This window comes from Scomber scombrus, chromosome 4, assembly GCF_963691925.1.
Source record: "Scomber scombrus chromosome 4, fScoSco1.1, whole genome shotgun sequence".
NCBI lineage: Eukaryota > Metazoa > Chordata > Actinopteri > Scombriformes > Scombridae > Scomber > Scomber scombrus.
In genome coordinates, this window is record NC_084973.1 from 25,993,524 (window position 1) to 26,062,179 (window position 68,656).

At 38.8% G+C, this 68,656-nt stretch overlaps 4 protein-coding genes across 5 annotated transcripts in view; all 4 read left to right on the forward strand.

The window, feature by feature from the left end:
• The first annotated feature begins 2,226 nt into the window (after window positions 1-2,226).
• nos1 (nitric oxide synthase 1 (neuronal)) lies at window positions 2,227-33,754 on the forward strand. The gene is made up of 27 exons (XM_062416946.1): window positions 2,227-2,948; window positions 5,554-5,656; window positions 12,407-12,544; window positions 16,098-16,243; window positions 16,718-16,880; window positions 17,132-17,223; window positions 19,148-19,289; window positions 19,372-19,511; window positions 20,497-20,671; window positions 21,732-21,833; window positions 21,985-22,179; window positions 22,490-22,575; window positions 23,205-23,349; window positions 24,266-24,370; window positions 24,447-24,505; window positions 24,625-24,741; window positions 25,868-26,042; window positions 26,366-26,504; window positions 27,554-27,632; window positions 27,842-28,035; window positions 28,533-28,702; window positions 30,016-30,226; window positions 31,236-31,323; window positions 31,476-31,597; window positions 31,878-32,026; window positions 32,489-32,683; window positions 33,632-33,754. Exons 1-27 carry the CDS (start codon window positions 2,227-2,229, stop codon window positions 33,752-33,754), a joined length of 4,275 nt encoding a protein of 1,424 aa, XP_062272930.1.
• A 4,975-nt stretch (window positions 33,755-38,729) lies between these two features.
• lrrc74b (leucine rich repeat containing 74B) lies at window positions 38,730-49,210 on the forward strand. Its single transcript, XM_062418298.1, is given in 11 exon segments — window positions 38,730-38,873; window positions 39,219-39,234; window positions 39,733-39,915; window positions 40,550-40,692; window positions 42,863-42,995; window positions 43,877-44,083; window positions 46,140-46,249; window positions 47,459-47,574; window positions 48,010-48,088; window positions 48,896-48,991; window positions 49,094-49,210. Coding segments are annotated over 11 exon segments (1,344 nt in total).
• Window positions 49,211-51,426: 2,216 nt separating this feature from the next.
• Window positions 51,427-59,780, forward strand: nipsnap1 (nipsnap homolog 1 (C. elegans)). Of its 2 annotated transcripts, none has more exons than XM_062418099.1 (10): window positions 51,427-51,550; window positions 53,535-53,662; window positions 54,317-54,362; window positions 54,798-54,892; window positions 55,221-55,291; window positions 55,514-55,654; window positions 56,537-56,568; window positions 56,715-56,809; window positions 58,101-58,184; window positions 59,246-59,780. In XM_062418099.1, exons 1-10 carry the CDS (start codon window positions 51,474-51,476, stop codon window positions 59,308-59,310), a joined length of 834 nt encoding a protein of 277 aa, XP_062274083.1. In that variant the 5' UTR covers window positions 51,427-51,473; the 3' UTR covers window positions 59,311-59,780. The 2 variants fall into 2 exon arrangements, with proteins under 2 accessions (XP_062274083.1, XP_062274084.1); XM_062418100.1 differs by having other exon boundaries at window positions 51,459-51,550; window positions 53,538-53,662.
• Window positions 59,781-61,306: 1,526 nt separating this feature from the next.
• Window positions 61,307-68,656, forward strand: part of castor1 (cytosolic arginine sensor for mTORC1 subunit 1) — a 21,282-nt gene continuing 13,932 nt past the window's right edge. Inside the window, exons 1-2 of the mRNA XM_062416992.1 lie at window positions 61,307-61,604; window positions 67,838-67,908. Of these exons, the coding sequence (XP_062272976.1) occupies window positions 61,492-61,604; window positions 67,838-67,908 (184 nt within the window). The 5' untranslated portion in view covers window positions 61,307-61,491. The remainder of the gene's footprint in view (window positions 61,605-67,837; window positions 67,909-68,656) is intronic.

Below are 68,656 nucleotides of genomic sequence, written 5' to 3' on the forward strand. Positions count from 1 at the left end.
CTCTTTATACACGTGACACTTCAACTTCTTTTTGAATTAAGACCAGTGGTGGAAGAAGTATTAACATAGTTTACTTAAGTAAAAGTTCTAATACCGCAATGTAGAAATACTTCATATCAAGTAAAAGTCCTGCATGAAAAATCCTAAATAAGTAAAACCATAGATGTATATTAGCAGCAAAATGTAGTTAAAGTGTTGAAGTAAAAGTATTGGTTTGGACACTCTGACTGATATATTATTATATATGAGCATCATTAGATTATTAATACTGAAGTATCAGTGTGTAAGCAACATGTTACTGTTGTAGCTTCTGGAAGTGGACATCATAAGCCAAAAAGGTTGGGAACCACTGATTTCATCTTTAACAATGTGTTGTATTTTAAAAGGTTGTTATATTGTCAATTGTGTTAAATCTTCAATCAAAAAGTAACTAAAGCTGTCATATAAATTTAGGTGAGTATAATGTACAATATTGTGGAAGTACCATAAAATGGTACTACTCAAGTAAAGTACAGGTACCTCAAAATTGTACTTAAACCTGGAGTGTGGGAGTTTTTTCTCTCCCTTCTGGCAGTGAGAGTAATTACAAAAACACTGCCATGCTTAAGTCATAGGCTCCACCTTAGCCTATTCCGTTGCTACAGTTGCAGCTGTAAAACAGTGGATGAATTATTGTAAGTGACACACAATGGCTGCAAAATGACCCATTTCATCCTCAGAATTTGATCCTTTCAGCCCGATAATATTTTAAAAGTCTAGAAGAGCCAAACAAATAATTTATTTGATCCCCATTCAAGTTAGCAGAGGGCTAATGTCTTTAGTTAGCTAAAGAGGTAAAGCGCTGATTTGGTCTCTAGTCTCTAGTGTGCATTCATTCATCCAGGTAGCTCAGGAATATCAAACCTGACATACTGAAATACTTTGAAATGCAGAGAGAAATATCTGTCGGTAAATTTTGTGAACTATTTTGGCAAGGGCTTGAATGTCATTTATTCATTTGTAAAAGTTCTGCACTGCATCTGTAAGTACAGCACTTGAGTAAATATTCTTATTTACTTTTACCCACTGGCAAAGATGTGCAAATATGATTTCCGCGTGGCCTTGCATAAATAAAAAGAGCGGTTGACACTTCAACTGAAAGTGTTGGCATTTCTTCTGAGTACACCTCAGCATTGCATTCATATGAAATATTCAGTGTCTGCTCTTATAAGCCCTGTTTATGCTAAATATTACAGCATCTCTGTGCATGATTGTGAAGTTGGTTATTTCTAAGGCTCCTGTCTCTCCACCAAACAATTCCTTATTGCAATTTAAATTGGCTGAAAATAGTGGAAACAAAAACAGAACTTTATGTTTCACATCTCTTTCTCTTGAGGATGGAAAAACAGTTTAGGGAGCACTACTTGTGGCCTAAAGGTGTAGTACCACACTATGAAAATACTCCTTTACAAGCAAAAGTCCTGCATGCAAAATTTAAAGTAAAAGTACAAAATCATTTCCAGCAAAATATAGTTCAAAAATAGTACACATCATGCAGAATGATCATGTGAATGATATATTATTGCATTATTGGATCATTATTAGTGATGCATTAACAATGTTGAGGAGTTATCATGTTTCCTGAACTAGTTACATGTGATTTGTATGTAGAATCTTGTTTTTGTAAAAGTCACCAATGCCATCAAATACATGTAGTGGAGTAAAAACTATAATGATCTCTAACATGTAGTGGACTGAACATGTAGAGCATCTCAAATCGAAATAACACAAAATATACCATAAAACTATTATTCATTATATACGAGTTATTTATATATCAATTATTTAAATATCAATATTTGCCTTTGCCAAACGTTAACATTCAGAATTTGTTTGAAGTTGCATTTCATCTGTGATGCAAGAGCAGGATCACAGAGCAGGCCTGATCAGTTGGATAATAGATTTTTCAATGTCCATGACAACATTTTGGATCAGTAACTCAACAGAACTTGACGACCTTTGTATTATTACCTTCTGAAAACACTCTGCTTTAATGACTCACGTGCCCTCTTTGACTCATCTAAAATGAACACACTGTAAACAAATAATGCGGTCATGGTAATTTCCTCCAAAACTAATAGAGCCTCTATTTCCCCTCCTCCCTTTCCTTTCCTTGCTTTTCAGAAACATCCCTGGGGACACACATACACGCTCAGTCACACGCAAGCACAGTCACACGCAGGCATCATGCAGGAATCAGAGCCTACAGTGTGCCAGCTGCAGCCCAACATCATCTCAGTGCGTCTTTTCAAGAGGAAGGTTGGTGGTCTGGGCTTTCTGGTGAAGCAGAGGGTGTCCAAGCCGCCCGTCATTGTGTCAGACCTCATCCGTGGAGGCGCAGCCGAGGAATGTGGCCTGGTGCAGGTTGGAGACATTGTCTTGGCCGTCAACAACAAGCCCCTGGTGGACCTGTCCTACGAAAGAGCCCTTGAGACGCTGAAGAACGTGTCACCTGAGAGCCACGCCGTGCTCATCCTCCGTGGGCCGGAGGGCTTCACTACCCACCTGGAGACCACCCTGTCTGGAGATGGCCGCCAACGCACAGTGCGGGTCACACGGCCCGCTTTCCCACCCTCAAAGTCCTATGAGCACTGCTCCCCGCTCAGCCCATTTAGCCATGGGCAGCAGCAGCAGGTCAACAAGGAGCCCCAGCTCAGGGCCATTGAGAACCTGTCTTCTCCTTCCATCACCCAGTCCCTCCTGCAGAGGGGAGGCATGCAGGCCCAGGACCCCCTACTGATGCGGGACGGAGGCCGAGGAGCTCTCCTGTGTAATGGTCTCGAGGAGAACAATGAGCTGCTGAAGGAGATCGAACCAGTGCTGCGCCTCATCAAAAACAGCAAAAAGGAAATCAATGGAGAAGGCCAGAGGAATGCGGGAAGAAGGGATGCTGAGATTCAAGTGGCCTGGTAATTTGTGATGTGATACTCCTTTATTGATCCCTTAGTTAAAGTGTCTGTCACCCTCCTTTAGCGCAGCTCGGAGTTAGAGCCCAGGTAGAATTAGAATCAGGATTTAGGTCAAGGACTCTTCAACAAGGTGGTTATTGGGTAATACAAGAGCTTGCACCTGGCCCTCTGATTGAAAGACCATCTCCCTACTCACTTTGCCACCCTGCTGTCCCTAAACTACCTGGGCCAGCTGTGTTTCATTAGCTGCTAGAGACAGGCTCTCATTCACCTAATATGGCTCAGTGTACAGTGCCAAGTAATTACTGTCTGCACGCTGGTCTCTATCAAAGCTCAGCTAAGAATGACATCTCTCACAACATTCGTCACGACCATTTCATTTGCTATTGTTTGATTACAGGAACAAATGGTTCCGACATAGATATTTTAGAATAAACAGTGTTGCATCAGTTCATATATATTACTGTGACATAAAAGACCTCAAATTACCATACAGAAACACCGTATTGGAACAATTTATTGTCTTGCGAGGAAGCAAAATGTCTTCCAAGCAAATCCTCTTGATTGAAGAGGACTGTGAATTATCTCTGTATTTTTAATGGCACCTTTTGAACATTTAATTAAAAGTTTTGCTAAAATTGCTTTTAGTTTGTAATAAGTAATTACTCTGGAGCAGTTTTTCATAAGGTTATACAGTCCAGGCCAATATTCTATCCATGACTCTGTCTAAATAGCCTGCACAGTGTACTGTTGACATTGACGTCTTAGTTATCCTCTATTGTACTCCCACAACCAATTGAAATCAAATTGAGGCTACAGTCTCTTTGAATCAATATCTCATTCTTGACCAATCCATGCACATCCTCCTCTCTTTCATAATAGCCCTTGAGTGATTCATTGCTTTCCTGGGATGTGCTTAGAAAAAAAAAAATCTCTCAAAGCATATGAATGGTGAAGTCTTGCTGAAATTGCTTTACTTAATGGGTCCAACCATGTTCCCAGGAATAGAGTTTTAAATATATTTTAGTTTATAGACAATCTGAAAACATGCTGACATTTGGTCAGTGCCAGGAAGGAGTTAGGAGGCTAACTTAATTTTATCTTCTGTTTTAGCAATGGAGGAAAGCTTTCTGAAGCGTTCTAAATAGAAGCTAATAAAAAAAGGTTATTGTGAAAAGAAAGGCCAATATTATCTTTTATCTCTGGGCACACATGTTCAATAACATCTCACAAATTCTGTCTTGATGACAATTTGCTTGGAATAGAATTGCACATTATAACCAATTGCTTGTTTTCAGAGCAGAAGCGGTTACATACAATTTCACAATTCAGCATGAGGCTGATGATGCTCTACGTCAAAATCTTAGTTAATAACAAATGACACGAGCAACTTCTCTTGTTGTTTCTGCGTGTCTGAACTCCACCTCTGAATTGTGGGGATGAATATGCTCATGCAAATTGTGACATTGTAGAGATACAGTGTGAAAGGGAGGAGGGATGACTGTGAGGAATTACAATTAGCATGCACTCATGAGGCTCATGAGAAAGATTGGTGGCTGTGGTGGGGGGTGGGGGGGCGAGTGTGAAAGACAAGTGGGAGGCGATATGTGTATGTGGGCGAGGAACGCAAACTTGAAATCACACGCCGATGAGTTTGCCGTATTTATTCATGTCTTGTGTGGTTTGCCACAGCGGCAGCACAGGGATCACCCCTCCCCCCATCTCATTTAGTCTCTCAGGATCGAATAAATGCAGCTAAGAATGAGATCTTTCACTGTACATATCCTCCCAATAAGCCAGAAATTCAGTCATCTTGATTCATCATTTGTTTATGCAACCATATATTTGTTTAAATGATCAAAACACTTGCAGACTTTTGTTCTAACTTGTCTAAATGCAGAGATTAGACCAAACAAGAGACCTCGTGCAAATAAACCTAAGAAGAACATATAGGCAGAGAAAGTGACAAAGTACCATTTATTTCAGTGCTTTTTTTCAAGTGTGTAAAGTGTGGTTGCAGAAGTAATAAATTATGGTTGCAACAAAGCTATTTATCTGAAAGATAAAGGCAAGAAACACTTTAAAATAATTAAGATGCACCGATGTCAATGTCATGTCAACACCTTATACAAACATTAGCAAAAAAGTCTCTTCCCCTGTTTCACTTACAAGGGTGTTGCTATCTTCACCCTTCTCTCAGAGTGATGTTGAGCAGAGTTGTGGTGAGAATTTGCTGACCTACATGTTGGAAGGAGCAAGTCACATGACTGAGCACTTCAACGGGTACAAAGCTAGAAAAATGTCAGCCAAGCTCCGTCTGTATGTGAACTTTATGTCCTGAACAGAGAATACACCTATGTGGGTGTGTAGATGAGGAATTCCAGATATAACAGCTTTTTGGTGTGTGTACAAGTCTGTGTTTAATTTATTTGCAAAGGAGGAAAGATGGCTTGTTTACTGTCTGTGTGTAATTGCATATGTTTTGTGTTTGTGTGTGCGTGTGTGTGTGCGCGCGTGTGTGTGTGTGTATGATTTGGCTGGGATTTTAAATGAAAGAGAAGTTTTGGACCAGATATTTGTTTACACACCTGTGTGTGATTTCTAGGGACCTTGGCGTGGGAAATGGCACGTCACCCCAGCTGCCATCAGATAATGACAGCACGCTGGAAAACATGCCGCTTGGCCTCCACAACGCTGACGCTTACAAGGTAAAATGCTCAACATATCATATAGCTTAGAAATATATTTTGTATCCAAAAGTTTATGCATCTCTATTTCCCTGTATAATAGTGCTTCTGTGTGCGCATGTGTTACAGCTGTTCATAAGCAGGACTCCAAAGTGAATTTCTACAGCTGTGTAATGCATGTGCATCCATGGCTGCCTTTTTGCCTATTTCTCTTTACCCTTTACCATAATCCCACACCAGTGGCCTATTCCATGATTTCAGAAACCGAGCACGTACATTTGTGTTCCTTCTTTGCTCATAGTAATACAGCTTTTGCTTACGATGCCATCACCTAGGCATTAGATCCTTCCGGCAGCAAGCTTGTGCAATATTAAATCCAGCTTACGCCTTCCGCATACAAGGGCCTGATCACAGGTCTGAGTGTCTGTGACAGGGATTGTGTCGTAATCTGCACATGGTCCGCGTTATCCACCCACTTGTGACGTTGCTCGAGTCCCCATCAATGGGACCGGATGGGGCAAAATAATTCCAGGAGGCTGAATGAATGCGTGCAGCTGCTGATCCCTCTCTCTCTTCATCAAATGTGGCCCTGCTTGAAATGATCCAACCCCTCAGACCTGCTGGGAAGAGACTGTTAATGTGCATGCTTCTGAGAATGTCTGTGACAGTGTGTTGGAAAGAAGGAGAGGGGGGATGTGGATGAGGCATGCTTGACAGCAGTTAGAGAGGCTCTACTATATGTGTATGATGTGATAGAAGAAGAAGCCATATGTCTCTCTTGGTAGTGTGTGCCCAGACTATGGAAGCCTATGTGCTGATGTATTTCTGAGAAGGTGTGTTTTGGAAGTGAAATCACTGTGTCGGTCCAGTATATATGCACATGCCCTGACTCATGCTGCAGGAAGTTCCCTTGCAGACGTTTTGCTATATAGATGCTGACTTTGATGGCTTGACACTAAGTGTTTAATTCAATCAACTCAAGCCAGACACTTAAGTTTTTAAAAAATGAGTGAAAAGGTTTCAGACATTTTTATATCACTAAATACAAGAATTTTAAGTGACAAGTCAATGGCCTGAAGATTAGTTTTCTCGCCTTGGTGAAGGATTGTCCATGTCTGTCAAGTCTGAGCTTCTGCTCCTGCATAATTTAATGTTTAATAAGCCTGTTGCAAAGGAAAGGCGGCAGGCTGTTCTGTCAAATTTCACCAGCTCGTAAGTTCTAGAGACACCTTTGATGATCCACTGAAAGTGGAGAATATCCCTCTCTACTTCCTTTTTTTTTTTTTTTTTTTTTAAACATTATGGCTTAATCATCACTGAATAAAGCGCTGATTGTCAAACCATAAATTTACTTGCCTTAAAATTCATGACTAAACCAAATAAATATTTAATGAATAACATCTCTTTCCATTTCTCACGCTGTCATTCTCACTTTCATCTTTTTCTTTTTCCCACTTACCCCCTGTCTTACTCTCATCATCTCTATTTCCCATCAGAAGTTTTAATTGATGGATGAATGATAGACTTCATTGCATAACTGCATTTACCAGAAAGACTTTGGTGATTACGCCCTGTTATGAAATTATCTTCATCAAATTAGCTTAATTACCTTCATCTGTAGCTCCACGGATGCTATCTACTGTTTCATCCACACCTTATTCTTGACATTAGGGCCTGGTGAGATGATATTCACACGTGCTATAAATTGTTTATGTGGTCCAGCAGCTTCCCTGGGTAATAAACAGATCATGGGTGAGGACTGTCCCATTAAAACAGGCTGGATTTACATTATGCAGCAAACAAAGTAACAAAGAACAATTATGTTTAATATTGTTCTTTTAAATACATATTAACAGTTATACAGTTAAAAAGTTACACACCTTCCTGTATTAGCAGGAGATTATATTTCAGTCAGTGTGGTGACTTGTAATTGACAGATTACTAAACCCTGCACCCTAAATTACTGCTGCCAATTACTGTCAAGCTTTCTGTTCTCGTACTGTGGCGTATGCGGTTGACAATATTGACAGTAACATTTGACATCTGGGTAGATCGTTTGGTGAACAGTCAATTGGACAATCAGTGGACAATCACCTGGGACAGATAATTGTTTCTCTGTACCTCTTATGATTTATGTCTCTCATGCTAAGATATAGAGAGCCAGTCCCGATGTCTTGATGTCACATCCTAGCCCAAGCTTTTTTATGGTTGGGTCCTTGTGTTCTTAGGATTTTACTTTCCATAATCAAGGACAACTTTGCATCTACTACAGCACTCATTATTAAAGAATGACACCTTCAGGATTTTAGATGTGTTAAAAACACTTTCGCTTACAAAAAAGTAACAATTCCCATGAAAATTTACCAGCACTGTATTGCAGAAATGCTACTTTCATATTCGTCCATATCCTTAATCCAGTTAGACATGTCATGGGAACAATTAAGGTACTTTAAAACCCTTGGTGGAAGATTTTCATTCCAAAATTCATAGACTGTCAAATCTGAACACTAACAGTTAACATATTTTTAGATTCAGTATGACTTGCACTTTGTGATCTTCATCATGAATAAATAAAGACTTGACTAGAAATAAATACTAGAAAATTAAATCATAGAAAAAAGGGATTTCTTATAACTTCAGAACTGTTCTGAGACCCGTTGTTAAGGTTTTTTCATTATCAAAGTGATCAAGTTGTACATCTTTAGGTACATTGCAAACAGGAACCACTAGTACCTAATTCAACTTACTTGTAATGGTGCCAGTTTGACAAAAAGATAAACCGATGTAACCAGACAAACGTGGTTCAAATTGCTTTACATATAAACTGAGAAGGGCTCTTTTCATTTGTAAGTACCTTTATCTAAACATAAGGTACAACCACAGAATATACTGTTGAGTATTGCTTGGTTCCAAGCCGGGATTTTTTGTTATTTGCATTATTATAGGCTAAAAGTTCTGGTTATACTTTCTAATTTTACTAAATTAGTCATTAAATAGCTGATCTGGTCTTTATGAAAAATGTTTCATGGGCAGAAAAGATGTTCAAGACTGACATTTCAAATGGACTTAATGCATATGTATAAAACCATAACAGTTTGTTCATATAAAAGGCTTTCTGTGAAACTAGCTTGTGGCATTCAAGTGACTTTCTTAAATGTAAATGCCAGAGCTATAGCTTCCAGCCAGTGAGTGACAAGTTTAATATTAAAATAATACACAAGTGCTGGCTTTTTTTATGTCAACAAGCCTTAATTCTCTGCATCTGATTTTCTTTGCCTGATCAACTGAGAGTCATTTTACGGTACAATGATCTTTCTCCCTGTCCACAAGCTTTATTTGGAAGAGGTGATGAACCAAGGTTGCAAAACATCAGATAAAAAGGACTAGATTGACCTGTAGGTCAGAGTAGGTCAGTCCATTCTCTCAGTTGAATTTGCACCTACAGTATTAACAGATATGGACATACACAAACAAGCGAATGAACTGCAAGAAGTGATTCAGAGTAGATGTTGAAATGCTTGTGCATGTGTGTGAACATGAGAGGGTGAATGTGTCTAGTAGCTTTTTTTGGTTCTTGTGATAGCTCAGAAAGTGATGAAATACACATTTTATGTTGATTAAAGAAAATTCAATATGCAAAGAAATTACCCATAAAGGGATTAAGAATAGCTAATTTTGATATTTCAGAAATTCTTATAGGACAGAATTTACATATCATAGAAACACATTTAGATTCAACAATAAAAAGTTATTTATTGAATATAGCTGGGTATAATATTTACAGACAGGATAAGAATGGAAATGGAGGTGGAGTAGCAATGTATTATACCAGTAAGAGTTAGGGAGGATCTAAGAATTAATCTGGTTACTAATGCAACTGTATTATCTAAAGCCAGTATTTATTGGGTGCTGTTATAGACCACCAAATGAAATGATAATGTACCTGGATTTAATATGTGAAATGTTAGATGGGGTTTGTGATAAAAAATAATGAGATTTACTTCCTGGGTGACTATAATATTGATTGGAATTCAAGGTGTTGTGCACCCATAAGTTGCTGTCTTTTACGGGCAGATGTGATTTGTTGCAAGATATTACGAAGCCAACAAGAATATGCTGCAGAGTTGATGGTTCACAATCATCCACACACTTGATACGTCACTGTTAGTGCAATTAAAGCTTCATGACTAAAAGGACACACACTTCACACACAAGAGAGCAAAGAGAGAGTCTGTTTTATTAGCGCCGCTGATTTGAATGTATGGTGTGAAAGTTGCCACCAACACCCAGTATATTGCAGTATTATGTTATAATCATAATACTGCAAACTTCATCAGTGGGCCACCTCATTTGGCAATAAATATAACTTAACAGACATTTATTTAAATGAAAATCTTCAGAGATCTTTGAGATTGGCATTTTAAGTTATTATTTCAGCAATAAAATTCAGGAATTGCATGATGGAATGAATCTCAGATATGAAGAAGATGAGTTTTCTAGCAGGTTAATAAAAGACAGAATGAGTAATAAATCATGTAAGTTTAAATTTGAAGAAGGTGATATTGGTACAATAGAGAAATTATTGAGTCAGTGAGGAAAAACCTTCAGGTGTTGATAACCTTGATATAAATCTACTGAAACCTGTAGCAGAATTGATTGCCCTGTCTGTTTCTTACATCATTAATTTAAATTTAGAAAAATGCGTTTGTCCTTCAAAATGGAAAATAGCCAAGATTGTTCCACCAGCTTAGAGAACCAGGTAAAAATAGTCAACCAATAAGCCTACCACCCGCGTTGGGCAAAAGTATTTCTTTAAAATGGCTTAAATATATTGTATCAGCGTGCATATAAAAAGGGACACTCTACAACTATAGCATAACCTCAGATGACTGGATGAAAGAAATGAATGAGAATAAAGTTTTTGTATTGTTGGATTTAGGTGCAGAAATTTGACATAGGTTGTTACTGAGTAAGTTGAGCTGTTATGACTTTGAAGCATCTGCTGCTGCATGGATCAAAAGTCTAACTAGTGAGTGGTGGAGTGTCTCAGGGAAGTTGTTTAAGGCCATTTTTACAAATGATTCATATTTAATTTTGAATTATGTCACCATTGCGATGTATGCAGATAATTCCACAATATATAAATCAGCACACACATCTGGAGAACTCGGTAGGGTTTTAAATGAGGAATTAAAGTTGATAGAAGAATGGGTAATTATGGTATTTGGTTTAAAATATTAATTAAAAGTCCCACCAATTTTACACTTAGCTATAGGAGATATAGTTATTGAACAAGTAACAGACGCAAAGATATTAGGGATCACTGTTGATCGTAAAATTATTTGGAACAGACAAATTGATCAAATAGTGGTAAAAGTGGTCAAAGGCACATAAAAACGGTACAGGGAGCTCAAAACAAAGCAGCTTCCATTGGTCTTCACTGCCCATATCAAACAAGAGTTAGTACAATGAGTAATCATCAGGCTTGGTTAAGTGTAAAAAGCGGTTTCGCTATTCTCTGGTGGGCTTTATTAGAAATATCATCATACAGAAAACCCCAGAAATACCTTACAGTAACCCATTATTTGTTAAGACAGACATCATTATTCTACTCAGTGGTCATCAGAGGGCCGTTTTCAGTTGCCTCAGTGTAGTTTAAAACAGTTCATTATCAAGCAATGGTAGGTGTTTTGACTCCAGAAAGTAATACATGTTTTAACAAAAAGTTAAGATTTGTTTACACAGGTAATAGTGCAGAAAGACTTATTGTTTAGTTTATTATCCTTGAAGATGTTGTAAGGATGTAGAGAGATATCCATCCAACCTTGAATTGTGATTTAGGGGATGGACTTGTTAGAGTAGCTACTCTTACAGTAGAGTAGCTAATGGGGGATCTAAACAAACAAACAATGTGTCATATTGCTGCACAGCGGGGGTTACGGCTGTTGGAGCATGAATACACAGGAACTAAGCTCTTTACTCTTTGTGTGTGCAAAATCAAATTCAATTCTAACCTCCCCAGTCATCTTTGCTGAGGACAGGAAGTGACAATGAGACTCAACTGGCTTGACACTGTTGGTATTCATCTCTCCGGAGAGAATGATGATTGTGTCACTGTTGTTCAGAAGCTGCTCCGCTGCACGATTAACAATGCCGCGGGAGATGATAAAAGGGCTTTCAAGGTGTGGGATTGATTGCTCTGATCTTTGGCAATCACTTGGTGCCTTTCGCTACGCTTACGGTTGGCTGTGGGGTTGAATAGCAGGCATTCATCAGTCAATAGCTACAGTATTGGAAAACTCAATGAGCCCAAGAGTTAGTATGCCATCAACCTGCTGTTAAATGCTGATTGCCTTTATCCTGGAGTACGGAATAAAACAGAAACGAAGGAAGAGGAGAATGTATAAATGTGTTTTTTGTGCATTTTGTGTAAGAAGAACTTGGAAGCACAATGGCAACTGATTTGCCTTGAGAAGAAAGAGCCGGGAGTTCCCAATGGTTGGAAAAGTGTTGTTAAACTGCTTCCAGATATTTCTGATATTAATCCCATCCTAAGTGTTCTCAATCGATTTCTATCATAGCACTCAAATCCACTTCCCCCAGTTGGAGGGCTGCAACTCTTTTCATCTTATCTCAGCGTGACCCCCAGTTATAAACAACTTGAAGGAGAGCCCGAGTCAGTGATGGCTCAGAGGTCAGAAACCATTAGCAGATAGAGTACAGTGTCCTTAAGTCAAGACTCACGTTTAAATGTCCCTGTACTCCTTTCAGCCTCCAGCCAAGGGCAAGACCTCACCTACCAAGTCACTGCAGAATGGAAGCCCCTCCAAATGCCCCCGCTTCATAAAGATCAAGAACTGGGAGACTGGCACTGTCTACAGCGATGTACTCCACCACAGCTCCAGCAAGGTAAGGCATATGGAAATATGTCCAATTATTGGATGGATAAAAAGGCCTGCTGCAGCATTAACATTTGTCACTGAGGCAACCGCTCTGGCAAGGGATGTGAAAGATTTTGATGTCGTGACTCAAATCAGAAAATAAACTGGCTCTTATGCCAGTGTTGAATCTGAAAGAAGGCTATGAAGTGCTATTGTTTCTTCATGCCGTGACACCCCTCTCTAAATAAAGGATTTAAACTGCTGGATCCAAGTGACTAGAGAAATAGAAACACTTGTATGATGCGATTGTAATGCAATGCAACAGCTCTGCAACAAATAAAACTGAATTAAAATTCTGCTTAGATTACTTTAATTATTTGTGTGATTCATTACAAGATCACATTACAATTCAATAAGAAGAAACTATACCCTCAAAACAGATCCCAGGGTATAAAAAACAAAGTGTAAATCAATTCATTGTTTTACCGGTGGTTATGTGCCAAACTATTTCTTGGCTGGGACCAGTTGCCAGGCAACCAATGGAGATTCTCGTAAGTTACTGGTCCCAGTCAAGAAATAGCATAACCCTACATAACCGCACACTTTTTTTGTACTGAAGTGAGACTAAATGTGTTAATTTGTGACCTTTATAAATAGTTTTGTTACTTCTGGACAGAGCCAGACTAACGGTTTCCCTCCTGTTTCCAATCTTTATGCTATTTCCTAAAATGTTGAAGAGTTTGTATTTAAAAGTAGCTGCAAACCATTTAGATACTTAAAACTGGGTTTACATGAAGACCAAGCAGAAAACTGCAAAGAGTTTGACCTGGTTGACACATTATAAAAGAGTAAGCATGGTACCAGATTTCCAAAGTAGGTACATCACAAATCACTGACTAATACAACCTCACATACTTACGAGAAACTGTAAGACACTGTCATAAAATAAAAAGTACTGTGTAGGGTTGGTATAATCACTGATGGTACACAGGTTAACTTGGCAGCTATTATATCTGCAGTTTTAATAGTATCTTAAAGGCACTGATGAACATCAAATTCAGTACATTGGTTGACTGAACAAACATTTAGCCTGAAGACTTACCAACAGATAATTTGCAAGTCAAGTTGATTGAACAATAATAGCTCAGCATGGCTTCACATGACAGCATGCCTTTTTCTGCCTCTCACTAGCTAAACATATTGTACATTAGAGAGCTCTTACCCAAACTGTTGGTGATTCAGCTCGCCAGTAAGCAGGGCGTCAGGAAATCGGGGTAAAGCTGATGACAGTCCACATGGTCATTACAGTAGAATAAAGTACTGAGTAATACGAACGTGACTTTTCGTGGATATTTTTATCTAAATTACCTGAATGAGTTTCTCAACTAAAGCAAAGTTACTTTTCCCTCTATTCTGTCCTACACATTGCACAACAGAATACTTCTTCAATGTCAGGACTCAAAAGGTCCTGAAAGCTAAATAGGGTCATTTCCTAGAACTTTGTTTCAAAGAGCAGACAGTCACAGCTACATGCAAAGACTTTGGTGAGATAAGATATCTTTCTGATACATCTACACCTCTGTTAATTAATTACTTATTAACCGCTTTGCCCTTCCAGTTTTACATATTAACATGCAGCCAGAGTTTCCAACTCTAGTTAGTAAGCTTGTCTACCAAGCACAAGGTAAGCATTGCTGTTTAAGCATTCACCCCAAAAACACTGCAGCCATTCGTAAACAGCAAACAGCAGCCTAATTACTTTGGTGACTTATCGGACAGGCTGTTGTACGCATCCCAATGAATGGCCTGTAATAGCATCTTCAGATTTATTATATATCACACATGCTGCTGTATTCGAGGATGATCTGTCTTTTCGAAAAGGACAGCTGGCTGGCATGAATGCCCAGAGCGGTATGATGAGCGGACGTGCTGGAGCACGAGTGATTCCTTTGTTTTATTTTTAACACTCCCTGCTCTACTCGTCCATTTCCCCCCTTTTTAGTCATCACCTCTTACTCCTCTTGTTTTTCTGTCTTATCTTTGTTGCTCTCTCTAGTTATCAATAACCTTTTCTCAGATTCCCTCTTCTTTATAATTATCCTTTTATTTATATCTTTGTTTTCTTGAGCATTTTTTTTTTCATATTCTGACTCAATTTCCTTTTCCATTTTTACTTTGTTTTGACTCGCTGTGATAGCACGTTTGTTGTCTTGTTCAACATATTCTCCTTTTTTGTCGAGTTAGGGTTGAATGGGTTGGAAGTGACAAGGAGGGAACTTTATTTTGGACACTGTCAGTCCACGCCTGAGTGTTTGGACAGTGAGCAAGTGGGTGGTTCAGTGTAACAAGCCAATTTTAGCAGCGCTGGGGTCACTGTCAAATTTCCTCCTTGACTGCACGCCTGCGCTATTCTTTCTGTCTTCCTCTCTTGCTCACTCATTCGAACTCTATAAGCTGGTGATGGCACATACAACAAACCAAAGTGACAGCTGACATCAACTCTAATCACATTAAACTGACCACACAAGGTTCAGCTATGAGCAGTTTTCTCTTTGCATCTGTCTGTTGTCTTGTTTTCTGTCCTTCCTCTTTGCTCTTTCTGTCTTCCTGTCTCACTTAGGATACCAATCCATGACTCACTGACTTACTCATTCATTAACATGCAAGCCAGCTATGTATGAGCAATAAAATGAAAGGAATTGTGAAATAATCATTATCTCTTGGATGCATTTGAGGTTCAGAACCTATAATATAAATTGAGCTTTTATGTGAAACAAGTACAACAACATGGGACATTGACTTAGTATATTTGGAAACCAAAATTGGACCAATGGTCTTTTGGCTTTGCAGATTGAAATATGGGGTGAGCTGCTCCTAATTTTATGCTAAAGAGAAAGAGTTCTTTTTGCGACAAAGTATAAGGTAAATGCATTTTTCTTTAAACAGGGTTTAAAGAAAACCCTCTTTCATGGGAGAAGGTAGGAGAGTGGGGTTAGCAGACTCCTCTTATGTGTAAGAGATGTATAATTTACAGAAAAGTTGAAGTTAAAGGAGGATGAAAAACAAGTGTAAAAAAATTTATTGGAAAGGGATTTTCTTTTAAATTATTTTAAATTATCTAGGCATCCTAGGTTCGTTTTAAATCAAACAAATCCAAGACAGTCAGTTAATCTAAAATGAACAGAAGATATTATAGCTCTGGTCATTGTAAATTAAAAGGATGCAATGCTTTTTTTTCCAAATCACAATCAATCAACACTGCTGGGTGCAAAACACCATGTCTCTCATGAGTGAACAGGAGTCTTGTAGCCCACTAATATTGGTCAAAGTATTTGTGTTTTTTTAAACACAAATTTAAACTGTTTTCATCAGAATCCAATCTGAATAAGATCTGTTTTCTGCTCCAAGGAGCTCACATTGTATCTGCTTTTGGTGTCATTCATTGCTAGAAAAGTACATTATGTGGATATTGCTGACAACTCTACCATATGCCAACATCTCCTGGTTCTTCAGTTGTATTTTGGCACTGGAGAAACAAGTAGAAAACCCTATCTCATCACTCGATCTATTTGTATTTTCAGATGCCAATCTGCACCGAAAATGTATGCATTGGCTCTGTGATGGTGCCCAACCAGCATGCCCGCAAGCCAGACGAGGTCAGAACCAAAGAGGAGCTTCTTCCACTGGCCACTGACTTCATAGACCAGTACTACACCTCCATCAGAAGGCAAGCACAGCCTGTCGTGTCCTGCAACACCTACAGAATGAGTTAAACCTCAATGGATAGACCTGAAAAATATATTTTGAGTCGGGTAACAGTAGACTGCCTGCAGCACAGTGAAACAGAAACGGGAGATGGAGGTAGTTTTAGTATTATTGGTGTCACAGCAGCTTAACACGCCAACAGGATGAAGCAGTTGTCATTAGCAGTTGTCGTTATCACAATGTATAACAGCACAGGTGTATCCTGTTAATATCCGCTGTGACAAAGGTGCGCAAGTTCATTTTAACCTTCATTTAGTTATTTTTGCAGTTGGTATATTTTTCTGTGTATGCTCAATATACACAGCTGCATGAAAAATAGGTGGTACAATGTTTTTCTTCTTACAAAATGGCACAATTTTCATACAGTACGTCTTGTGATGTGCTATTCTGCATGTTGTCTTATTTTCTTGTCCTTGTGTACCTGTCCTGCCCGCAGGTATGGCTCTAAAGCCCATGTGGACAGACTGGAGGAGGTGACCAAGGAGATTGAAGCTTCAGGGACTTACCAGCTGAAAGACACAGAACTGATTTATGGAGCCAAGCATGCCTGGAGGAACGCCGCCCGATGTGTAGGAAGGATCCAGTGGTCCAAACTACAGGTAATAAACACAGTGCCTAAAATCACTGCATGTTTTACATGCTGAATGTAATGTAGGTAGCTATCAGATTGGATTCTGCAATTCTAATTGCATCTGCACATTTGAATAACATCTGTGGGTGGCTGTTGGTCCAATTACTTTTCTTGGTGTTACAGTCCCATATCAGCTTAAACAAAAACAGACATGTTTATTTTATAGAATACATTTCGCATGAATCTGGCTGACTTTTCATTTTCACATTTGCCTCCAAGGTTTTTGATGCTAGAGACTGCACAACAGCTCATGGAATGTACAACTACATATGTAACCACATCAAGTACGCCACCAACAAAGGAAACCTGAGGTAAAAACAAACAAGCACACACATACACACACACACTGCTCAACTCTTTACTCAAGACTTGTTTTCTTTTGCCGTGCGTTGTTTGCTTTTGTTAAACTCTGTTCCTCCTACTACACTTCTTCCATCCGCCATCTGTCATTGTATCTCATCACCCTTCTCCATCTCTTACTACCCTTACTTGACCCACTGTCCCATCTGTCAGTGCGTGCTCTGGCTCTTAACGCTGTATCAGACACTATCTGCAGCCTGTCTATCTGTCAGTGTCTCGGCACCAATCATTGCCCCGTTGGAAAAGCGGCAGACCGTGCTAACAAGCAGTCATTTGTCAGACCTGTACAGCGCTCGCTCACTTTCTGCCAAGTCCTAATCACATGTGACACTTCATATTTACTTCTTGGATAGCTTTTGACTCATTACTACCCTTTGCCTGGCCTTTGGAAGGACAGCTTAGATACACATGTTGATAAGAGCTTTCTCAGTCTGGCTTGCTTTAATATGGATTAACATAAACATATAGTGCTATTGCAACATGTTGCAACAATCTTGCAATGTTTTTGCTTACTCAAAGTCAGCTGTCAGCGTTTCTGAATGTTCTTAAAACATAAAAGTTACGCCAGAAAAGCTCAAAATTGAACTAAGATCACGAGTTAGTTGTTTTGTTATGTGGTGGATTTCGTGGGAAAATTTATGTTAGGCCTACAGTGCAATAAATATTTGTTAGAACTGAGATATTGCGTAAAAAAAAATGTTTATAGGTTATCACTTTATCATCAATTTCCTAATATATATTTATATATATATATATATATATATATTTATATAGGTAGTTTTTTTGATTAATAAGAACATAAGTTGGGCTGCCAGGTTAAATGAATATGAATTAGTCATTAATAAAGGGTTCATCGAGTTCACAGTCAGAAGTGTTAATAAGTTGTTTTCACAGCCTGACAACCCATACTTATCAGTGGCTTATAACTGCAAAATAAAGCATCAATAAATGATTAATTAACTATAAACAAATCCATTACTTACACTCATAACTCTTTTATAAAGGATGCCATGTTAGAAAGTTGAATCAGTATCACACTACTGCTGTACAGGATTATGAATGGTTAATTATGATTTCATGAAAAATATAATATTGTCCAGTGATGTATTGATGTACATCATTATTGATTCACTCTCATGTTTGAGTTAGTGTGTTGTGTGTCATGATGCGTCATTGGTCTAAAGTATTGGACTTAAACATGGCTGATATAACAATGTGATGTAATTGCTTTAGGGGTATCTGGAGATTTTATATATCTTGATTTACTAAGTACAACATTTTCTTCTTCTTTATGGAAATGTATTACCCCAGCCATCAGTCAGTACATCATATGGTAACCTAAATGCACAATTTAAAATGAAGCTTGCCATTTGCTGTACATACAGGGAAGTTTGATTGTAAACACCATGGCTATTGGTTTCATCATTTATACCAGTTTCCAAAGCCAAGCAGAGAGATTGACTCGTGCAGATGTAGACTGCTAGCACCACTGGCCCAGATTCACACCAGCTGCTCTCCCTCCTCAGCGATTTACAACCAGCTTAGCAGTATTAACACTTTTACTCGGTCAGGGCATTAAAATACCACTGGGATGTAGAGCAGACCAAAGGTAGATAAGACGTGGCTGTGTTATGAGTAATTTGACAAAACATAATTTAAAAAACATGGGGTAATTTTACATGCATGATGCCAACATGCAATGGTTGCTATTGATATAAAAATTGCTGTGGCACAGTTCAGATATTTAGCTATATTTTCTACAGTGAGTTGTAACGTGAGGTTATTGCTCAAATAATAGCTGCCCTGCTGTTTTAAATGATATATTATTGACATACTAATCTACTTTTTATTTGTTTGTTTGTTTGTTTTTTGCAGGTCAGCCATTACCATCTTTCCTCCGAGGACAGATGGCAAACATGACTTTCGAGTGTGGAACATTCAGCTGATTCGTTATGCAGGCTACAAACAGCCTGATGGACAGATCCTGGGAGACCCTGCTAATGTCGAGTTTACTGAGGTACACATGAAAAGCTGAAAAAATATACTTGGGAATAAACATCCTATTTACAGTCAGCTCACATGTTACTTCTGATTACTAGATTTGCATGCAGCTGGGGTGGAAGGCTCCGAAGGGTCGTTTTGATGTCCTGCCCCTCCTGCTGCAAGCCAACGGAAATGACCCTGAGCTGTTTGAGATCCCTGAAGACCTCATCCTGGAAGTACCGATCACACACCCAAAGTGAGTTATGCCTTCCTACTTGAGCATGCATAAAATATAGCGAATCTGGCTAAATAAAAACAGTGGGGGCTGCACAAAAAGACATCCACCTACTCACACATCTCTTTACAACACTTTTTAAACAATGGGGTACTTTTAAGCTAAGAAGACTGATTGGGTTGCCATCACAATCCAACTGTGCTGATTATTCCCATAAAACAACATTTTATCTGTTGCTATGCCAGCTTTTTGTGGTACAGTATAACCATGGGGCTTGTTAGTGAGGTTTCAAACTTCCTCCTGTTTTTTTTTTATATTCTTTTGTGTTTACTTTAGTTTTAAGAAAACTTTTCAGACAATAGTATTACACCTGTAGGTACTGTGTAAAAGCCATACAGCATTGCCCTTGAAATCTTGAGCATTAAGCTGCTGAAGCACCGTAACATCCATAATCACATTAAAGAACCGGGTATTACCGCTACACTAGTTTTCACACATACAGACACAGATGCACACAGAGCTATCACTACATCACTACACACTACACTACAGAGACCGTCTCTAAATCCCTCGACACACTGATCTCTCTGCCAGACTCCCTCAAAACTGGCATCTCTTGCTCCAGACTCTGCATCAACTGGCCCTCAGCTCTGATAGCAGCTTGGCACAGGCCACGGCCACCGACTGCGCCTCATCATTACATGAGATTAGACTCAGCTCTGTAAATAATACACCAAAAGCAATGTTATCAATCCCCCTAGGGGGTATGGTGGGTGGTAGATTGAGGTCCTGCCTGCTCTGTCCAGCACTAAATAGCTGTTAAAATTGGTTTATTTGTGTTAATGTTGGTTTTGGCTACACACTCCTTTTTTACAATATGTGCTTCAGGGATAGATACCTCTACTACTAAAGACAGAAACAAATCAGGCATATTTTGTTACTAATGGTGGACATTTACATGACTTCAGTGAGAAGCAGATATCATTCCCCTGTGTCCTCTAACCAGGTATGAGTGGTTCAAGGACCTGGACCTGAAGTGGTACGGTCTCCCCGCGGTTTCCAACATGCTGCTGGAGATCGGTGGCCTGGAGTTCACTGGCTGCCCCTTCAGTGGCTGGTACATGGGCACCGAGATTGGCGTGAGGGACTTCTGCGACAGCTCACGCTACAACATTCTGGAGGTTAGTGATTTGTGCCAAAGCATAGAGTCATGCTCCATTGGGAAAACGCAGAAAAAATTATAGGCACAGACTGACTTGTGCAGAGAATAGCATGTGTTGTGTTACCAAATGACCCAATCAGAATACCATTCTTCTTCTAATTGTACATACTGAGGAGAAATTTGATTAACAGCACTTGTCAAGAAATGAAGCATCCTTGTGTCTTATCGCAAGCCAACAAATTACACCGTGTCAATTTTAATATTTACCCAAGCAAGTATTTGTTTATATATCTAATCATGAATTTATAGGAGCAAATGAAATCGTGAGCTCTTCTGTAGCACCTAACACCTAAATCTCAAATTCCCATTTGAAGAAATAAAGTCCTTTACAATATGGCATATAATTAGGTCATTCAGACTAATTGCTACCTCTGCATGCATCATGTTCAGACAAGAAAAATCTCAGCTACAACCAAAGGGCCTATTATGAAGAGCACTTCAGGACACATTGGTGGCAGCTTTGATGGATTTGTCTGACACCTGAAGTATGGAAATTCTGCTTGCAGCTGGTGATGAAGAGGGCTATTTGCTTGTGCACTGTTCTTTGGGCTTTGTTCCGTAACATAATTGCATGAATCATTGGCTGAATAAGAAGATATTCCCAGCTCTTAACTTGAGCCACTGAGGCACGACAATGACAACTTCATCGGGTGAAAGATTAAGGGTGACTTTACTTCAAGATACGCTGCCATAGAAGTTTAAGAACATACTGGTGCACTTTAAACAAATTTCACAAGTTTTTTAAGGTTTTTCTTTGTTTTTTAAAACAATGAACTACTACTAAGAGTTACTTGAATGTCATGATTTGGAAATATTTCTTACTAGTTTGGATTAACCTCCATTGTAACATAAACATTTCATCATCTTGTATATGAAAAAAATGGAAAATGGACTTCTCAATTTCAAGATGTCCAAATGGAGTGACTGGAGTTGGACTTGGTGGTGTGGCATGGTGACACACTGACACATAGTTTCATATTGAAACTGTCATAAATAAAGTCTCCTTCTGTATCACATAGGAGGTTGCAAACAAGATGGCCTTAGACACCAGGAAGACCTCCTCCCTATGGAAAGACCAGGCACTGGTGGAGATCAACATTGCTGTTCTCTACAGTTTCCAAGTAGGTGGATCATTTTGTTCAATTAGAGGAATACAGCACCAAAACGGTAATTAACTTAGACCTACTATAGAAACCTGCAATTTGTAGTGCTATAATTTCCATTTAGTATCAAAAAAAGGTAATACGTTTCTGTTTGTGCTCCCTATTTTAGATTTGCAAAGTGACCATAGTAGACCATCACTCAGCCACAGAGTCCTTCATGAAACACATGGAGAATGAGTATCGGGTGAGAGGAGGCTGCCCTGGGGACTGGGTGTGGATTGTGCCTCCAATGTCAGGAAGTATCACACCAGTTTTCCACCAAGAAATGCTCAACTACCGCCTCACCCCATCCTTTGAGTACCAGGTGAGAAGGAGGTCATTTATGGGATGATGTATTTTTTGTGGACACATAATGGTGATAACAAATTGTTCGGATGCCAAGTTATATTAAGGATGTCACTAAGGGAGATTAAAAATAGCTCTGGTTGAATTTGACAAGACATGTTAAAGGATAGTGTATATAGCAAGTAGAGAATTGCAGCTCCTTCATACTGTACCAATTAAGTCCTGTAATGCGCTTAATATCAGCGATGTTATCTCAATATATTGGAGTGAATTTTATATTTAAACAAAGACAACCTCTGAACTCTAATTTCTTTTCTCATATGCAAAAGGCTGATCCTTGGAATACCCATGTGTGGAAAGGAGTCAATGGGACGCCCACAAAGAAAAGAACCATCGGATTTAAGAAGCTTGCCAAGTGAGTGTGCACTCATAGAGACATATTACGTGAAAACAAAGATTTCTTTGGATGTGTGAATGAGTGAATTGATTTATTTTGTTTTTCTTCTTCCTGTATTAACAGATTAAAGGGTAAATTGTGGCCTTAAATGTCAGAGATAATATAGGGTGTATATATCATAATTTAAATCCAAACAATCATTTTTCTCACAAGAGATAGACACATGGGAAAGAAACTAGTTTACTCAGCAGTGAAATTCATCCAATCAACCCCTCAGGGAGTAATCAGAGTCTTGTCAGTGTTTTGCTTGTGTATGCATGCACTTGCGCGCGTGTATGTTCTGCTATTAATGTAATTGCCTCGAGGATATGACAAGCTAGGTAATCACAATTGTCATCCATCCGCTACCTTGGCATAATGTTGGCTGCCTGCTGAAGTGAACCACGCTACCCTTCATTGCTAGTTTAAGTGGCTCCATAACAAATGTTTTATCAGACAGACGTGTCGGCATGAGGGAGTCTTCCAGTCATGGCAGGGAACTGGAGGTTGCAAGTTGCGCCCTCAAATCACTGATCCTTTGATGATTCAATTGCTTGTGTTTTTCTGTGCATCTCACTCTCCCTGTCCTTCTTTCTCTCCCTCTGCAGGGCTGTGAAGTTTTCAGCCAAGCTCATGGGCCAGGCCATGGCCAAGAGGGTAAAAGCCACCATACTGTTTGCCACGGAGACAGGCAAATCACAAGATTACGCCAAAACTCTTTGTGAAATCTTCAAGCACGCTTTTGATGCAAAGGTACACTTGCTCTTAACTTACATCATCTTATTTGAAAGTTGAACACAAGCTTTTGTGTCACTTTACCAACATCTAGTGAAAAGAAAATCACAAATATCTTTCCTATTTCACCTCTTTCTTGTTCCCTGGCTGACGAAGCTGAGCGGATGCCAGCTGAGTACAGGCAGCAAAAGGGTTGAAGAGGAAAGTGTGTCCTTTGTCACATTTTCTTCTTCTCTCATGCAGTAAAATGCCGTGGGTCAGAGGCAAGATTTAACCACCGAAGCGTTGAGCAGTGAAGGAGTTTAAGACAAGATCCTGAAGCACCCCTGGCTGTGCAAATCTGTTTAAAAAAAAAAAGAAAGACGGAAAAAACATGCTGCTCTCAATCATACACTGTGTGCTTTTCCTCCAGGTCATATCTTATTTTACTTTCCGGTTTCCCTGTGTGATCAATCATACAAGAAGAGATTCATGCATGCAAGTGTGTGGATGTGTGTGCCAGCGAGAGTGGGTGTGTGTATGTATCGCAGGGCAGATGCAAACACCCGGGGCAAATCTTCCTTGTCGTGGGGCTAAAGCCTGTTTTCTCTTCACGCCTTTAGTTGTGTGTCTTTGTGTGCGTGCGTGTGTATGTGTATGTGAAACGCAACCTCAGCCTGTGGAAGACAAACACCATCATGTTGAGTGGTATGCATCATGGATGCTTGTTGTGTGGCAGCAGCATATTATCATCTCGTTAGAGGCGAGGACAGAGTGGTCATTACAATCTCCTTCTCTGCCAACGGCTGTGTGTTCAGCCTTAATTTACACGCTCAAGTCATCTGTCGTGTGGAGTGTGAATCTAGGAGATGAGATCCAGATAAAGACTACACCATGTCAGTGAAGTCTAAGATTCCCTCAGCATAATGCTCCTTTTTCCCCTCATAATCTGCAGGTCATGTCCATGGATGAGTATGATGTGGTGGACCTGGAGCACGAGACACTGGTGCTAGTGGTGACAAGCACATTCGGCAATGGTGATCCACCTGAAAATGGAGAGGTATACACATTATCAACAACTTATTGTGGATAGACCAGATGTACATATTACTAAACATGCCTCTTACTTACTGTAGAAATTTGGAGCTGCCTTAATGGAGATGCGTCACCCAACATCCAACACAGAAGATAGAAAGTGAGTTTAGTCTTTTAACCGGCCTGTGTTAGTATTTGTGTATGTCAGTTTCAATCTTTGTCATCCGTGTCTGCGGATCTGTCACATTTCTAATCTCTATGCTTACACTTTCTTTCCAGGAGCTACAAGGTCCGTTTCAACAGTGTGTCATCCTACTCTGACACTCGCAAGTCCTCGAGCGACGAGCCAGAAGCAAAGATCAACTTTGAGAGCACCGGACCTCTCGCCAATGTTAGGTACACAAAACCAAACCAGATAAAATGTATTCATATGTAATATTAATGTCTAAAAATATTTCACGTTAAATTGTTTTAACCAAGACTTCTGTCATACATCTTTTACCTTGAAAATCACGTCAAGTCAGTCGCTTATAATTTCAATGTTGATGTAGCCTATTGAATAATGAATAATAACAATGGATATATAGACATGGGATACATAAAACAGAACAGATCGGGTAAAATAATCATTTGAGTACTCAAATGTAACTCATATAGGTTACATTTTTTTGGCACTCACATAATTGTTACATTTTTGGCACGGCAACAGAAAAGCCCACCGATAAAGGTAGCTTGATATAAATGTGATTGTTTTGAAAAACACAGCCACAGCCTAGCCTTGCATTTGGAAGCAGTTATCAACAAACCGCTTGGCAGCATAAGCCATATTTCAACAGTTTGTACGTGGGCTACAAAAGTAATGAAACAAGCCCACCGTTGTAGAGTAAATTTGTTTACATTTGCAACTAGTGAAAAAAGGGGGATGATAAAATAACATTTTATTCATAACTTTACTAACATAACTATCATCACTGATTAATTCATTGATTATAGACCGTAAACATCTCCCAGTAGTCGTCTTTAATCTTATTTCTTATAAAAACAAGGATTTTAAATACAAAAGTCGTGGACTGATCCTCATATACTTAACTGCAGCATCTCAAAATTTAAATTTAAATGGGCAAATCCAATTTTTTATCCTCCCTCAGTATCTCCACGGTAGGAAGGTGGAATTGTTAGTAAAACTCTATTGTTATGACAAGTCTTACTGCAGTGGACAGTTTGCTGATCTGTTAAAGAACAGTAGAGCACAGACATTTTGCTCAAACTTGAACCTGATGTGGGTTGACTGCTTCACAGTGTGAGGGAGTGGAAAGATAACTTGTCTGCTCTTAGAAAAGTAATCTATTTCATGTTTACACCTATCTAAAAGTATGTGTAAACACAGTTTGGAGCTTTTTGAGAGGAAGGAAAGGGCAAACTTGTAATGTAGGCTTGGGTTATAGTGATCTGTGAGGATGTATATATGTTGTGTTTATCTTTTTTAACAGCACCTGGCTTTCAAATGTGTGTCTCTGTTTAGGTTCTCAGTGTTTGGCCTTGGCTCCAGGGCCTACCCACACTTCTGCGCCTTTGCCCACGCTGTGGACACGCTGTTTGAAGAGCTGGGAGGGGAGCGCATCCTACGCATGGGAGAAGGAGATGAGCTGTGTGGCCAGGAGGAGTCTTTCAGAACCTGGGCCAAGAAGGTTTTTAAGGTCGGTTTCTTTAGACTAGGTTTTAATTCATATGTTTGATCATGATGGTATGGTTTGCTGGTAATGTCATCAAGTGTTTGGTCCCTTCTTCTCTGTGAAACCACAACAACATGAATTAAATCAGAAAACCATGTTGCCCCTTTGAAACATCCTAAGCATTCAAGGTGAAAAGGCGTTAAGCTACAGATGACCTTAAGGTGGTGGAGGCAATCCTACTTTGAGTGCAGGGGGTCTTTTCTGAGATCCTTTGTTATTCCTGTGCAATGCTAAGCGTTTGAATGAAGGTTATGATCTTTACCATGGCTTTAATGTTACATGTCAAGGCTGCCTGTGACGTGTTCTGTGTTGGCGATGATGTAAACATCGAGAAGGCCAACGACTCCTTGATCAGCAACGACCGCAGCTGGAAAAAGAGCAAGTTCCGCTTGACGTACACGGCTGAGGCCCCGGCCCTCACAGAAGGTAAAAGATTATCATTAGGTTTTAAAAGGGCAATAAGGGTGGTAAAGTTACTGATGAAGATGAGTGACACATCCATCACTTCACCTGGTGCTGAAATGTGTAGCTCTTGAGTTCTGACAGTTGTGCAGGGTCTGAAATGGACAAATGTCTCTCTTAACTGATCAATTTGATAAATGAATACACCTTAGAATCAGCATCATTTGTAAACTTGTAAGATAATAACATTAAAGATTCAATTTGTGATCCAAACATAAACAAGGGGCTACAACGGAGATTGCAAAGGTTGGTTTCCAAAAGTAATCAAGAAACAACTTTTATACATTAAAATATGTGTCCATATTTTCCATCTAAAAAACCAAAATGTTTTTAACAGTTAAATACACTGATCACTGCATTGGACAGTTATCTTGTGAGAGATGCAAAATAGGTTTTAAAAACAGTTTGAAACATGTATTCTTCTATAAGTTAAAGTATAGAAAGAACTCATTGAAAAAAGATATGAATAGAATAAGTTTTTTGCTCTCCGGCAGATAGTTAAAAGACAAGATCCATACCATTGTGAGGTGCAACTGATGGGAGATGATTAGTTTAGCTGAGCATAAAGACTAGAAGCAGAGGAAAACAGCTACCTCTATCCAATGTTAAACCATCTGTCTACCAGCACCTCTGAGGCTCACTAGTTTGGACATTGTATCTTGTTTGATGTAATTCATACACAAACAAAGATGTTTTAGAGGGAGCTAAATCATTCTGCTCATCTATGTAGCATCTCTGCTGGTTTCGTGGCAAGATCACTGTGATGACAAGACTCTGGGAAGTCATCGGACCCGGATGTTGTATACAACAAATAGTCTGACCTTGTAACTCCCCTAAAAACAAAAAAAACACCCAATTTTCTTGTGTGGGACTAGCAACTAGTCTTTTCATCTAACCCTCTGAAAGAAAGCGTTAAAAGTATTTCCCATAACTATTTCAGACCAGTCTCTAAATAATGCAAATCTATTCATGATTCATGTATATAAAGTCATTGTGTTTGTGTCTGCCAACAGCATTATATAGCATTCATAAGAAGAAGGTTTATGGAGCAAAGATGCTAGAATCTCAAAACTTACAAAGTCCCAAATCCAAGTAAGTATGTACTGACACGTAAAACACTTTCCAAGCAAAAAGTAACAAAAAAAACATCAACAACATCACACATTTTTCTGTTTTGGTTTCCTAGTGTGATAATATGTAAATGATCAAAACTCCTCTCTGTTTACTGCAGTGTGTGAAATGACTGAAACAAGCTGAAAATGATGAAGCATTCTTCCCTACATCTATGATCTCTTTTATAGTCGCTCTACCATATTTGTGCGGCTCCACACAAACAACCACGACAGCCTGAGCTACCAGCCCGGCGACCATCTGGGCATCTTCTCTGGCAACCACGAGGACCTGGTGACAGCTCTCATAGAAAAACTGGAGGATGCTCCACCTGTCAATCAAATTGTTAAAATGGAGTTCCTGGAGGAGAGGAACACTGCCCTGGGTGGGTGATGCAATTAGCAACGTCACGCTACTTTATGAATACAGTAGGCGTATGATCAGGAGCTTTGCGGTCTGACGTCTGGGCAAGATGTCAAAATCAAAGCATGAATTAGAAATGGTCTTTCTTGCCTCAGCAACCATGAAGTCACACTTTAGTGAGATATTTTTGCCCAGAAATTGTGCAGTGAAGCTGCATATTGGCAAACAGTCACAGTGACCCTGGATGACTTAAGTGTGATTTTTCACTGTGACTGTGAAGAAAGATTTTTTTTTAACACAGTATGTGTGCAACACCAGAAACCAGGTTCGATAAGAGCAGCTAAAAAAATAAAACAATGAGCTAAAAAAAAAAAAAGCTTACATGTTGCAGAGACAGTTGATAATCATCTGTAAGTTTGTTAATACAAGCAACCTTTTTGACGCTACGCATAATTAGTTGATCCGTTGTTCATTTAAAAAAATATATTAATGCATCTTTGGCCTTCCTCTTTACTCCAGGTGTCATCAGTAACTGGAACGATGACACTCGTATCCCTCCCTGCACCATCTACCAGATCTTCCAGTACTTCCTGGACATCACCACCCCACCGAGCCCTGTGCTACTGCAGCAGTTTGCTGCTCTGGCAACCAATGACAAACACAAAAAGAAACTAGAGATCCTTAGTAAGGTAAATTCACTTTGGCATTAACTTTAACATTGACCTTTAGAATTACTGAGCTTCTTCTGCACTGAGCGCTTAGCATGGTTTGTGACCAGATATATAAGGGATTTGTGACTTGATGTGCGTAGGCTATATCCAAAAATATGCTCTATTTTTCAAGATCCAAATTTATGCTGACATTTTTTCACTTTTTATTAGGACACTGTTCATAGCACAGTTCTATAAAAAGTCACAATATATTTGAGGCACAGCAGTAACACACACATTCATCATGAATCAAATATGATGGATAGTTTTCTCTGTCTGATACACTTTGCAATGATGTACGTACAGTAGGAGTAAACTGGCGCCAAATTAAAGCCGTTGATCGCTCTAAACCCAGAGCCATTCCCCCTTGCAGTGCCTCCCACAATTCACTCTCCATTTTTGTCAATGTGTGGAAAAGGCTGGCTGAGGCCAAGCAGTGACTCATATGCTCATACATCGAATCATTGTCACCGAAGCAAGGGAAAAAGATGGAAGGCTTCTGAATTCAGAAAAAGAAACAGTACTGTAGAATCAGCACTGCAGCACTGGATCAATTTTTATTTTTATATGAACTAAATCTGAAGCTCAATTTAGTGCTAGAGCTTGGTATCTTAGACTATTCAAATCCCCCCTTTTTAAGATTCATTAGAGACCAGACAAGCTGTCATGTTCAATTGATGCATTCTGTTTTCAAAAGCATAAAAGAAGACACTGATTAAACAAAAATGATGCTATTTCAATCACTTACTTATTAACAGTATCTCAAACAAACTAATGATATGAGTCTATAAAGAGTCCAACACCCCATCTGTATACCAAGGTCAAACAACAGTAGGCCAACGTGCTCTTGCTGTTAAAATCTTGCTAATTGTACGTAAGGTGCTTCAAACAGGGCTTCAGGCTCAGAATGGACAGCAGACCAGGCTCCTTAATGGGCACAGTGTCGCTCATTAGCAGCTTGAGAACAAAGAAAAAGTTGGGAACGTATGAAAGGTTTTTTTGTTGGTTTTTATGCATGGTGGCACTGCTCTAAATTAATCACATCAAAATGTCAGTGATGACACACTAAAACAGTTGGGCAGTGAATGGTGAATTGCTCTGCTTGTGGCTGCCTCCCGCTCTCAAGTAAAAAATGTTTACATATCTAAAGGAGGAAACCATCCGCTCTTTTTCTCTGTTATTGTAGCAGTTACTTCTTAATTAGAACAGCAACGATTCTTCACCTTTCCATGACAGAATTTAAATCCAACAAACACATACATTTACCCCAACCTTCCTCTCCAATCTTCTAGGGCTTGCAGGAGTATGAGGAGTGGAAGTGGTACAATAATCCCACACTGGTGGAGGTGCTGGAGGAATTCCCCTCCATCCAGATGCCCTCCACTTTGTTGCTCACCCAGCTGCCCCTGCTGCAGCCTCGCTACTACTCCATCAGCTCCTCCCCAGAGATGTACCCAGGAGAGATCCACCTCACCGTGGCTGTCGTCTCTTACCGTACCAGAGGTAAGGACCTGCTCATCTGGGGATCTCTTTCAGTTCAAGAATGGCTCCAACTATGCTGAGCAAGAGTTACCATCTCTCTAAGGATTTAAAGGGAGTGTAGGTGTAGCTGCAGGTGTCACGATCTTTTATGCTGCCTGGAAAGGAGAAAACTTTAAGTGCTCCGATTAGACTTATTCTGGCAGTTCTGTTTGGTTTATGACTATTTTCTTGATATTTCAATAAAAAATGCTAAATAAACTCAGCCACATCCAGTGATTTCAAGTAAAATGTATTTAGGCCATAAGTTAGTTCTCAAGTACAAATACTATGGATGTATTTTCTTTTAGTTCAATGCATGTTATGGATGAAAGGCGCTGTGCTGCAGCTCTTTCAAGGTTGCTGCAAAGACTCTAAAAGTCAAATGACTCAGCGTGTCTGAAAACCCTGCGAAGGCTCAAAGAAAATTGATTGGAAGTTATCTTGGAGAGCCAGTCTGCTTCACAGGGCAGCTGGACCACAACTGTAATTACAAGAAACATAGATTTAGAAACACCTCTCAGGAAGATTGTCATATCTCTCAACCAATTCTATTTTGAGATATGAACACAAACACAAATGAGAGGAATTACTGCAAGTACATCTGATGACAGTATATAAAATGAAGTAGCTATTCAGGGTTCAGTTTCAGTGTTAAATATGTAGTACACTCTTATATCTTCACCTTTGCAATTAGCATCCATACTCCCACCTTGTCAAGTAGTCAGTAAGCATTACCAGATGCTAGTCACTACTCCTCTCTCTCACATGTGTAATGTGTGTACTTGTGCAAACATATTACTATGATTCTATATAAGCAACAGTGGAATTACAGTAATTTCCCTTTACAGAGAGAGAAAGGGAGGGAAGTGGCCTTAGCCTTGGAAAATATGTTAGAGCCACTCGTCTCCTGTTTGTTTTTGCACTTAAAGGGAGTGGGAGGAGGAGAGGTGAAAAAAAGGTAAAGTGCTTGCTTGGTAATCACCCCTTTTAGATGGAGAGGGACCTATCCACCATGGAGTGTGTTCATCGTGGCTCAACAGGATAGAGAAGGGGGAGATGGTGCCATGTTTTGTCCGAGGGTAAATATCACAATGTTTCTCCAAGGACTTTTGTAGAGGATGAATCTCTATAGTTGCATATCAATTGTATGTCACAAGCGTTCTGATTCATTATAGAACTTTTTTTTAAAACTTCATTTATACTTAATTTATTTTCTATTGCATTGTTTTAGTGCACCATCATTCCAGCTTCCCAAAAACCCCCATGCACCTTGTATCCTGGTGGGTCCAGGTACTGGTATCGCCCCATTCAGAAGCTTCTGGCAAAAGAGACAATATGACCTTGAACACAAAGGTTGGTATGCATTTTTTTTTATTTCAAGTTACGGGCGTTGAAGTGAATTTTCATAGCTGCACATGAACCTGCAGACAGGATCTTCAATTTGCTAATCATAGAAGATCGAGGCCAAGCTGATGCATTTATATACACTTATTTAAATTGCTGCTATACACTTAATTAATGGTATTACATGTATTTGTAATGTGCTTTGAGTGGTCAATAGAGAAAAGCACTATATGAATGCAGTCTATTCAATATGCTGCATCTGTAAAATAACTGTGCCCGTCTCCTTCAGGAATTGAGTCATGGCCCATGATCCTGGTGTTTGGCTGTCGGCAGTCTGAGATGGACCACATCTACAAGGAGGAGACCATCCAGGCCAAGAACAAACAAGTGTTCAAGGAACTCTACACGGCCTATTCCCGAGAACCTGGCAAACCAAAGGTACAAGAACTAAACTGTTCATAACTCTGGATGACTCAGCTTGTCACAAGTCTCTTTGGACTGCTGTGTGGGTTTGAAATGAAATTACAGCACAGAAAGGGCCGAATAAAAACTGCTGTAGTTATATTCTGAAATGTACACTCACTCCATCTGATTTGAGGACTTTCTGCTGTAGTTTTTTAGGTAGTACAGTATGTTTTACACTTGCTGTTTTCCAGTCCAGTTACATTAATGTCTCTGCTCCATTTGCTGTTATGAATGATTCTTGTATTGTTTATGATTCTACGTGGGAAATATTATTTTCCATACTTGATATGTATTTAGTCCCTTGGTAAAACATACTGAAAGCCTATGATTTACATATTCTGATTTTACAGTCGGTGAAATTTCCTGAATTGTTTCCTTTTTGCACTTGTGACTTCTTCATGCACATTCATCATTCCTCCTGTGCCTTTCTGTTAGAAATATGTACAGGATGTACTGCGTGAGCAGCTGTCAGAGATGGTGTACCAGTGCCTGAGAGAGGAGGGAGGACACATCTACGTGTGTGGGGACGTTACAATGGCCGGAGATGTTCTCAAGACCATCCAGCATATTATCAAGCAGCAGGGCAACATGAGTCTGGAGGATGCTGGCTTCTTCATCAGCAAGCTTCGGGTAAGAGAGGAGCAAGCAGTGCAATTCACTGTGCAAAATTATCACTGTTATGTATCCTCTAAACCCCACAGAACAGCTTGGAGTGACTGTAGTGTTAGTAAAAAGAAGTTCAATAGTTTGAGTCCTAGATAAGCTGTGAAAATGGCAGTGCCCTTAAGAGATGGAGTCAACCCTAGTTGAACATGTGAAGCTGTTCAGTGACCAACAGCAGCTTCCTCATATGAATGTGCTTAACGAGTGCTGAGCACAGAGCTATTGAAAAACAGAATACACGTTGAGTCAGTAATAAAGGTTACAAAACACTGTCCACTGGCTTACTTTCATCTGTGAGCTCATTTTACAAAAAGCTAAAAAAAAAAAGCGAAGACACACAACGAGCACCGTATTGACAAACTTACCTTTGTAGTATACAAAAGGACTTGATAAAAACTGTTCAGTGAATCTGTAAAATGTGATGAGTGCAGGCATCTGCACTGTCAGTATATCTATAGTGTTTAAGGACAGATATCACAACGGAAAATTTCAGCATGCAGCATTACATGAAGAAAAAATAAGTGATACACAAAATGAAAATAAATAGAATTTTAATACTATATATCATGCAAATTTTAGTTGGTATGCAGCATACACAGGTTTTAAACAGAGGAATAGGCCTAAAAAGGGAAGCTCTAAAGACAATTGAAACATACAGAGAAGAGTGATCCATTAGCAGTGTAATTAGATGTTAAGGGATCACATATTTCTAAAGACCTTTCTAGTAAGACCTCTGCTGTGAACTGACACCATCAGGTATTTTATCTTAAAGGCTCTTACAGAAACAGGCTGCTTCAAAGATATATCTACATTCCCTTGGTTTAGGTTTCATTCACTGTTTGACAATATACTTATCACATATTTCCCCCCTCCTCTCTGTCTCTTTTTTGCTGTCACCATCCTGCCGTTAACCAGGATGAGCATCGCTATCATGAGGACATCTTTGGTGTCACCCTGCGCACCTATGAGGTCACCAACCGGCTTCGTTCAGAGTCCATCGCCTACATTGAGGAGAGCAAAAAGGACTCAGATGAGTAAGTGTTGTGTGTCATCAATTTCCAGCATTTTCCATTTAATAGGAATTAGAGTGAAACACCTCCATAGTGAAAGGGGTTATAAAAGCACAGAAGCCTTTTTTTCCAAGGTCAATTTGGTTTGCCAGTAAAAAAAAGACTCTTACTTGTTGAGCTTTTAAAGTGTCAGCAGGAGCGATACAGTTGCCTTTAGCTTATTCTACAGGCAACATGCACTCAGTTTCACATAAGTTTATTTTTGCAGGTTATGAGATTTCTTGTGTGCAGAATGAAAAGAGTGTCCAGAGTGTTATAAAGAAGCTACCCAGTATATTGAGTACATTTCTGCATACAAGTGGATATTTTGGCCTGATGATGGTGCTAAAAGAAAGGTCAAGACGTCACCAGACACCTTTAAATTCACCCTGTTAAGGACATGAGTATTACTAGTTCTTGAGAGACTACAGAAAATCTCACAGCTTTCTGGTCAGTAGTTCTGTGCTCCAATGTTCAGATGGACTGACTGACTGACAACTTGACAGATTCAAAAGCACCTCATGCAACCAGTGAATCCTGAAAATACTTACATTCATTTATTCTTTTCCTTCATTCATACATAATTCTCTCTGTATTTCATTGGTGCATTCATTAACTCATTCATTGTCTATCTGTGAGTGGATTTTATGAGGCATGGCATCTACACACAATACACAAAACCAGGATCATTCAGTTTTCTCGTCTGCAACATTGCTGAACTGTGTGGGATGCTTAAGATCTATGATGTGTCTTCTGGTTTATTCATCTTTTTTTCTTTCTTTTTTTTTTAGCAGAGATCTTTCTTAACCAGTCAAATTTGCCAGCTGATTAGATCATGTTTTAGTAAAAAAAAAAAAAAAAAGCCTTTGCACAGCCCATTGATATTTATCTTAACCATCAGAGCAGATCCATCTCTGAGAGACGTTAGTATAAATCTAACTCCAATCTGCAACCTGTAGTTGTTGGCAACGACAATGTGTTATCACCCCTAGTTTCAGATGAAAACAGAGTGGGTAACCATAGAAACTCGTAGAGAAGGGCCTTTAAACTAACAGGATTAAAGTGAAAGCGAGTGGCTCTGCTCCATTTCTGTTTTTGTTTCCAACGTTATTTGTGCATATTCAAGATAAGACACTTCATATACCCTTGCTATGAGAGCAAAACAAGGGCCCTACATAGCCACTATGGCTCATTAAGCACCAACATAATGCATCACAGACGATGGTTCCTGTGTGGATTGTCACTCGAATTTCACATTTGGCCATCAAAGCCCCTGCTCGCTGGATGAGTAATGACTATAACATCTCTATTTCTATGTCTCTGTCACTCTGTCTGTCTGTCTTTCTGTCTCTCCCTCTGTCTGTCTCTCTCTCTCAGGGTTTTCTGCTCGTAGGTCTGTGAACCAGTCTGGAGGACACAGCAACGCTGGTTAAAGAATACTGTGCCAATTTTTGTACTGTAAAAAAAAAAGTGTTTCTTTCTTCTTCTTTTTTTATACCACTTTAATGTTTCTGTTGGGCTCTACGATTTGTCTGTAGCAAGTTGGAAATGTTCTGTTCTCTGAGAATCTGTTTTGCTTGTTGATGATACTTCCAAAAATTATAATTGACCATTTTGATTCATAATGTGTGCACCTAGTGTAATGACCTGCCTCATTGTGAATGCATGACCAAGACAAGAATATACTCAAGAAATATAATATACTCTGTGTTATTGTTACAGTTAAAAGGCTTTTACTGAGGTTTTATATTTGCAAAGAAATGAGTGGCATTGATAACAAACTCACGGACCTTTATGAAGAATGAAATAAGGGGACAGTATTGTTTCAGGTGAGAATCAGGCCTGGTCAAATCTGTTCAGGCTGTCTTTTAGTGATATGAAAGGCTGTAGCTTCAGACAAAGTTAGCAAAGGAGAGATAAGTAAAAGATGTACAGGCATGTAGATAGAAAAACTGAAAGATATATTTGCTGCCGTGTTGACGGATCGCCCTGAATTATGAAAACAGCGATTCTGTCACAGCCTCAACAAACATGTTATCTAGCTGTTCATTGGCAATCCATCAAAATGCATCAGCCTTTGTGCCAGCTCTCTTTTTAGTGGCCTGTCCTTTCTCTCATAACATTATAATCTTGTGTGTCCCAGCTGGAGCTTGCCTGACCCACAGCGGCTGCTTAGGAATGTGGAGGGCAGCCACTAAAAAGGAAATCTCCACCTGAGTCAGTACCTAGTAAAATGAAGTCTATTCATTAGCTTATAAAACAGTGAGGCTCTCACACTTTAAAATATTCAGTTATAGATGTGTTGACTATAATCAAAGAAAACTGATTTGTGTGTGATGCCTAAATCATATAATCATGATGGAGGAAAAGTGTGTTGTAAAATGATTTTTTAAAGTAGAAATTTAAATGATTAAATCAATGGTTAAAGGAATAGTTAAACATGTTGGGAAATACACTCTCTTGCTGAGAGTTGGATGACAAGAATACTAATGCCATGTTTGTACAGTAACAGACACAGTAGCAAAGACTGAGAACAAGAGGAAATGATCCAAAGTTTCTTTGCCTTGGAAAGAGAAGCCCTGGCCAAAAGATAGTGCGGCACATTACCCCCATGAAACTATAACTTGTCTTTATGCTAAGCTAAGCTAATCAGCTGATGGCTGTAGCTTCATTTTTCACATTGGAGTTCTATCAATCTCAATTTACTTTTGTCAGCTTTTTCCCCAAAATGTCAAACTAAAACTTAAAATAAATAACAAGTACTTCTGTAACAACATATTGTTAATTTAAGCAAAAAGATTTTTTTTTTCAACCAGATCCAATTTGATGGCCGTCACCAGCTCGTCCCAATCGTCACCTTTGCAGCTGTTGAATTTTATCAATCCTCTGCCTCTTGCCTTACATTAACTCTGCCTCTGCCTACATACGTTCATTCTCTCATTTGTCTCTGCATGAATGTGTTATCCCGCGGCTCACATGCCACCCTCTCACTGTGACCTGACACCTGTTTGTGTAGCATCAGAGTGCAAAAGTGCATGTGCCATAGAAATCATAACTGTGTTCATCTCTATATGAGTGGGCGTTAACATGCATGTGCTCAGGTGTGCTCTGCACAATGGCTAAATAGGTTTTTAATCTGCCTGTCATCAATTACCTTTCGAACGTGTCAGATTTTAAAATAAGCATGAATTTGTTGCGCTGTGAGTCACTCAAGTCTGCGAATTTAATGGAAACTGCCCACATGGCTTTTAGTTTTGATATCAGCAGTTCAGTTCTACTTTTATGCTGCAGTGAAGTTTTTTTGGTTTAGTTTTTTGTTTTTTTACAAATTCAAAGATGAGAGGCGATCACACTGCCACTGTGGTCATTTGCTGCTTTCCAATGAGTCAAGGTTGTAATTTGAATTTTGGTGCAGGGGTTACATATGTTTATTGATCACCCACTCTGCAGTAACTTGTGGCTTTTCTTGTCAGCTTCTGAGTCTTGTTTGTTTCCTTTCTTTGTCTTTGATTCAAATTAAAGATAACTGTCAGCATGATTTCAATGTGGTTTTCAAACGTCCCTAACAGCTGCCAAGAATTTTTAATTTTTAATTTTTTTTTTATGTTATTGTTTCTTTGTTCATATTTTGTTTTTTTCCGAGTCAACAGTTTTTACTGCCGGGAGACTATGGGCGATTCCCATTGTCCCCATTGTTATTCATTCTGGATGAATGTCTCCTCTGTACAATTTGTTTAAACAGATTTTGTTTAATTGGAATGAGAGCCGTCAAGAAAATGTCTGTGATGTAAAATGTGCAACAGGAAAACAATTGATACAAGATATAGCTTCTATATATAGCTTCTATATATATATATATTCAAAGACAAACTATAAAATATAAAGAGTACCACTTGGATCTTTTCTAAGAATGTATTTTGATTATGTAAATGAGCACTATGATTCTGCTTGATTTAAAAATAACAAAAAAAGGCCTACTCTGTGATGTCTCTCATATCCTTTAAGTATGGGGATGAAAACAGCAGCATTAAATAAATGCATGGTGATCTCCTGTCTCCTGTTCATATTTAAAAAGCTCTGTCTATTTACCAGCACTGTGTCAGTCAGTGAGACTGTATTGTGAGGTTATCCAGCCTTTTTCACAGGGTTTCGGATGGTTAAAAAAAAAGGGAAAAAAATAAGAAAAAAAAACATTCTCGAGGGTTTCTTTTTCTGTGTTTGCATATCGCTGCTGCTATGAACAACTTTGATCCAATCAGCCTCTGCTATAATGACCTTTGTTGTGTAATTGATTGAGGATATTCCATTTTAATGCATTAACTGGAAGGACTTTGCATTTACTTACAAATAAAGAGAAACATTTACAGAATATGTCAACACAGTTGCTTGGTTGTTTTTCTTGTTTATATGAGAGAAAAGCAGGACCGAAATGGTTTCTTCCTGCAGCAGGATGTGTTTAATGTCAATGCATTTTAGTTTGAGGGTCAGATTTAGCTGTTGATATAGTTATTTTTCTTTTTTCTATGAAAAACAGTTACAGCAAATGAGCATTTTGCTTTCACTCTTCTTCCTGCCTCTGTAAGTGCTTGTCGTCATGGCTCTGAGAGTTGGCACTCCTACTGAGATGTCTCTCGGCACCATGGCAACCTGTCAACAAAACAAACCATGTAAACTTTACTCAAGGACTCTGATTGGTGACTGGCTGTCATGTAGTGGAGCAGTGGTCTTTCCAATTAGTCCTGAGACACGATCCTCATTGTGGAAGTTTGATCCTCCTATTGAGCAAGATCAGTTGCACAAATATACCTTCCTGTCAATTGCAGTGCTGTGATTTCACTCACAGCACAGATAGTTTACCAGGTGCCTTGGATTCGAAAACAAACTAAGGCAAAATTAGAGTGTGCTTTCCGAATCAAGACAAGAAAAATATTACACTACTCAGCTGGCTCCACGGTGTCGAAGAAATGGTTCATGGGAAGAAGCTGGCTGAGGAGACGCTGCTGCCTTCTGTGCTGGAAGACGGTGATGCAGAGACAGAAAGTGAGAAGCTACAGCTGGGGAAGGTAGGAAGTCAACCATCTAGTCAACTCTGAAAACTCTAAAGTGAAGTAAGGAAAGTGTGAACAACCAGGTAGCAGAGGGGAGACATGCAGGAATTAATTAAATGTTTTATGGAGCCTGAGTTTAAATGAGGCACAGCAGAGGGACAGGCCTTTATTTGGCCTTAGAAATTGGGTTCTTAAGCACAGCATCATCTCCATGCACGTCTGAGCACCTTTCCTTGCTCAAGGCAAGGCATTACAGGCTTAAAAATACAGACTAAAGACCTGCTATTTTCTTTTTATGGAGTGCTCTTTTGACCTATGTACTCATGAATTTATTTAATAGAGGATACTCAAAGTCTCACCCTAAAAAGTGAATTTTAATTACACTTGTATGTGGTGTAATCACAGGGCTGCATGCCTCATAGTAATTTAGAGGAATAAAGTGTAAAGCAGTGCGTATTGAAGTACACGTTCTAATGCAAAAAACTCTTTGGATTTAACTTTTCCACACAGCAAGTGCCCTGGAACATGTGTATCTCCACTCAAATGTCAAATGTAAACAGTATTTTTAAAAGTCTGATCTGTCCTGAAAATAAACATATATTGTATGGTAAGCGTAGCTGAGACATAGTGAATAATCCTTGAGATAAAGGGTGCGAAAGACAAGTGAAAACAGCCTCTGGTACAGGAGGTTAAAGGGAGGTGGAAAGAAAGGAGTGGGAGGGAAGTGAAGAAATTGCAAAGACTAGAAAGACAAAAAAGATACAAGTTAAAATAGTCTATTCACATTAATAGACTCAGTTATAGGTATAAGCTTTATTCTCCTGGAAGCAAATCCATTAAATCCCCTCAGGAGCCAGGTTTGACTCCTTATGATGTCTTACTTCCTAATTTTCCATCCAGCAAAGAACGAAGCCGACAGAGGTTGACATGCGTGGGCTAAAGGACCAAGGCTCCAGCCCTGGCGGGAACGTGCGAGACGGAGGTGAAAGAGAGGGTGAAGAGGAGGAAGAGGAGGATGAGGAGGATGAGACTGAAGAGGAGGAGCTGAGAGGAGAGGAGTATGTGATCTCTGAAGAATATGACACAGATTTGGAGCTTGGAGGTATAGTTGTTTTTAGATAGAAAAGCAGAGAGAATAGAATGGGGTGAATATGGAGAATGAGAATAGGGTGGGAAAGTCATTACATGTTATTATAAAAGGTGTGATGTTCCCTCTTATGGAAGAATTGGCTTGGTTTAAAATAATCCATTTCATCCTCTGTAATTAAAGGTATAAAATGTTATTGGCTCTAACAGAACAAAGTATTTTGACTCGAATCATAATTTGATCAGAACAAGCATTGATCAAGTAAAGCCCTCCTGCCACCCCATCTGTTAATGTATTTTTTCTTTTGCCTTCTTCCATCTTCTCACTCTCTAAATGATTTCAGAAAAGAAAGAAAGAAAAAAAAGCAAAACAGAAACTCCTACATGCGCCCGCCCACACATGTAGAGCTCTGTTCTGCATCTTAATGATTCCATCTCAGTCTTTGTGTTAGGCTTTCTTTTCACCAGAAGTGAAAACCATCTGGTATGAATGAGCTCCCCTGACAGGCCGAAATCAGCCACAAGGGACTTTTCAATATCACACTCAAAAGGTCTTCCTCCGGGAAAAGTGCCACATTTTTCCTTTTTCAAAGAGGTATTGATAGCGAACAATTCTAGCAGACACCATAGTGTCTTTATTTATGTTGCAGATAAGGAGGAGGCATATGACCCCACAGGGCAGACGAGCTACATGGAGGCGTGTGAAATGTTACAGGTGGTGCCTGTCTCATATTTCCTGCAGCACATGCAAAACAGCGAGCTGGCCATGATGCATCAAGGTCTGGGGCCTCAGGTATTGTAATCATAAGTTAGACTGTGTGTCTCGGCTTTCTCTGCTGATTTAATAGTATGCAAGAGCAGTGCTTCTCTTCACTTCTTTCACTTGTCAGATCAACGTTCACCTGGGGGAAGGTACTCAAATTGAACCTGCCTTCCTGCAAAGGATCTGCAAATGTTTGAACATCCCAGTGGAAATGTGCTCACATCGGCTACCACATGCGATTTAAAGTTCCATGTGAGCTTTAGCAAAAGCTAAACATATTCATTAATAAGACTAGACCCTAACACTGTTTCAGATCAGCCCATTCCTTTGTTCACCAAATGACTCATTAATTCAAAGTCACATTCTCCTCCAGGGGAAGTACGTTGATCATGAGGAAGTCTGAGTACAGCTGTATTAAGTCTAACACAGCTGTGCTTCAAGGTGTTTTCAGTCCTCTCCAAGAAAATAGATCATGAATGTACATATCTTTGCAGTACACCTAACATATAAAATAGCACAAGTCTTCTTAGCAGTACACATTCAAGTGGAGAGTCTTCACCTCTTCAAATAGAAGGCAGGCTGCTGGTATTGATTTACACTAATGAGGGAGTTCATTATGCAGAACTGAATTTTGATTTTCCAGTAGGTAAATATGTTTTTCCGGTGGGTAAATATGTTTTTTCCTAAATGACAGCTTTAATTAGCATTCATTGTTTGTTCATAGTGAGCTTAAGACACAAAATCAATAATGTGTCTAAATCTCATATAATCCAAAATGTACACATACATAAGCTAAGATACTTTTTGGAGGTTTAACTAAGCAGGATATATATTTTTTTTCCATTTTAAATAATTTAACTTAAAGACGCAGTATGTGAAAATTAGAAATTCCTTCTCCTTAATGACACTGGTCTGCTCACAGTCCTTCAGTTCGAGTGAGCAGCAGCGCTAACATTAGCCAGCTAAAACCAAAACATCACAAAATATGTCACATGCTTTGCGTTAAGAGGCAAGTCACTCACAGTGCACATAAAGCCACTCAAGTGCACAAAACATCACATCTTCTTGGAAAAACCAGCCCAAGTCCTTCACATAGGAATCAGTCCACAGGCTGTTACAGGCAACGGAAAATGTCAGGGAAAGTCTCTTTTTTTAAAGTTATGTTACAATCCATTCACTCATTGGCAATAGAAAGCAACTGATGCATCTAAATTGCTTCACAGTTCTTATATGTTGCACGTTTAAGTTGATAATTATAGCATAATTATACAGCATTTCATTTTTCTATATACCCCAGGAAGAGGCTTTTGTGAAAATGTATATCTATAATATTTTCACAGTTAAATACTGCAGCTAAATTGTATCCCAGCAGTCAATAACAATTAGACATCTTTTTAACAGTTAATCGATGTACAATTGCAGAGAGTACTTCCTCCTGGAGCTTTCATTAACACAGTTTGACATCTGTACCGGCTTCCGCTGGTCCATAACGCTGTAAATGATAGTTGTAAAAGTAAATCCATTCCTTAACAAGCCATCTCCTGAGATTTCCAATTCAGGAACATCATTCAGACGAACTGAATTAGATTTTAAGTAAGTCTTTATATGTTGAACACAGAGTATACAAGTGAAGTAACTATGTGCAGTTGCTAAAGGTTATTTATTGAATGGCCTGCAGACTGATAGGCTTCCTCAAATCTTACAGAAAGATATTATGCATGCAATTACTCACACACACACACACACACACACACTCTCTCTCTCTCTCTCTCTCTCTCTCTCTCTCTCTCTCTCTCTCTCTCTCTCTCTCTCTCTCTCTCTCTCTCTCTCTCTCTTTCTCTCTCACACACACATGCAAAGAGCAGAGCAACCTATGATGGGGCTGCTCTCCTGTTTTTTAAAGATCAAGTTAACATAAGGCTTCATTCACTCAACTTTCTCATTAGCTGTGCTAGAAACTATAATTTTCATGTTCTGTGAGCTTCATTTCTGACCCACGCCTCCACACAGCTCCATTCTGCTTCATATGTCTCAAACAGGTTTAATATTCCTCTCTTCCTCTCTCTCTTTCTCTCCGCCAATCTGCATCAGTACATCTACTCTTTTAACTGGAATGCAGATAAGAAAATATACTGCAGTGAACAAACAGAAGAATGTCACTTTGGGGGTGGGTGGGGGTGGTGGGGTTGTGTGTTTGCAGGGCACCAAAGCACTGGCGGTTCCCCTGGTAACCAACACTTCAATACTGAGGCTTAACCTGCGGGATAATTGGATGGAAGGAATGGGTGGAGCTTCTATCGCCGAGATGTTAAAGGAAAATTGTTACATTACAGGTGGTTTTACCAGGCACTCAAGCATGGACACATTTTCTCTTCCTCTCCCCTCGCTCCATCTCATGTCCATCTAGCAAAAGTGCCCCCTCCCTCCCACTCCCACTCGTATGCCACTCTCACCCCAATTATGTGCCACAGCACATGGTTTAACATCTGTTAAATATTTTTTAAATGTCAGTCATGCGTGCAGTTCAGGAACCTATGGGAGGATCTATGGAGAATGAGTCCTGTGAGTCATGCCGGCTCTTTTGGGCTGACATTATTTTTAACATCTTTAGTCATGCGCCACTATTCAACTTTCAGTGGTAATCCAATTTTATGAATATATAACAGATTAGTTGCGAGTGTGTATTTCGCTGATGTCGCAGCCGACATTTAGCCATCAGAAAATGTTAAAAGGCAAACACATACACAACAAATGAGAACTCTACAAGGTTTCAATTGAGTGATTTTTTTTTGCCATTAAAATAAGATTGCTGAGTTACTTGACAATATTCAAGACCATAAGCTAAAGTAGAAATAATGTGGTTTAAAAAATAGAAAGTATAACCTTAAAATTCCAAAGGTGTATTATTCAAGAGCAAAGAACGCCTTGGGGAAAGAACTTCTTTTGAACTGCTCAGATTTACAATTAGGTTGGTGCGTGAAAGTTATCTCAACAATATTCAGTCTTTTGATAAAGCAGAACTTTAGATTCAATGAAGCAGGGAAGGAAGGAGGTGACCAACAATTGTGTTGTTTTATGCTCTAAAACAGTCTCCTCCGCAGTCAGGCAACCATTTGTAAAGTCTACTTATGTGGATATACAGGCCTTATTTCTCAGGCTTCTTTTCCATCATGCACCACCTTTGACCCACTGTGTATTTGTGTGTTCATCTCAGAGGTGGACCTATCAGACAACAGGCTTGGGGATTACGGTGCCAAAGCCATAGCCGGGATGCTTAAGGAGAACAGCACCCTGGTCAGCCTCAACCTATCAGGAAATCATTTCACAGATCAGGCTGCTGAGCACCTCAGGCTGGCCCTCATCACCAACACCAAGCTGCAGCATCTCAACCTCAGCTACAACGCTCTTGGAGAGCGTGCAGGTAGCATGGTAATAAACTCTACGGAGTAACGATCTCATACTTTCTGTGAGACCTTTGCCTTTTGAAGAATGACCCAGTATCCATGGGTTCCATTTTTATTAAGTTGATATTAAAGATTTACACTGATACATATTTTCACACATTTTCCATTAGTAGCACCAGGTAACTGAACTTCAGGACCTAAGTAATATATGTGGCACCACTAAAGTGATGTGAGGAATGAGAACATTATTGAGTCCAGTCCAGTCCAGTTTCTGTTAGTTCCTGCTCTCTCTCACTTGATATTTTACAACAGGCACTTTGCTTTTGGCACTTCAATTTCCTTTTAGCAATGTAGAAAAAAATAAAGTCTTGTGAATGATGTCAAACTTATTCTATACTAAACTATATTCACACTAAATGGCCAAGAGCATGTGGACAGTTGAACAAAGTATGAGGACACTGGAGCATTAAACCCATATGTGATTAGACATTAATCCGACGCTATGACAGCATCCACTTTTCTGGTTTCAGGCTTTCCACAAGATTTCGAGACCTGGCAGCAGGGATTTGCTCCCATTCAGCAACAAGAGCATTAGTGAGATCAGCCACTGATGTTGAGCGATAAGACCTGGATGAATGGGGTTGAAGTCAGGGCTCTCCACAGGCCAGTCAAGTTCTTCCACACCAAACTAGGGAAACCATTTTTTATGTGCATGGGGGACAAAATTGCCTAAAATGTAATGCTGCAACATCAACATTTGCCTTGTAACTTAAGTGCCTAATGTCCAAACTGTGAAATACAGCAACAGAACAAAAACATACAAAATCAAAAGTATAACAGATACGACATATATAAACTCTTCACATACTTTTGTCCATTTGATATAAATTAGACTTGGTATGGTATTGTAAACTACTCTCAAATTTGAGATTAGTGTCTGCAGTTAATTGCCATGACTGTCACCATTGCTTTAAACCAGAACTATTTTACTTATAGTTCTTTTTAGCACATACAAATTGTTGTTGAAAAGTAGCAATAAGCATGAATATCTGATTAAATAGTATAACATTTATAAATAATTGAATGCAAAGCCCTGCAAAATGACCCATAAGTCTGGAGAGTGCCAAAAAGTTAATAATCATGATTATGTGAAATTACTGGTATCAACTATTGTTATATTTTTTGACCTCTACTATAAAATCCATTCTGATATAAACCATTACAGGTGTGCGTTAATGTTGTAGCCTTATTTTTTATAAGCAGTCAAAGGACAGCAGCCAGCAGCAGACTGTGGCATTCAAAGGTCAAGAACATTTGCCTTCATTAAAACCTCTTTCAATTATCATGTGGATGAGCTCTGTGACAGGCACCTTGTGGAAAAATGGCAGACCAGGATGCACTGAGCATATGATATAGGTAATTGAAAATAAATCTGTCAGTGAAAATGGGGACATCGCCGTGTCTCAGTGCCATGCGTGCGGCTATAATTCATCTCCACATATTCGATTCTTGTTTTCTCCATTGCGGAAATATCAAAGGACATCCTTGTGCATTTTGAGTGCACTCTTCCATATAGTAGCTCCTTGAAAGAAAGTATACCAATCAAACACTGACAGTCATGCTACATGGCGTTATTGCTTTTTCAACCAAGCACAGTAAGAGTGTCTTTTTCTATGATTATGTACCGCTGAGTGCCATGCACTTTCTTATCCGATAAAGTGGGTGAGATGAGGATAGGGATCTTTCTCTTAAGTTCTCACTCACTAATGCTTTTAGGTCATGAAACAACGACAGAAATCCATGTGGAAGTTGAGACAGATGAAATGAGTTTTTGCTTAAAAACTACTTCCTTATTACTAAAATATCTGTCATTCTGAAAATTAGAAAACCAGTCTTGCTCTTACAAAATGACAATAATAATGATTTATAGAGGCTTTAAATAAACCATGGTGAATGATATATTGATGACTTTTTTTGTTGTTGTTTTTTATAAATAATCAAAAATACAATCATAACTTTTTAACTTATTTAACTGACTGCTGTGACATTGTCTTTTTTCTCTCTCATCCTAAGGGCAACTCCTCGGGGACGCTGTGTCAGAAAACACAGGGTTAAGATCATTAAGTCTGGCCTGGAACTGCATTCGAGGGAGAGGAGCAGTGATGTTGGCCAATGGACTTGGGGTAATACACCTTGAAATCCATGTTTGAACACTATATTAGTTTTTAACTCATGCAAGACCTAGATCTAGATAATACAGTGACGGGTTATTAGACCAGGACACTTTCTTAGCTCTCAGTGTCTCAGTATTAATCCATCAGATAAAAAACCCATAACACTGTATCAGTCATATTGTAATCAGTGAGGTTGGATGTTGGGCGATAAAGCTCAGCTCACAGTCCAGTTCATCCCACAGATGTCAGATAGACTCAGCTCTGTGCAGACCAGTCAAGACCTTTGACACCATCCTGGGAAAACCATTTCTTTATGCACCCTACCTTTTGCATCATTATATAAAAACAGGAAAAGGCCTTTCCCCAAACTGCTGCCACAAAGTTTGAAGGAGGGTGTTGTCTAAAATATCATTGCATGTTGTAGTATTAAAACTTTATTTTAGGTCACCCTTTGTAGCATTTATTGGCATTATTACAAACACCATAATGTCTAGAAACAGATAATGTATGACAATAGGGTAAATCACAGTTGTAATCATATGTAAGATGTTTACAGCTGCTTATCACTACTTTATATTGTGTTATAAACCATTTTACATGTATATATATTGCTTTAAATACTAAATAGGGGGATGAGAACAAAAGCACACATGTAGTGTACATTGCACTAATTGGCTATGTTGAACATTTGGGAGAAGCCAGAAGGATTTCCCACCCTATTATTGGAAAGTTGGCATTGTGACTATAAAAACAAAATTATAATATATTCCACTGATGCAGTTATGAATGTGAAAACAAAAACTGTAGATCAAATTTAAGAATCCAGCCAGGTGGATAATAGAAGAAATTTCATAACCCTGCTAACTTGCTTATCTTGTTTTGTGAAGCAGCCCCCTGGTCTGGTATTCATCAAGCATTTCACAACAGCGAAGACGGTGCGGCAGCAGTTTTCTTTTCCATATCTTAATGAACAAGATGGTCAAGGGGACCCTGATCAGTAAGCTACACTGACAGGTTTGATTGATTCAGATCCTGAGAGGCTTATTACCTCAGGATCTACTATGCTGTCTCGCTTTAAATTAAGGTGTTTTTCTGGTCCTGACTTTATCTTGTTAGAGAACTTCTTGAAGTTTGACTTGTTATTTCATTTGAGATGGTTAAGCATTTGTTTCTAAATCTTACTTTATCAAAGATACACTTTTTGTGTCTCTTCTTTAGGGAAACATTTTCCTCAGAAGTGTGGATCTGTCATATAACGGCTTTGGGAAAGAAGGAGCCATTGCTTTAGGACAGTCTTTTAAAGAGAACAGTGTTTTGGAGGACTTGAATGTGAGGTATGTGATGTTATCTTGGTATCTGATTATCAGGTTTGCTTACAGTAAATGAGTTAAAAGGGGCAGAGTTCAGTTTAGATCATTCTTTCATGAATTAGATACTGCACTTTTCCTTGTTTGGTAATCTTTTCAGGCAATATAATGATAAAAAAACATTCTTATATGATTCCTGAGGAGATTAAATTTCTCAACTAGATTTGTGGCTTTACCAATAAATCATTTTTTTCTCAATGGAAGGTCGCTGGTATAAAAGAAGTTCAAGTGAACCAGTTGTATTTGCCTCTAAAGTTAAACATCGCTTGCCTCACAAATTCCTAGGTATTTGTGCAACGCGGATGAATAATACCATTTAAAAAATAACACTTTATGATTGCTTCCCTCACACTCCAACATACTTTTTTTGTTGTTTTTTTATGCTTTTGTGTTTTGCCACAGTAACAATCGAATACCCCCTGATGGAGCCGTCCGCCTCGCCATGGGCCTGAAAGTAAACAAGACAATCAAATCCCTGAATGTAAGCTGTTGAAAAGAGATTGTTTTTTAACTTCGAAGGCAATGGGGGGCATCAGTGGATAAAATGGGATAAATAAATGGATCACTGTACTTTGTTATAATGTCAAAACCCAAACACGGCTCTCAGGGACTCCGCTCAACTGAGAAAAAAAAAGTTACTGATCGAAAAAAATTATGACGAAGACAATTAATTAATTTACAGCTTGAGCATCTGATTTTGATTACATGTGCCTGAACTGAAAATGCTGTTTGTGTGTATGAGTCATTGCATTTGCAAAGTTCAAGATCCCCTCCAAGCATGTATTGAGACAGAAAAAAAATTCTACTTGGGAATAATGTGTATCTGATGGTTTTCCCCCACAAAAAAAAGTGTGATTACCACTTTAAAAATATTTCAATGGCATCTACTCCTTCACTCCCATTCCAAAAATCTATGAATATGCAAAAATATTTCATTTCAGAAGTTGAACTCCTGGAAACAAGCTGTCTCCTACTTCACTGTAAAGTCCATTGTCAGTGTTTATGCACTGGAGGATTTAAATTTCCCTATGGCACTTTTATAAGTTGAATATGGACCGGGATTGGCTTCCAAACTAGATGCGATGTCAAAAATCCTGGTCAGTCCCCCCCTAAAAATTGAAAAAAAAAAAAGAATTATCCTAAAATATTTTTTTGGTAACAGTAAAAGTCCCAAAGGATTTAAAGAAACCTACCACCTTCTTTCATTAAATACAAATCCAAAAACACAACCAATACAGCTCTGTGGTATTATTTACATATCTTCCATTTCTAATTTGTCTTTGGCCAGATGGGTAGGAACCCCATCCAGAATGCTGGGTGCTACGGGATCCTCAAGTCTGTGCAGGAAAACCCACATTCAGCCGTGGAGACATTAAACTTCTCTGTGAGTCACACATGTTCCACCTCTATGAGAATAACAAATCTTCTCCTTTATGCAATGGAGGCAAACTTATTCACCCACTTCTCTTTGTATCCCTCTCTCTAGGACATCACAGTGAACCAGGATTTTGAAGACTTGTATACGAGAGTAAAAGAAATGTTCCCTGCGCTTAAAGTAAATCACGGGGGCAGAATTGGCACATTCAGGAAAGCAAAAGCCTGAAAAGTGTTACTGTAATTGCTGTACTTTTATGCCAGAAAAAGATGGAAGAAGTCTCATCAAAGCCCTGTGGACGTTTTCATCGACAGATGAACCAAAAGGATGGATATAATTTTTTAAAGGATGTCATTAAAAAATGAAAGCATATGCCCTTGTATGACGTGTACGTATTTAGAAGAAATATAACTTGTCAAATACCCAATCAATGGAGAGTAAAGACAATTCAGGCAGACTGTTAATTTCTAAAAGAAACTGTACACAGCATTTGTGCAGCGTTTGAAATATAGTGTTGCTGGAGTCATTAAACGGGCATACAATGACAAGGTGTTGAGTATGATTCTTTTAGGTATAATCTGATTTGATGTTATATAATTTCAGTGGGTAGAATGATGGAGAGGATCAGAGAGCAGCGCATTGTGTATGGAAAGAAGTGAAAGTGGGTTGCACAAAAAGGATTTAAGTACTGTATGACTAGTCTAATAGAAACACCAGCTTCTAAAGAACGGTCCACTATTAGATAAGAGACGTGTTTACAGCAGTGGGTTTGGAAAAGTTTCAGACATGTGCAGTATATGCTGGACTTACCCCAAAATATCACTTCCACCCCAATATACCAATTTTTATTTTAGAACACCAATGTATCCCTGCAATACAGAACAGCTTTATCATAGTATTTGTATAGCATCGTACATTTATGACTTGGTTACTAAGTCAAGTCAGTCCAATTTTATTTACAATATATGTATTACAGTATATTGCCCAGAATTACAAACCGCTAACCACTAGACCCTTGATTTATAATCTTTATGTAACTGATATAATGTAATTAAATCAGGTACCGTAAGCACAATATTTAGGAACTTTCTTAGAACAGTCATGTTTTGTGATACTTTTAATCTCAAAATGGGGTTTTCAGATGAAAATATTGTACTTTTTTGACCAACTTCCTGTATCTGAAGCCTGTAGTTGCTATTTTCTCTGTGGATAAAGATTTTAATGTTATAATTATACAAACAACACCAACAACAACAGCAAAAGGTTAACACCAACCAGACTAGCTACACTATAATTATATATGAATGCGATAATTTGATTCATAATTGAGTTCACTAATCTAATTTAGGTATAAAATTAAGAAGTGCCAGTCCACATTATTACATTTCACAGTTAATTAGGATATTACTTTATCTAATGTAAATAAAGTTATTTTAAAATATTGATTACATAACCAGGAACAACATTCATGTAGTTATGACTGACCTGGTGTCATTTTATGATACTTTTTATTGCATCATTGTTTGTAGTGTCTATGTAGTGTGCAGCGTTGGGAAGGGTTACTTTGGAAATAGGTTACAGATTACTAGTTACTCTATTTAAAATGTAATAATAATAAGTAATGTAACTATTTCAGTTACTTAATCAAAGTAATGTAACTTATTGCGTTTGATTACTTTTTGATTAGTTTTCTAATTTTCTAACAACTGTTGGGGAGATCATTTCTTATATAGCAAGATTTGTCTCTCATTTGAAAATGTATTCATTAGTTCATGTAGATTTTGGAATGTAAAATAAATATACTTTATGAAAAAAGTCCAAAATCTGGCATGGGCTTATTTGGTACTGTGACACCATTTAAGCCTATATGTGCTCCACATCATGATTTATTGATGAAATATAAACAAATATTGAACTGAAAGGATAAAAACAGCAATATGTGTATTCAGTCACAAGTTAAATATAAAAAAATAAAATAAAAACTCTTCTCCTTAGTAACATCTAAATCTGTGATTGTTTATTCTGAGCCATTATTATTATACATTATAGTAGACCAATCTAGCCTACTATGTATTACTATTTCTTTTTGTAATTTACGTTATCCAGTGAAATGAGTAGTTTAGCAGGGGGTTTGAACACTTGCAGGGCATTGTATGTCAAATTCTCATTAGGAGCTGAGCCCCCCTAAAGGTCTGATTCTAGACTCGCCCCCGATGCATTTTAATATCACTTGATTAACTCAAAATTCACTAAACTAATCAGGTCTGATCGATTGCGCGTGCTGATCACTGCGTAAGCCACGTGCTGCGTCACTGAGTCACGTGTGTGTGTGTGTGTTTTTTTTTTAAATATCTCGCGGGCCGAGCTGAGTGACTGGTTGAACGAGATAAGCACCTAAACATTAACCACCAGAGCAACGTGTTTACGTGTCAAGACACGTTTTTTTTTTAAGTTTTTTTTTTTTTTTTTTTACTTTACTTTACAGAGCAACATGGCGAGGACTGGCTCCGTGTGGCCCAAAGCCCAGGTGTTGTACAGATGTTCTGTCAATCTGCACCAAGCCACCAGGTAAGGACGTGTTTTAAATGCATTAGCTTTGTTAATAGTGTGACTTTATATGATTACCTGCAAACTTTGGTGAGTTGCTAACTGTACATTGTGACATTTAATGCTAGCTGATCATGTCAAAGTTTGACATATGAAACAATAATACAGCGTAGGTCACTCTAGTTGTTTAAACTAAACTCACAGACGTAACTTTGAACCTTTCCTAAGGGTAAATAAAGCTTTCACCACTTTTTAACAGCTGTTTTTCCTCCAGCATTTTGTTTTCTTGGTGACTTTATTAGTTTTTCCTTCTCAACTTAAAACATGACTGATTATATTCTCCAAATCCCCAAATGAAGATGTATGTGTGTGATACATTATGTTCTATCAATACCTGTACAGTTATTATTAACAAGACAACAAAGCAGTTTTCCTTCTTTAATCATTTGCTGCACCCCTGAACTTTGCCCCTGTGAAGCTACACTAAATGTAACTATCACTTGTTAACAATTTATCAGCACCTTCACAATGTGGTGTGTGTATTTACTCTGTGGTTGTGTTCAAAAACAAGTGGGTTTTTTTTGGGCTTTAATGCTGCTTGTTTGTTTTTGCGAGGGTACCAGGGGAAAAGTATATCTAATTATAGTTCCCAATTAAAGCCACTGGCCCATGAGGTTATTAAGAGAGTTCCTACTGATCTTGAAAGTTTGTGAGTTTTTTTGGAATAATAAAAGCCTTTGAAACTTTGAATTAACAGATGACAAAGTACTTAAATTTAAGAAAATAAGTGTGATAAAGCATAGCTCCTTTATCACTCTCTATAGTGGGCGTATACTAGTCTCTCTGGATCTGATCACTCCTAATCCTGAAATGAGATTAATTTTGATATTAAAGACTTTTTAAATGGTTTCAGGAAGATTTGTTTTGCCTAGATGATATTATAAATATATAAAAATCTGTGCATGTCATTTGAATGTCCTTCTATTTGATGTCCTGCTGAGTGTGGGAACCCTGTTTAAATCTGCTTTATGCATTATGCGCCTGCAGAAACAGTTGACAATTTGCCTCTCAAAGTCTTCCACTCATTTTATTTTTCAATTTTTGGTTTCTCAATTTGTATGTCTTGAAAGAAGGTATTTTGCCCTCTTTTTCACTGTTTCACTGTTTTTTAAGAGATGTTATGTGTAGTATATGGAAACACCATTAGCACTTTTGGTGTGTTTTTTAGTTTAAATTAAGTTTACGGCTGCAATTAACAATTGCTTTCACTGTTAATAATCTGTTGATTCTTTTCTTGATAAAAAGATTAATTGCTTGGTCTATAACATGATGAAAAATGTCTGTCATTGAACTCAAGATGCAACCTAAAATATCTTGTTTTGTCCCGACCAACAGTCAACAACCCAAAAACATTCAGATTACTACCATGGAGGACTTAATAAAACTGAAAATATTCCAATTTAAGAAGTCGTAACCTGCAAATATAGAACTTGTTTTCTTAATATAGTCAGTTATTGAAATGTATTCATTTTTCTGTTGATAAACTAATCGATTACTCAGCTAATCCTTGCACCACTAATTCAGTTTGTCATTTGTAATAATCCCTTTCTGCTTTTATGTCATTACTAAACTCTTTCCCACTTTATGTTCTTTGTACGAGCTCCAGAAAGTACAACCTGAACACATTCAAGTCTCATCTCTGTGCTCTCTGATTTTGAGAGACAGTTATTCGTGTTCAAACACTGATTGGAGCATCTTAGGTTGCAACAATTGTTCTTAAAGTGAGTGATATCCCCCTTTTATCCACTCCAGAGTGGGTGAAAGGAAGTTTGATGCTGAAGACACAAGCTACAGTGTTCAGCCCCCTCACTCATACACTATGCATGTTTTTCATATCAAAGGATATTAGCATGACTATCTTTTAGCCCATATGTCACGCACATCTCTGTCTTATGTTGTTGCTTTGAGCCTTTGTGAAACTTTCTTTCATCCTGTTTCTGTGTAGGAGGTTTTCAGAGAGTAGTGACAAAGGCTGGTTCCGTTCCTTATTTGTGCACAAAGTCGATGCCAGGAAAGATGCCCACTCCAACCTGCTGTCAAAGAAAGAGACCAGCAACCTGTATAAAATTCAATGTAGGTAAAAGGCTTTTTACTTACTTGCAAATAAAGATGAATTTCCTTTCAGCACAGGGTCAACTCCAAGTGAATATGATACAGTTACAGCACATTATAATGAAATGGCTGCAGTTTAGAGTCTCAACAGTACATCATCCTCAAAAGAGGTAAACAAATCATGTTGATCAAATTAAATCCACACTGACCTCACTGGCCACAGAGAAAACTGACAGTAGCATGAGAGGCAAGCCCAGGACTGAGCTGTAACCAGTTATTTTACATTATACATGCACCACATGTAGGCAGCAACAAGTTATTCTGTGATATTATAATGTTTTAAATTCTGCAAAGTTGTGTAAGCGACATCCAAACACTTTGTCTGGTTTTCTTTGAATGTCTGCTGATAACTGTGCCTGAAATCTATCATTTTTCGGTGGCTTTGATCTTTTTGTGTGTGTGTGTGCCGTACATCACACCATGTAGGGATTTCAATTTGAACACTCTATCAGCCGTAGCCTTTAACCTATTGAAAGCAAATCAGTTTTGTGTATAGAAGTCTTTGCTGAATCCGAGTGTGAAATTACTTTGTTGAAGAATTTGATTGTTGCTTGTATTTAAAAAAAACCTAAAAAAACCACATCTTTTTCTGATAAGTCTGGCTCTCTTTTTCAGTTCACAACGTCAAACCAGAGTGCCTGGAAGCATACAACAGTCTGGAGTGAGTGTCTCCTCTGCATTGCTATTTTCACTGCTTTGAAACGTTCCCTGCTTTACCTACACCAACCGAGGGATGTTTCATTCCTTTTCTTGTTTTATTGGAATATATTTCCATAAAATCTGTTGGAAAGATAAGATAAGCTTTCAGTCAAAGAAGAGCTAATTAGATTTTGTTTTTGATACTCTTCTGGGATTTCCCCCCCCCCCAAGATGGACTTTGTTCCAAGTTGTAATGGTTTTCTTACAGAATCAAAAGATTAATTTAACATAAAATTGAAGTAATAGGTGTAACGTTGGATAGAAAGTTGGATAACTGTGGACTTTATGCTCTCTGGGTGCCCTGTAGTTGGTCATCTTGGTGAAGAGAGAGGATTAGTGTACGCATTTACAAAGAATGAGTGTGAAGTGTTTTTATATTCCTTTGTGCTGACTTTAGGGCCGAGGTGCAAAACAGGCTCCATCGTGACCAGGACTACCCGTGTGAGGTTGTAGGGAGCTGGAATACCTGGTATGGAGAACAGGATCAAGCAGGTACAGTACACAGCAGTGCATTAAAGTAAAGCAGCGAAGTAAACTTGAGTATATGATGAAATAAGTAACCTCTCAATCACACTCACAGTTTGTACTGTAAATTCTTTGGCAGATGATCATAGTAAAATGTACGGACTCTATCACATGACTCATCGCCAACACCTCTCCTTCTACATATGAGAATGTACAGTGTATAGTACACATTCAGAGCATTAAGTGGCAGCAAAAAGTAATCACACAGTGACGGAGGAGCTGTATCTCTTGGTTGTGTGGGTGGCATCAGTCCTTACGTGGTGCTAAAGTGACATCTGCTGTTCTGTTTTTGTAGTGCATCTATGGCGATACAGTGGAGGTTACCCTGCCTTGACTGAATGTCTGCAAAAGTTGAACAATAACAAGGTACGCCCTTTAGAAATATTCTTCATTTTCATAGAAAAAATGAAACAACAAAGCAGAAAGAAACCAATGGAAAACTGATATTTAAAGTGCAGCTTAGACTGATTTGAGTTTCAGAATTGTTAAATCTAGAGCAGTAATAACAGCTCTGTGTAGCATATTTTTGGGGGTTTTTGTATACATTATCTTTTCTTTCATCCTAACATTGTTTTTCTCTCTCTTCAGGAATATTTAGAGTTTCGAAAAGAGAGGGCAAAGATGTTGATTTCAAGGCGGAATCAGCTTCTCCTGGAGTTCAGTTTCTGGAATGAACCTCTACCCAGACCAGGGCCAAGCATCTATGAAATGCGCACCTATTACCTCAAGGTAGCTATAATTCATGTCCTTACTTGCACATATTTAGATATTATTGCTTAGATGTTATTTGAGTTTCAAAGTGACTTTACACAGTAAGTCAGCTGTGATCCTTCCGCTCTTTAAACAGGATGAATTCCTGAAGCCTGTTGCTGTAACACCCTGAAAGGAGTTTTGTCAGTAAGATAGTATCTGTGTTAGTACAGTTTTGGTGATATGGTTGCATACACACCACTGGCATTTTATTTATTTTCAAAATGTCATGTGTTTGCATACTTTTGGTTTGCCTGTTGACATGAACAAGAAAAGCAATTCTCCTCTTATCTGTCTTTGTCAACAAGATATTTTAGCTCTTAGATCAGCCACTGACAGGATGCATTTATGATTGATGCATTTTGTGGTAAACAGTATTGTGCAATGCGCAATAATGCTGAGAAGTTAGCTATTGTGTCTGGTACAGTCATACCATTTCAAAGGTACTAATATCTCACATGTTGAAAGTTTTACTATTTTGCCCCTCCTAAAACTGTTGGTGTGATTTACACTCATTCATTCACAGTGAGCTCAATGTGTTGAGTAGTGAGCTTTTTGCAAATTGAGGGGTGTACCTAATAAAGTGGTACAAACGTCACTATGATAAGATCTGTGTTACCATCACCGAAGCTCCTACTGCATGTGGGCAAATGTAGTGCAAGGACTTGTGTTACATAAACAGCTTTAATTTAGCTGTTAAACTGGTTTAACTGTGCTGATTCATGGTGTAGCACTTATACTGATAGAGCTTTGTTTGTACATGTAAAAGACGTGTATTATGTGAGGAGGTAATGGAGCTTTTTAGAGTCAGGTTTTAGGTTTAAAATGTGTTAATGATTTATCTTCTCACATCTGTTCCAGCCAGGAACCATGATCGAATGGGGTAATCACTGGTAAGGCTCCACATGCTTAATTTGCTTGAAATATAAATGATACTGTGGTAAAAAATGTTTCCACAATCAGTGCAAACATCAAGTGTTAAGTATTACTTGTGTTCAGGAGATCATTATACTCATGAAAATAACCTCTCTTACAACAGGGCGAGGGCAATCAAGTACAGACAGGAAAACAACGAGCCAGTGGGCGGATTCTTCTCACAGATTGGTGACCTGTATGTTGTTCATCACTTGTGGGGTGAGTATAAATGTACTGTACGTCATGTCAAAGATATTGTTTGGAGTTTTGGAGAAGTGGGCAAAGGGAAGCTTCAGTACCTTTCTTAAGGAGAACGGTAGGTCAACAAGCTCAGTTTGCACCAACAGATAGCAAATGTGTTAACCTCAATCAATTAAACACTTTTTAAAGAGGAATCAGTCATGTAGTCATGAATGATCTGATGCTTATTGTTTTATGATACTTCTGTTGTATCATTGTTGTAAATGTGTGCATTATTTGTGTATTGTGCTGTTCTTATACATTTATATATTTTATATTGCTGAGTTTTGTGCTTTAATGTATGAATATGTGCGGTTGGAGTATTGTTTTTTGTACAGATGCATGCATTTTATTATTAAGCTTTATGTATTTCAAAGACCCATCATGGAACAGGCATTGCAAACCAGCTTAAGCAATAAATGCAGTGGCATGTGGCATTAGCTCAGGCCGTAAAGCGGTACTTTTCCCCATAAACATAAAATAAATAAATAAAATTGATGGATGATGATGTTATGTGATGTCTTTTTTAAAATGCATGTAAAGTAAACAGCATTTATTTTCCCCTCTGGTCAGTGTCTACCGTTTTCCATTTTGCAGGATTCACATTATCAGAAAAAAAAATGTAGGACAACACACATGAGGCCATTCATTTTTGTTTAGCAATATGCAGCGATTTAAACCTCTGGGTTGTTTTTCAGTGATGGCGTAATCAAGCAACATGGTGAATTTCTGTTCCATTATTTGGAGCATATCACAAAGTGCATTTATTTTTAAATTGAACCACCTCTAAAAGATGTGGATGTTGACATATGATAGAGGATTGGCAGAATGACTGGCCTCAAACAAAAGCCCCTGACCCACAAAATATGCATATTAGATATCCCTTCTATAGTGAAATAACAATATAAACCCTTACCTAGTTAAATGTAGATGGTTGAATTCAATCATTGCAATTTTCTGGGATTTGATGTAACTTTTTTAAACTGTTGAGAAAAATCGCAACTGTTAAAAGGTACAAAGGGATAACAACAGCAATGGTCAGAATAATGTGCACCCAGTGAGGTTTAACCCAATCAATTACATTGTTTTTGCTTACAATGACCTTACCTCTGAATTATTTGTCTTATTCTATCTGAAATTTGTCTTTAGACTTTTAAAGCTGATTTTCTTTTCTTTGTTTTTGAGACTGACATAAATGTATCCACAAATAATGTAGTATATGTATTATAGGTATAATATGGTTCTGTATGTGTGGTTTATATGTTCGCAGCTTATGAAAGTCTCCAGTCCCGAGATGAAACGAGGGACTCTGCATGGATGAAGGAGGGATGGGCTGTAAATGTGTATCATACAGGTAGGAGAGATGCACACATAAACTTTTCAAAGTATAATTCTAGCTTTGGCCAATTTAGCAGTAGGTGCTACCTACCTTAGAATAAGCCAATTGTCTAAAGCAGGTCATATTTATCTTAAATCTGTTGCTGTTTAAGTCATATTAGTAAGTAAAATTCTGGTTGCAGAAACTTCTAATCATGAAATATTTCATTTGGTTATGGTAGTGTTGTTGCTACATTTCCACTAGTTACAAATCCTGCACGTTTTTATTAGTGCAAAGGTTTAGTCATATTTTTGATACACTGAAGTTTGAGTTGCTTCATGGAGGTCTATGTTCTTCACCTAAAAACTTAGTTACAAATTTTATCAAACTTTGGTGGGTATCTACAACAACATGTGAAGTAAAGTATGTATATGTTTTTAAAATTCTGACAAGACAAAAAAACATTTCCTCCTATCTATGAATCAACTCATTCATCGACTCTGAACATAGGGACAGAGTAAACAATGCAGGCAGGCAACTTGTGAGCTAAAATATGAGATTTATTATCTTAACACTCCCTGTGAAGTCTATGAAGCAGTAGTTGAGAACACAGGGAGTGATCATTGCAGATCCTCCTCAGGGATTGTTGAGAACAGAGTCCACAGGATGCTGAGGAGTTGGAGGGAGTAAGCAGAATTGTCTTAAAGGGAGTGTTGTGGCAGCAGAGTAAGCAAATAAGAACAGGGGTATATACTTTATGAGACAGCTTATTAAAAAGCAGCTTGTATATTTCCAAGAAATGGTGTTGCAATGCCACTCAAGTTTTCTTCTTTACTTAGTATTTTTCTGGACTCATAAAGATTAAGATGGTTAAATAGAAAAATGAAGGTTTTTTTTATTATCTGAGATTGTAAAACATGGTAAGCTTAATGAAAATCGTGATCCTGATGAAAATGAATAATAAATGAATTAAAAAACAGGCATTTACAAGTCATAACCTACTTGGGTAAACTTACAAGTTGAAGAAATGTTCAGTACGTCCAGTTTCTTTTAACAAGTAAAGGTTTAATGTTTAACGTTTCTCTCTGTGTCGTCAGTGCCTTTGATCAGAAGCATGGAGTCTAGGATAATGATTCCCACCAAGAGTTCACCCTTACAATGAGGAGATGACCCGAAAATGTGAACATCTCGATGACCCCGACTCATTCACCTACTGCCAGTGAAACGTGGAATGAAGCTTGGTCTTACTGATTGTAGATTTTTGTATCTGCTGGATGATCTGTACCGCCAAGTATGTAAACAAAAACATTCAGATTCTATATTTGCATCGCAGCCAGCCAGTCAATCATAGGTCAAATATGTGAGGGGGGAAAAAAAGGAGTGACAAAGTGAGACAATGGAATGTAAAATGATATGTTGTATTACAGTATTGAGCCAAATTTACGTTATGATTTTGGAAGAGCAAGGTGCAGTGTGTTTCATGAATTATGGTAATGAAATGGTTATGGTATTTGTTTTTTCCACAGTGAAGGGATAGTTTTATGATTGTACTTTTATGCCTGGAAATGAATCACACTGAAGGTGATCACATTTGTGACTGTGAAACAAAATAAAACTTGTCAGGCAACCTCATGCTTTGTAGTCCACGAGCACATTGCATTACCTCATCATTTCTCTGATTTAAAATTTACAGTAAGACGTGTCAATAGCCCACCAGGAGTAGATCTGTAACTTCCTGTATGACGTGGTCAGCAAATTAAAAAATAAAAGTTGAATAATACACAGCATCATATTAATTGCAATATTTGGCATTTGTATATAATTATAACTGAAGCAAAGCAAAGTGGTTTGGTGGGTACAATAATTTTGAGACTTTCTTGTGATAGTCAAACTGTTAAGAAAATTTGATAGACATGTCATAAGACTGAAACAAATGGTGTTTGGGCAGTACAGTGTAGGTCTGTATGTCCTGCAAAGACGAGAAAACATATTAAACATGAGCTGAGATTCAGTTTTATATCTGTTCTGTGTAAATATGTGTACTCCCAAAAACATTAAACCCATATCTTGAACATCTCATGACAAAACACTTCAATAAACTGCCAAAAAACCTTGTGGGAATACTTTCCAAATGAGTTTGAAACCTGCCTACATCTACATGAGCATTAGAGGTCAGGCACTGATGGAGAGTGATAAGGCCTGCCTCGAAGTTCCTCCCAAAGGTGTTGGTTGGGGTTGAGTTCAAGGCCCTGTGCAGATCAGTTCTTCCACCCTACTGGGAAAACTTTTTTTAAATGTTTTATTCCATGCTGAAACAGGAAAGGGCTTTCCCCAAACTGTTTCCAAAAAAGTTGGAAGCTCACTATTGTCTAAAACTGTGGTTCCCAACCCAGAGGGCAGGACCTCTATAAGGGATAAAAAATGTTATTCTTCAAAAATGACCTTTTTTCACCCATTTAAATACTGCATAATTTTACTTTTTAGTGTAATGAAAATAATATATAGTTGAGCCAGCTGTTTGCAGCTCAGATTTGCTCCCTGTGTAAAGGGGTTGCAGGTAGACACAATAATATCACTCTAACACATCATTGTATGTTATTTATAGCATTAATATGTGATCAACATTTGAACAAGGGATACCACGAAATACTTATTCAGTCCATTTTTGTTTGAGTTTTTATTTTGTAAGCCAACAATCTGGAATTACACCATATTTGCAATGTTGGAAGAAGTACTCAGAAAAGTATCAGCGCCACAATATAAAAATACTTAATTAACAAGTAAAAAGCCTGCATTTAAAATCCCACTTTAGTAAAAGTAAGTGTAGATTGCAAAATGATCACTTTTACTTGCAGGATATTTACTTATAATGAAGTATTTTTACATTGTGCTATTGATACTTAAGTAAAGGATCTGTGCAGCTACTTCTTCCACCACTGCAAGTCAGGTCACACAATCTGATGGATCACCAAACACCTTGTACCACCGGAACTTGATTTTCTCCTTGCTGGCACCTTCACACTTGACCAGCAGCGCATGTGCGAGACATTTAACATCACCGGCCTGCTGTAGCTTTAAGAGGTGGAGGCGTGTCGCTTTCTGAGGCTGTCCCTTGTATTTGAATATACAGTAGTTCAGCGGGACTGGAGTCGGATTGCGTCGGATGTTTTCCGTCTTGTGAGAGGAGAGGAGCGGAGCACAGCGGGACGCGGTTGTTTGTGTCGCCTGTTATGCTCATCATCCAGGCCTATATTTAACATTTGAACGCTATCATTCAACTAGGAAGGCGTTTTCTCCACCGCATGCACACACACAGGAGACTGCACGGCTCGCAACCGAGAATATGGACTTGCACATACTGGACCACAGGCTACGGGTCACCAGCATATCCAAGAATGGGCTGGTGAATTTCACACACCCGCTGATAAAGCTGATATTCCTGCGAAACAGGACACGGTAAGAGGAAGAAGATTCATTGGTCGGGGGGTCAGATGTTTGTTTTTGCTCGGTGTGAATCAGCCGGATGCATGAGATTACCTACAGTGTCTCTTCATTCACTGATCCATTACTGGGTTGTTTGCCTGTGCATGCCCTGCTCTGCCTCTGTGATTTAAAGGCAGAGTATGTAGCTGCAAGGAACTCAAGTAGTTTAGGATAGATATTTAACATTTTAAAATCTGCATATGAGTCTAAATGGTTGGGGAGTAATTCATATAATGGAGATGTGATTGCATGCATTATGTTTCCCAATGAAGCAGGTTATATTTGCACTAAAATCTGAAGCAGCTTAGTCAACACAGTCATTTGTTCACATGCATTTGCTCTGTAGAAAATGCATGCATGTTGCTTTCATCACAGTGCACACAATTAGCACGGGCCACCAGCCAAATGCTGGTAAAAAAAAATATGCAAATGGTTGGTAAATTTGCTTCACTCACCAGCCCAGAAAACAATGATAATCTATTGTGTGGATGGTCAAATTTTAAAACTTTCACTAGCCATTAGGCCACTGGACAAAAAACTTAAATTTGCACCCTGCTCCATTCAGCATAGGATCTGATCAGCATGAATCAAAATGCTTATTAAGCATGCAGTGCCCCAGCACAGGCTTGCCCTCTCCCATCCAAAGCAAACATCTAGCTTGCAAGTTGACCGGATCTCATGTCGGAATTTAGTACCAGATTTCAGTTAATCCCTGGATATCCTCCTATTGTTATGTAATTGTTTATTGCTCTCTGGCTGCCCTACATATACATGGATAGAAGAAGAGCTCAACATCTGTCTCCAAGCTGCCCATGATGAAGGCCAGGCAGTGGCTCAGTTACTGCTACCATGCCAAGTTACAAATAAGTTGTGAGCAAATATCAGGGGAGATTTTCCTCCTCTGATCGCCTTTGTGGTCTGTGACGTCTGAAGTGCAGATATCACACTGTGTCCTCGAGGATTTGCTTTATTGTAAGCATACTACATGTATCAGCTACAGAGCAGCCCCTCAATAATCAGTTTACCAGGCAGCAGCACTTGCCCATGTCTGCATATACGAGCCATGATCCTGGAAAACACTTCCATTTTTTATCACCTAAAGCCAACAAATGAAAAATATATATTCTTCTGTCAGATGCTTCACATGCTCACTGTTCATGCCTAGCTGCATTCATCAGCAGTCATCTGTCTCACAGTATTGGCTAATACAGTATTTTGACATGTCCGTATCAGTCACAGTGTGTCATGATGACTTGCACCGTAAGTAAACAACTTGTCGCTGTGAATTACACACGGATGTAATGCAGTTGCATCAGTATCTAAAGTACAAGTTCATAATAATTAATCCTCAATGATCACAAACATTGAAACAGGCCATGTTAAGCATGCAGGGTCTGACAAAAAAAATAAAAATAGGCTGAGCTCAGACTGAACTAGAAAGAGCGTGCAGGCTGCACTTCTTGGATTAGCAGGCCTCTCTGTTTTTCAATTTGTCGTTGTGCATGCTGTGGAGTTATGTCATCATACTGTGGCGTGGACGTGTTTTGCCTTGTTTTTCCTGGTCTTTTCTGTAGCAGGGATTGGTTCTTTTTCTCTCTCTCTCTCTCTTCTTCCTCTGGTCAAACTATAGGCGATGCAGAATGGGGAGTGGTGCAGAAGTTTGAGTTCACGGCAACTCAAAACAATTGCGGAGCAAAAACAAGCCTGATTGCCTGCGTTGGTTTTTTAGCCCCTTTCTGGCCCCAGCTATTCATTAGAGAACAACTCCCAGAGACTGTGCGCAAAGTGATTCAAAAGCAGTCATGAGCAGAATTTTAAGGAGGTAGTCATTTCTTAGAAGCCAGGATTATCCCAAATTGTTAAAAGGTAGGTTTTTCCTCCAACATCACCAACACAACTAAAGCAATAAGCCTCAGCCATCTGTGTTTCTGAGGATGAAAGTGGTCGGAAGAAAGTCTTTGCCTTGTCAGGAAATGAGGACCTTTCTCTGATGAGGCACAGCTTTTTGTCAGCTACACTGTTAATCTGTCACGGTCAGCAGCAGTTATCCATATTTAGACTAAAGGTCATCTAAATGTAAAGCTGGGAGAAAGCCAAAAACCCTCAAACCTGAGGACATTTGATTCAGGGTCAGGACTTGTGTCTTCAATAGATACCTATGATAATGTATCATCAGAGGATGGGCTGAAAAATACTGATGGATGTTTGAGTTTCTAATCCTGTGTTGTTGTTGTTTGCAGTCTGTGGGTTTGGTAATGATCAAAGCCCAGTATCAGCCCAATATATCAGGCGAACTGTACTGTGGATGCAGCCCTGCAGGCTCCAAACAGTCCTCTTTTCTTCTCCTCCGTGGCTCACAAACCAGAGCATGGGTTGAAACAATGCCTCAGCTGAGCTAGAAACCCGGTAGGGAGTTTTCCACTTGTCTGCCTCAGTGATCTGTCAAGGTTGGGGCTCTCATTCCCCTCGTTTACACAAGGCTGCCCCCTTCCTCTAATAACAAGCAGGGATTTGAAGAAGAAAAAAAAAAAACGTCCCCATTGTTCTGAAAAAAGAGGAGCCTGTGAGAAAACTATTGGTCGGTTTGTTGCAAGCTGTGAAGGTGGCCAACAGTTTGGTGGTCTACTGACGATGGTCCCAAGATCACTCGAGGCTCGTTCCTCACTCTTGTAACAACATATCCGTTTATTTCACTCTTATCATGTTTCCTCAGCTGGAGCATCAGTTACAGACTCCCCACCACCACCACCACCTCCACCACCCCTCACTGCCGCTACCACCCGTTGCTTTGTGCAGCTGGATCAAAGTCCAGACTCCTGTGTGCTTAGTTTTCATCTTCCTAACTCCACCGCTTCCTCGCTACCTGTTGCTTCCTCTTCTCTTTTGGTTATTTCCCAACTCCTTCTCTTCATGTTCCTTCATGCTCCAATAGACAGAGCTTGTTTTTCTTCACCGCGAGTGATCACAGAGGCTAGGCCGGTGTACCTGTTTTTACAAAAATGCTGTGCATGTACATGTAAGGCTGCTGCAATCGGTTCATTTTTGATTAGCTGATGAATTAATCAGTCAATGAAATATTGGTTAGTACATAAAAAGGCCCATGGAAAGTTCCCAGAGCCCAAGACTGAACGACATTTAACTTTCAGGGATATAGTCCTCTTCCAAGTTTAAGTTCAGCTGAAATTAATATGAGGTGTGGATTTTGTGACTATCAAACCGTATCAAGAAGGAGAAGAAGCGACCATAAACATACATATATGTTAACATTGTAGCATGTTATTAATTCAGGCTTAAAAAAACTACACTTAAAACCTTTTTATCTGCATTTAATTCTACATGGTCATGCATCACAATATGTATTTTTTGAGAGACAAATGCATTCTTGTAATATCCTGCAAAAGAAGTAAATTGATTTTGCATTTCTGCAGTTAGAGGTGTTAGAAATATATGAAAATTCAAGGTGTAGCAGTTGTTCTTAAAAACAATCTTTTTCAGTCCGTTGGAGTGATGAAGCAAGTTGAATAACATTTGCAAAGATAGCATTTGACAAATGAATTTTCTAGTCTAGTCAGACTGATTGTCAGTATTTTTAAATGAATTTATGGTGAGGCCTCTTTTCTGTTTTTATCTCTACCTCATAAACAGGAAACCAAACAAGCACAGTTCTCTGCCAGATGCATTTCCCTCAAGCTGCTTGACAGCAAACAAGCAATGTGTTGATTCACTTGCAGGTGTAATAAAAACCTAAGCCTGCACGGTCTTCTCCAAAAACACACCACATACGATAACGCTCCAAGCTCCAGGATAAAGCACCTGATTATTCTCACTTGCAGGATAGATGCTTGGCATGCACTACCTGCAGGAAACAGCGAGCAGCGGAAGGTGAAGGGTCAATAGGAAATGAGGGGGGTATTATAACACAATGGGGTAGCTGAGCTTGCTAGCAGAGCTGGTAGCTGGTGTTACAGTGTTCTCTCTTTGTCTCCCTGTGGGGTGATTGTCCCAACTCATGGCAGGGATTACATTTTGCTGAGTCAGTAGTTTGGCGGTCTCATTCAGGCCTCTACTGTAATAGCCTCAGCTGACTGATAAGCAGAGGAAGAGGAAGGTGTATCTCGAGTGAGAAGTTTTAAGAAAACAGGAATGACACACTTCCTTTTTAGGGATTCAGAGAAAACAAGGAGAGGTCATCCATGTAGAAATGTTAGCTAAACTCAAGAACGAGGTTTCTGCAAGGCAAATGTTTTCTTTTTTCGCTTTAAGCAACAAACGTTGGTAGTTTGCAAGATGGTTGTACACAGTAGTTGGCGGACATACCCTCTGAAAGCTTCAATTCTGTCTTTTACTGCTTTACTGAGATGTGTATCCAATGAAAAGTCAGCTGTTTGCTTTTGAAGCTGCGCTCGGCTCTAAATACTACAGTATCTTACCCATGATGAACCCCAGCCTCATTGCTATAGACAAGAAGCTTGCAGACGTGCCATCAGAGCTTGTTCCCAGTTGGCACCATAGATGCTTAATTTATTCAGAATTCACCAAGGATTGAACCCATTTCAGACTTCTAAATGTTTTATCAGGTTTCTACAAAGTGTAATCTTTAGCTTTAGCTTCCCGTTAGCAACATGCATCAGAATTTTTCATTTCAGCGGTTCAATGCTTTTTTCTGGAGATTTCCTTTGTAGTTGTAGTTGACTTTTTCTCCCCATGTTTTTACATACGCAGGCTTGTATGTTTTTGAATTTTTACTCAAGAGTCGGAAACTTTCAAACACAGTTGCTCATCTTTTGTACTCATGCTTAAACTGGGAGACTTTCATTCCCATTCAAGTCTTAGAAGTATTCCTATTGTCTAGCATCAACTTCAAACTTCTAACTATATTAAATTCTAACAAGAGTCTTGACACTGGTCTGAAAGCTTCTTAAAAAGTGACAAAAGCCACAACAGTGTGTTATACTTTGAGTTTAGAGTGTATTGAAAGCACAAAGTGAAAGCCTTAGGTGTGAACTCGCCAGTTTGTCTCATCAAAGTCACCTTTTAAAGTTGAACAAGAGACTAAAGAGCAAGTCCAGCTCCTGGTTTACACGGTAATCTGCTTTCTCAGCCTACAGCCCGGCTAATAATTCAGTACGTTCCAGCTTGCCTTGTTTTTGCACTTACACTACTAAAGATATATCTTTGGATGTAGAACCAAGAAGAATGTTCATGTCCAGAAACTTGGACGTAGTTTTGAAGTGTGTTAGTCTCAGAAGCTGATATGATAAAAGAAAATCTTTGCTTCACTGCCTGATTCTTTCCTCAAAACCATAACAAATCCAATGGCCCTATTTACTTTCCCCCCTTTTTTCCCCATTGCTCTCCTGCTACCCTTTTTCAACATTTCACAAAGGAAACATTCAATGGAGCTGAACACAGCGGCCAGACCGAGAAACAGCCTTTGAAAGCAAATGCTTTTGGCTGCCAGCCGAATGAAGACACAAATATAACAACTATCCAAAGAGAGGAAGTACAGTAAATTGTTATTTAAGGACTCTTTTTTTTCTTTTTTTTTGTATAGAGAAATTCTGAGATCTAAATTAGGGTGAAGGGTGATCTCTATTTCTATTTTATCTTTGTTAATTTTTAACCTCAGTGGGTCATATCAGCTGGCAAAACTGTTGTTTTCAAATATTTAACCAACCCAACTCAGCTCTATTTTAATAACAAGTCACAGGAAGGTCACAAAAGGTAACATCTAAAGATTATGACCAGATGGATGACTCAAACCCTACATAATGGTATCTGTGCAGACACATTTGAGCATGTTATAAACTTGTTTTTCATTATAGATGAAAATGTCCAACCCAGTGAATTCAGAGTGAACACATCAGAGGGTAACTGAAGCAGTGCCCCAGTTTGATGTGTTACCCACTATTTGCTGTAGACAAAGGAGAGTTGCTGGCATAATGCTGAGCTTGTACTTGTGGTAATTGAGTGACAGCCAGCCCTGACCCCTGTACACATTTCGGACAAGCCCATTTGCTTGAGTCCTGGTAACTGCTATTCCTGGTAACTGAAAATCTGAATCTCCTTTTTGTTGAATGCAAATGAATAACACTGTTCTTCCACTCTCTTTCTCCTCCCTCTCTCCTTCCTATCTCCTGCTTTCATGTTTTCTCATTCGCCAACCACATGTCTCCCTCCATCTGTGTTCCCTCTCCTGTTTTCAGATGCAAGTTTTTCAGCTTGACAGAGACACCAGAGAACTACACAGTCGTCCTTGACGAGGAAGGTTTCAAAGGTAAAAAGCTTATGTGCACACACATCTTTCATCCCTGTTATCTGGCAGGGTTTGTCCTCTAAGTATGAATCTTCATAGTTAACTGTGTGGCAGCGAGCATACAGTTTTATACAAATGACAGACTGTTATTAACTTCATCTCTTTTTCTTTCTTATTACAAACCTCACGAGGTAGGATGGGTGTACACAACCATATATTGTAGGAGTTGAAGCTGCACAAAAGCACAAATTGTTAAAGTCTAAATCTTGTCGGTGTCAATAAAGTGGGGCAAGAGTACTGAAAGAGTGCTTTGGTTCGCCCCTCAATGAGAAATGTAACCTGTTTGATTAATTCTGCTGTTTTTGTGGTGATTGACAATGTGGAAATTACTCTTCAAATCCAGTGAGTGGATATTTTAGTCTGAAGAAAAGTGGACTCACCATAGAGCTGGGAAATATGTTGATTTTAATTCGATATTGTGATTTGAGACTAGATATTGTAGTTGATTTTTGTAATATCGGGATGTGGCGTAATTGTTTCCTTGTCCTGTTTTAAAAGGCTGCATTACAGTAAAGTGATATCATTTTCTGAACTTATCAGTTTGTTCTAGCTGTTTTATTATTTACTTTTACCCAATCAGTCATTAGATCCACAGTACGGATGATTATTTATTTTAAAAAATTGTATTGTGTGAACATGGATATCGAGATATTTGATTTTGTTGCTATTCTGGGCCTTTGACTTATAAAGGTCAAGTGCAGCTTTAGGT

Bases quoted from the DNA above. Each gene is read 5' to 3' on its own strand.
- nos1 (XM_062416946.1), top strand. From the start codon at position 2,227: ATGCAGGAATCAGAGCCTACAGTGTGCCAGCTGCAGCCCAACATCATC. The intron at 20,672-21,731 runs GTTAGTGATTTG...TGTATCACATAG, and splicing joins CACGCTACAACATTCTGGAG to GAGGTTGCAAACAAGATGGC. The intron at 27,633-27,841 runs GTAAGTATGTAC...TCTCTTTTATAG, and splicing joins TTACAAAGTCCCAAATCCAA to TCGCTCTACCATATTTGTGC.
- nipsnap1 (XM_062418099.1), top strand. From the start codon at position 51,474: ATGGCGAGGACTGGCTCCGTGTGGCCCAAAGCCCAGGTGTTGTACAGA. The intron at 54,363-54,797 runs GTGAGTGTCTCC...TGCTGACTTTAG, and splicing joins GAAGCATACAACAGTCTGGA to GGCCGAGGTGCAAAACAGGC. The intron at 56,810-58,100 runs GTGAGTATAAAT...ATATGTTCGCAG, and splicing joins TGTTGTTCATCACTTGTGGG to CTTATGAAAGTCTCCAGTCC.